This window comes from Lithobates pipiens, unplaced genomic scaffold, assembly GCF_037356315.1.
Source record: "Lithobates pipiens isolate NorthernLeopardFrog02 unplaced genomic scaffold, aLitPip1_a1.2 Scaffold_16, whole genome shotgun sequence".
In the NCBI taxonomy this organism is placed as follows: Eukaryota; Metazoa; Chordata; class Amphibia; order Anura; family Ranidae; genus Lithobates; species Lithobates pipiens.
Window position 1 is genome coordinate 148,849,643 of NW_027507748.1, and position 72,089 is coordinate 148,921,731.

The window sequence follows — 72,089 nt, forward strand, 5'->3', positions numbered from 1 at the left end:
GCAAGCCTGCTGCGCCTGCAAATACACTCGGAACTGCGTAAGATCATTTTATGCACTGTGCATGTGTAAGCGGCATTTGCACCCGTTCAAGTGCTCCGGTTCACTGCACCAGCAAAATCTTAGTAAATGTCAAGCCACGTAGGTTCATTTGCATAAGCTGAATGGACGCACCTCTCAACTTGACTTTTATGGTATGAATATTAAGGGGAACCCCACGCCAAAAAAAAATGGCGTGGGGTCCCCCTCAAAATCCATACCAGACCCTTATCCGAGCACGCAACCTGGGAGGCCGCAGGAAAAGAGGGGGGGACGAGAGGCTCCTGGTGATCCCGCCCCCTCTGATGCATGGAACCGTGCGTCAGAGGGGGCGGGTCACCGGGTGGCCCTGCCCTCCGTTACATAAGACCTGTCAGAAGAAGAGAAGCGTCACACAGTGGGAGCCTCCCATTGCTCGGAGCAGCCTGAAAACGAAGAAGAGACGCCGTGGAGGAAGATGCCGGACAAGAACACCGGAGCAAGAAGAAGCGTAACGGAGGAAGAAGAAGATGGAGGAAGAAGATGAAGAAACCAAAGGATGAAGAAAGGAAGAAGGAAGAAGACCAGAAGAAAGAAGATGAAAGAAGACTTTAATAAAGGACTTGTCAAAGACCGTCTCCTGTAATTTTTAACACTTTTGTCACTTTTTTGTTGAAATGGTAGGGGTACTTTCTTACCCCTTGCCATTTCACACAGGGGGGGGCTGGGATCTGGGGGTCCCCTTGTTAAAGAGGGCTTCCAGATTCCGATAAGCCCCCCGCCCGCAAACCCCCACAACCACCGGCCAGGGTTGTGGGGATGAGGCCCTTGTCCTCATCAACACGGGGACAAGGTGCTTTGGGGGACCCCAAAGCATCCTCCCAATGTTGAGGGCATGTGGCCTGGTACGGTTCAGGAAGGGGGGAGCTCTCTCGCCCCCCCTCTTTTCCTGCGGCCTGACAGGTTGCATGCTCTGATAAGGGTCTAGTATGTTTTTTTAGGGGGACCCCCACGCCATTTTTTTGGGGCGCGGGGTTCCCCTTAAAATCCATGCCAGAAATGAAGGGCCTGGTATGGATTTTGAGGGGCATCCACGCTCCATTTTTTTTGGCGTGGGGTTCTCCTTAATATCCAAGCCAGACCTGAAGGGCCTGGTATGCTTTTGGAGGGGAACCCATGCCAGTTTTTTTACATTAAAGACGCCTGGCCTGGGGGCGGCTTAAAGTCTTGTTGTAAGTCGCCCCAAGTCGCACTGTGATTCACACCACTCAAGTCGTGTCCAAGTTGTCTCCCAAAGTTGCGCTGGAAGTCGTGTTGCCCCTGTGTGAATGGACTGTTAATGATACGGCACTCGCTATTATGAATTGTGCCGGCATATTATGTGTTGCGCTTATGCTTGCACCGGTTCATACACTCACTTGAAAATTTACCTGGTGCACAAATGGAGCAGAGCATTCATATTAGTAAATCAGCCCCACTGTATTGTTCTTTGAATGGTGCCCCTGTCAGGCACATGCAGCTCAGTTTACAATTTCGTAATCTGGAGAGATGAATGAACTCCTGCGCATCTTAGCCTGACCAATCAAAATTGACTGAAGACTGCAACCCAGCTGGTGAAGTTGCTCCTGGATATCGCACCACTGGAGTAGAGGCGAATATATTTCCGCTTTGATGGAAGGCATATTAATGTATGAAATAACACACATTAAGGAAACACTATCACTGTGCTTATTCAGGGTAAAGTGACAGTGTCTGTAAAAAGGCCCCTACCAGTCCACCAATACCTTTACAGCAATTCCCCATTGCTCCTTCTTCCACTGGAGCTGCAACCAAAATACCTGGTGATGCTTATTTTCAGAGCCTAGAGGGAGCAGTGACGTCACCCTCTCTATCATATGACAGTGCTCGTCCTAATGCTTGACCAGTACACCCACCATTGCATGCTAGCCTACATATGCTGGCCACTTTCGCCAATAAGATTAGTGGTAGGAGTGGTAGGGTATCACTGGAGAGGTGAGTATTACGAGTTAATGGGGGCTTTTCACTTAAACTGTCACTTTGCCCTGAATAGGCCATGACAGTATCACTAATATGGAGGGTAACCATCAGCATTCTAAAATGACAGAGAATGCAATAAGAAATGCAAGAGTGAAATCAGGGTGGCTAAAATAGATTATGAGGGATAGATTGCTAAAGGGAGTAAAATGTATTTATTTTTTTGAATAGCTTAAAGGCTAGGTTAGAACATATTGGCCCAATGACAGATGATCAGAGGAAGTTGGTCACAAGTGAAAGAGAGAATGTAACTGTATTAAAAAGATTATTCTCCTCAGTTTATATAAAGAAAAATGAGGGGTATAATAAACAAGACAGTAATGTTAATAACATTTTATTAAATGTACCCTTGTGGATGCCAAAGACCAGTGTTCGAACAAGACTTGAAAAACATAATGTGAATAAATCACCAGGACCAGATGGCTTACACCAAAGTATTCTCAAAGATCTTAGCCAGGATACAATAACCAGACCATTATTCCTAATTTGTTAGGACAGGAATGGTGTTAACAAATTGGTGAAAAACAAATGTGGTACAAATATTCAAAAAAGGGCCAAGTATTTTGCTGATGAAAATAGCAGCATTAATAGTAACCAAACTGGATTTATGAAGGACTGTTCTTGCCAGACCAACCTTTTAACATTCTATGAGGAGATGAGCTGTATTTTGGATAGAGGAAGGCCTATGGATGTAGCATGTCTAGATTTTGCTATTTGTTGCAGAATCCCACAAACACTTAAAGTTAGGTCTTTTGGCATTTATTATAGTTTATTGATAACTGGTTACAGGAGTGCATCCAGAAGTTGGTGATTAATGGCATATGTTCTGAAGGGTCCGGAGTTATGGGCAGTGTAGTGTGCCCTGGGACTCTGTCCTGGGACCAAGTCTGTTTAACTTGTTCAAAAATGATATATAGAGGTTGGAATAAATAGTTCAATCTCAGCATTTGCTGATGATACAAAGCTAAACAGAGCACTAACTTTGCAACAGGATGTACAAACTTTACAACAGGACCTAGTTTAAAAAGAGTGGTGGGCTGCCAAAATGTAGCATTAACATTGAATAAGATAAAATAATGCAATTGGAAGCTAAAATGTGAATGCAAGTAGGGGGAGACCCTCCGGGGGTATTAAGGATGGAAAATGATCTGGGGGTCCTAGTAAATCATAATCGGCAATAGCATGCAATGCCAAGCTGTAGAAAACAAGGCCAGCGGACTAGAAGCATGCGTTAAAAAGAGTATCTACTCAAGAGATAAAACTATAATTGTATCACTTTAGAAAACTCTGGTTCAGCTACATCCTGAGTATGCTGTCTAGGTTTGATCATCAATCTTAGGAAGGTTGTCCTTAAACTGGATAGTCTTTCCAACTATGTAGTTTTTACATGCTGTGTAACAAGTATATAGATTAAAGAAAAGTTTTTACATTATCTGATTTAGGAACCCGCCGCAAGCTCCGTGAGTAGGATTGCAGGTCGCGCAAACTCGATGTCCGTGGGGATACTCGCGATCGTCTCACGGAGAGGAAGAGCGGGAAAATGCTATTGTAAACAAGCATTTCCCCATTCTGCCTAGTGACACTGATCACAGCTCCCTGTAATCGGGAGCAGTGATCAGTGATGAGTCACACGTAGCCCCTCTCCCCCACAGTTAGAATCACTCCCTATGACCCCTACAGGGCCACCTAGTGTTAACCCTTTCAATGCCAGTCACATTTACACAGTAATCAATGCATTTTTAATCGCACTGATTGCTGTACAAATGTGAATGGTCCCAAAAATGTGTCAAAATTGTCCGACGTGTCCGCCATAATTTCGCAGTCTTGATAAAATCTGATCACCGCCATTACTAGTAAAAAAATAATTATTAATAAAAATGCCATAAAACTATCCCCTATTTTGTAGACACTATAAATTTTTGGTGCAAACCAATCAATAAACGTTTATTGCGATTTATTTTTTATTTTATTTTTTTACCAAAAATATGTAGAAGAATACGTATTGTTCTAAACTGAGGAAAAAATGTTTTTTTATATATTTTTGGGGATATTTATTATAGCAAAAAGCAAAAAGTAAAAAATAATGCGTTTTTTTTCAAAATTTATGCTATTTTTTTGTTTATAGCGCAAAAAATAAGAACCGCAGAGGTGATCAAATACCACCAAAAGAAAGTTCTATTTGTGGGAAGAAAAAGACGTCAGTTTTGTTTGGGAGCCTATATATATATATATTTTTTTTTTTATTTGATGGTAATTCAGCAATAACACGCAGTGATCTAAAAAGTTGACCAACATCAGTAAGATACTTTTTAATAAAATAAAGGCATGAGTACATTTAAGTTACATGAACACGATATATTTATTGTGTGATCAAAGAATGAAATTGTTATTATTATATTGTTAACACACATTTTTTTAACATTATTACACAGATGATACAGAAATGCATGCTGCACACCATTGGAGGGTTTTACATCTAGACTTAATTGAGAATAAGAATTAACCCCTTGACTTTTTTTGTTTGAAAGTCTTCTTACAGCCTAGCCAGTATTCAGCAATTGAGCGAGGATAAGGAGGATAGGTGTAGTCCACACGCTTTGTCTGGAGGTTGACACGATAATATTTATCTGTTGATAAAAAAACAAAAATAAGTTACACAAGATGAGACTGCTCTTTGGGAGGTTAATGGACAACATTTTCTAATATGTTCTATTGCTGTTCAAGAATACAACTGCTCATGTAGTTGCTGATAAGTCTGACATATCAATATGATTATCAGTCGATCATTTGTGACTAAACTTTAACTGATTTAGTGGCTTTTTTTGCCAAGTAGATTGACCATAGAGGAGTTTTTGCTTCAAATCAATTGACCAAATATCTATCTGTATGATAAAGACCTAATCATAATAGGGATCAATTAAAAAACCCTTTTTATTAGATCATTTAGTTATATGATCGACAGATCATAATTTCCAGTTGAAGGCAAAGTGCGGAACAAAAAACTGATGAAGACATGTGACGTAATGCATAGGAACAGAAGTGGGTGACATCATTTCTTGTGTTAGCCATATTGGTATTACTGGTAATACTGCTCACTGATTGGTTGTTTTTTTTCTCAAACAGAAAGGTTTTATTGAATATACAAAAAGTAACAGACAGTTCCAGAGCAAATTTGGTACATGTGAATCACAAATCATAGTACATAGAAAAGGAGATTATTCAGGCAAAGCATTTCAGACTCTCGCTCATAATTAGGTACAACAGGTTTTTTTTTGTTTAGTTCAATTAGCCCTACATGGGGTTTTAAAGTAACCAATCATATACCAAGTCTACTGGTGCTATTGCAGGGACATTTAACCATGGTGCCCAGAGTTTCTCATATTTGTGGTCTTGCCCCTATGTTGATAAATAAGCTTTTCTAAGCGAAGAGTGTTCTCCATTTGTGCAATCAATTCCTGAACCGTAGGCGGATCAGTGGATTTCCAGTGCCTTAGGATCAGCATATGAGCCTGAAACAGAGCCTGTCCTATAGCCTGCTTTGGCATATCTTCAATCAGGAGACCATCTAGTATCCCCAACAAACACTGTTTAGGGTCCAAGGGTATCAGGACATGAAAAGCACAATTGAGAGTGTCAATGATTTTCTTCCAATATAAATGTAACTTGGGGCATCGCCATAGAAGATGAATGAGATCCCCATGACCTCTGCAGCATCTAGTTCAGGTGGATTCAGTGCTAACCCCCATGCGGGCCAACCTGACTGGTGTGTAGTGTGCCCTGAGGAGTATGTATAGCTGGGATAACCTCTGTGCCACATTCAGGGAGGACAGGGGTACTGCCTGAAATGCCGTCTCCCACTGCTCCTCCTCGAATGCCCCCACATCCTGTTCCCACTGAGCAGCTGCCTTCAAAGGTGTGTCCCCCAGGAATTAACTTAAAAGCATGGTGTAACAGCACAATATAAACCCCTTGTAGGTATCCACTTCAAACAAGTAATTAGAAATAGGTGTGGGGACTGATTGTTTGTTAGAGGTTACTGGACATCAACACTGCTCACTGATTGGTTTCCTCCCACAATCCAAAGACATGCAGGTAGGTTAATTGGCTTCTGTCTAAAATTGGCCCTAGTATATGAATGGGGACCTTGGATTGTAGGCGCTTTGAGGGTAGGGACTGATGTGAGTGTGCAATGTGCAGGGGTGATTGTAGACACTCACTCAGGTTGAACTGGATGGACTGGTGTCTTTATTCAACCTTACTAACTATGAAACTATGAAACTATGAAACTATGGTTGCTAGAGGCTGCTGGACATCCCTACCACTCACTAATTGGTTGCAAGAAGTTAGTGTACATCATTACTGCTCACTGATTGGTTTCTAGAGGTTACAACACATCATCTCCTCACTGCCTGCACACCGATAACTCCCAGGGATCCTAGAACTCCTGAGATCAGTGGCAGTGCTGGCAGAGGGGAAGATGTGATTAATGGCAATGCTGGGGGGTTGATGGGATCAGTGGCAATGGTGGGGGGAGGGTTTTAGTTAGGAGGCAGTACACTGGCAAATTCTGAATCATGTAGAGCAAATATGGAAATCTTTGGCAAGTATATAGTGGGGGATTCTACACTGACCACCAATGTAATGGGGAATTTACAATGACCATCAACATGAGGGGGGGATTTACACTGACCATCAATATAAGGAGAAATTTGCACTAAGCACCATGTAACAGGGGATTTTACGCCACCCAACAATATCCAGAGGGATTTCTACACTGACACCAATGTAATAGGATCATTTACACCAACCACCAGTGTAAGGGGGAATTTACAATTACCTCCATGTAAGGGGAAATTTACACTGACAACCATTGTCGAGGAGATGTATACTGACCGCCAGTGTAAGGTGATACTTCTACACCGACCACCAAAGTTAAGAGGGATTTACAATGACCACCAATATAAAGGGGAATTTACACTGACCACCAGTGTAAGGGCAGTTCTGCACTTACCACAAATGTAAAGGGAAATGTACACTGATCACCAATGTAATAAAGAATTTACAATGACAACTAATGTAATGAGGGATTTTACACCAACAACCAATACAGGGGAATTTCTACACTGGACACTAGCGTAAGGGGGATTTACACTCACCACCACTGTATTTGGAAATTTGTAAACTGACCCCCAATTTAACCACCTCAATACAGTGCACTTACACCCCCTTCCTGACCAGACCAATTTTCAGCTTTCAGCGCTCTCACAGTTTGAATGACAATTACACAGTTTGAATGACAATTACAGCAACACTGTACCCATATGAAACGTGCGTCCTTTTTTCCACACAAATAGAGCTTTCTTTTAGTGGTATTTAATCACTTGTGAGTTTTTTATTTGTGTGCTATAAATTAAAAAAAACATACATTTTGTGAAAAAAATGCCCTTTTGTTTGTTTCTGTCATAAAATTTTGCTAATTAGCAATTTTTCTTCGTAAATTTTGGCCCAAATTTATACTGCTACATATGGAATGTGACAGGTACTCAAATGAACTGTGAACGGTACACAGGTACTCATATGGATTGTGACAGGTACTCAGATGGACTGGGACAGGTACTCGGGTACTCAGATGGACTGGGACAGGTACTTGGGTACTCTGATGGACTGTGACAGGTACTTGGGTACTCTGATGGACTGTGATAGGTACTCGGGTACTCTGATGGACTGTGACTGGTGCTCGGGTACTCATATGGAGTGTGACAGGTACTCATATGGAGTGTGACAGGTACTTTAATGGACTGTGACAGGTACTCTGATGGACTGTGACAGGTACTTGGGTACTCTGATGGACTGTGACAGGTACTCTGATGGACTGTGACAGATACTCGGGTACTCTGATGGACTGTGACGGGTACTTGAGTACTTAGATGGACTGTGACGGGTACTCGGGTACTCTGATGGACTGTGGTGGGTACTCGGGTACTCTGATGGGCTGTGACAGGTACTCGGGTACTCTGATGGACTGTGATGGGTACACGGGTACTCTGATGGACTGTGATGGGTACTCGGGTACTCTGATGGGCTGTGACGGGTACTCGGGTACTCTGATGGACTGTGACAGGTACTCAGGTACTCTGATGGACTGTGAGTGACAAGTACTATGATGGGTGGAGACAGGTCCTCTTTATTGGGGGGGCAATCAGTGTGTGTTGGTATATACTGTAGGAGGTAACGAGATCTTACCGCAATCTCCTATTCACACATGATCGGTGTGTGAGGAGGAGAACCCGGTAACATCTCGTTACCGTGGTTTGTTTACATTTAGTGATCGGCTGTGAAAGGATCACAGCCGATCACATGGGTAAACAGCCGGCAAATGGCTGTTTACCACCGTCGGTGATGAGCCATGCAAAATCGCTTTCCTGACACCACAGAAATGTGTTGCCCTTTAGCAGATACACAACAATGCCCTCAATTGTTAATGACACCCTCACGCAACTGCTGATATGTGGGTTTCCATATGCACCAATGGTGCTGTGGCACCATGTGATTTTGAAAAATGGTTAACCACTTCATTACCGGGCACTTAAACACCTTCCTGCCCAGACCAATTTTGAGCTTTCAGCGCTGTCGCACTTTGAATGACAATTGCGCGGTCATGCTACACTGTACCCAAATGAAATTTTTATAATTTTTTTTCCCACAAATACAGCTTTCTTTTGGTGGTATTTGATCACCTCTGCGGTTTTTATTTTTTGCTAAACAAATAAAAAAATACCGAAAATTTTGAAAAAAATTTTTTTTTTTTGTTTCAGTTTCAAAACTTTGTAAATAAGTACATTTTCTCCTTCACTGATGGGCACTGATGGGGATACACTGATGGGCAATGATAAGGCGGCATTGGTGGGCACCGATGAGGTGGCACCAATGAAGTGGCACTGATGAGGTGGCATTGATGGACATTGATATGTGGCACTGATAGGCGGCACTGATGGGCACTGATAGGCGGCACTAATGGGTGGCACTGATGGGCGACACAGATGGGCACTGATAGGTGGCACAAATTGGCACTGATAGCTGGCATGGATGGGCATGGATGGGCGGCATGGATGGGCATGGGTAGTCGGCACAGGTGGGCATGGGTAGTCGGCACAGGTGGGCATGGGTAGGTGGCACAGGTGGGCATGGATGGGCACTGATAGGTGGCATGAATGGGCACTGATAGGCAGCACGGATGGGAACTGATAGGCGGCAGTGTATTATAATATACTGTTCTAATGGATGCCAATCAGTGCCAAACAATAATGCATGCCAATCAGTGATGCCCATTGTGGGCACTGATTGGCATCCATTATGGGCACTGATTGGCATCCATTGTGGCACTGACTGGAATCCCTGGTGGTCTAGGGTGGCATACCTTATCCTGGGCATCCCTGGTGGTCTGGTGGAGTCCCTGGTGGTCCAGTGTGGGCATCCTGATAATCGATCAGCACAGGCCCCCCCGTCAGAGGAGCAGCCGATCGGCTCTCCTCTACTCGCGTCTGACAGACGCGAGTGAGGAAAAGCCGATCACTGTCTCTTCCTATTTACACTGTGATCAGCCATGATTGGACACGGCTGATCACGTGGTAAAGAGTCTCCATCAGAAACTCTTTACCGAGATCATAGTTGCATAGTTGACACCCCGCAACAACGATCGCCGCGATGCGCGCCCCCGGGAGCGCGCAGCGGCTCATAATCCTGATCACGTCATACGACGTCTGATCAGGATTATGAAACCACTTTGCCACCGTCAATTTGTAATAGGGCGGCAAGTGGTTAAGGACTTTTTTCCTGATTTCTAGTGCATAGAACAGCTTATTGAAATTAATGGGCTGCCCTAAACACAACCTACATCTTTATCCACCCTGTCAGTACACTTTTGCATCCTAAAACCCTGCTAACCTCTGCACCCCAAACCTCCCCCATCCTTTCCACTTCAACCCCCCCTTTAACTCTACCTGCCTCCTCTGCTCATCTTTGCACCCACCTTCCGAACCTCTACATCCCCTCCTTGCTTATCTATGCACCCCATACTGTAATTCCTTCTTTGCCTATCTCTACACACCCCATCCCTCCAATTTTCTTACCTTTGCAGAACAGGCTGATGGTATGCTTAATGACCACAGTTGCAGGCAGAACTTTCAAGCATGCCCCTTTACCTTCCCAGTGGGCAGTATTCTGCAGTGGTGATGTTAGATCTGACCTGGGGGGGGGGCATGATATACATATGAATGCCGCCTCTATTTACATATCAATGCCGCCAGTCTGCCGCTATTTACTTATTAATGCTGCCCATATTTACATATCAATGCTGCTTATTTACATGTAAACGCAGGGTCTGCAGGTCGTGTCAATAGGGCAGAGCTGGGCAGCATTAGTAGCAGCACTTCACACTGAGATATCGGGAGACAACATGGGACTAAAGCTTTAAGGGACAAGGATATTTGGCAAGTATGAGGCAGCTACTTTGGGCCCCACAACAATGATGGGGCCCAGGGCGCCTGTCCCTTTTGTCCTGCCTTTGTGAGTGGCTTTTTTAAGGTGTCCTTTTTAATAAACTACTGCACTATGGAAGTCCTTGTTTGTTTTTGACCGGATCTACTTAACCCAGGGACAAGCTGAGTGGACAGTATTGGAGTTTGATTGGAAGTGTCATCCGACCCTTGGGGTTCTTTTCTGGATGTGAGCGTGAATTCTGGCTGGTGGAGGATCACAGTCACAGTTTGTTTAAATGAAGTAGGGTGTGTTATGAAGAAGCACCATTTTTCTACTTGAACATAGTATGTTCATTCATGGACATTTATTTATTCCTATTCATGTTTATTAATATTTTGAAGCAGTGTTGTTAATGTTGCTATTGTTGTATACAGATACTTACTGTGTTTCTTTTTCCTTGGTACGGGTATATCACTTATCTTTTCTTTCCTTATTCTTATTTTGCATGATTTTACATTTGTTTTTACGCCTCTTTGTTATGTATTTGATTGTGTTTTGCCTGTTTTTGCATGGAAGATTGATTGTTGGTCAGTTTGTTATTTTATTTAGTCTACACATTTACTTGTGAGGATTGTTATTGGTTTTGTTTATTTCACTTGGAGAGGGGTCACCACCTCTGTAGTGTGTTTATTACCTGCACTATGGCCCACCCCAACACTGGTATTAGCAGTGCAATATATATTACATAGTTAGGTGTACTAACCACATGATGCATGCATGGTATATACCAGCTATTGTTTAAATTGTGTTAAAGTGGGTCTTGCGTAAAAATGCAGTCTGCTTATGTTACACCCATTACTTCTATTTAAAAAAAAGCTCAGTTAAAGCTACAGAAATACACTGTAAAAAACGTAAACATACTTAACCTACACTCCATCTTTTCATGTGCTCCCCTATGCAAGGGCAATGTCTGAATACAGAAAGTCCCAAAAAGCAGCTTACAATAAAAACAAAGGTTTTATTGAAAATCACAACATGTGTAATTTAACACCTTGAAACCTTTTGCACTCAAAAATGCTTAATCAAACCCCACAGCAACACACTCCTTCAGCGTTAGATGTTCATTAGATTTGTGATCCTTAGATTTCCCATGACCTCATGGTGAGGCCCAGTGATGCCCACTAGCAATGGGCTTGGGCATGTTCAGATAAAACCTGCCAGGAAGCCGGCACTGCACACCGCCAATCATAGGCAGTATGTGCAACTGCTGGTCAGGAGATGCCTTATGATGTCTTCCTGCCAGGTTGATCTAAACGCACCCAAGCCCATCATTGATGCCCACAAGAAGCAGCAAGAAGCCATGTGTAAGCTAAATATTTTTTGCATTTTTCTTCTAGATTGTATAGGGGGCATTTTACAAATGGGGTTGGCATTAAAATTAAACCATCCCGCTTAACAGACCTGTAAAACAAAATTCTCTTGGTACAATAATGCAACTTACCATCTTTAAAGAAGAAAACATTCTGAACAGGTTGGCACCTGGGTTGACTTTCAGGAGGAAGCCAGTCAGGATCATCTTCGTAATCATCAAAGCTATATAAGTCATGGAAGTCATAATATGATGGTCTCCTCTTACGGTTCTTCCTGCGCCTGCTCTTTCTACTCTTGCTCCGGCGCAATGCAGGTTGTTTCTGCTGGGGTACATAGATCCTGCTTGGCAGTACAGCATCCACTCCATTAGGCACTCCTCTCCAGTCTCTGGATATAGATTTAGGTTCTGCACTGTTACCTGTGTGAATAATGATTTGTATTTTTATTGGATGTACAAATCAGTCTATTTTTCAGTCTATAAAGCTGTTTAAACACTTCAGCCTCAGAAGGTTTTACCCCCTTAATGACCAGGCCATTTTTTGCAATATGGTAGTGCGTTACTTTAACTGAGAATTACGTGGTTGCGCGACGCTGTACCCAAATAAAATGGATGTACTTGTTTTTCCCACAAATAGAGCTTTATTTTAGTGGTATTTGATCACCTCTGCGGTTTTTATTTTCTGCGCTATAAACAAATAAAGAGCAACAATTTTGAAACACATACAATAAAAAAAAGTAAAAAATCTAATTTCTTCATCAATTTAGGCCAAAATGTATTCTGCTGCATATTTTTGGTAAAAAAAAATCCCAATAAGCGTATACTGATTGGTTTGCGCAAAAGTTATAGCATCTATAAACTATGGGGTAATTTTATGGCATTTTTTTTTTTTTTACTAGTAATGGCAGCAATCAGTGATTTTTAGCAGGGCTGGGACATTGCGGTGGACAAAACGGACACCTAACTGACACTTTTGACACTTGTTTGGGAACCAGTGACATTATTACAGTGATTATTGCTAAAATATACCCTGTTACTGTACTAATGATACTGGCAGGAAAAGGTGTTAACATAAAGGGCGATCAAAGGGTTAAGTGTGTTCCTAGGAGGTGCTTGCTAACTGTGTGGGGGATGGACTGACTGGGGTAACACAGAGATCTGTGTTCCTGCTAAGCAGGTACAGAAGATCCCTGTGCTCTCCCCTGTATGAACGGTGATCTGCCTTGTTTAAATACTGGATGCCCCCAGTATCTATTGCATTAAATGCAATTAACCTCACTCAGGTTGAACTGGGTAGACTGGTGTCTTTATTCAACCTAACTAACTATGAAACTATGAAATGATGTACAGGTACGTGATTTCACACAATAGAGCCACCCTGCCGCAGTATATATGCTGTAGGTGATTAAAGCCCAACTGTAGTCAAAAGGTTTTTTTAAATCTCTTTTTGGATAAAGCAGGAAGAGTTTTAGAGCACTAAGCCCCCTTATCAGGCACTCCTGTTTGCTTCATAAAGGAGCTTAGCACTCCAAAACATTGCTTATGGCCAGCACACACTACAGTTTTTTTTCTTGTGCAACCCCACGGGTTACACGAAAAAAACCTGACAGCTGTCATACTAACTAAGCAAAATTAGTCCAGCGATCTCCCCCCTCTGAGCTGCTGTGTTCTGACAGGGGGACTCCCCCCCACCAGAGCCCTCTGATCAGTGCTCTCTGCCATTGGTTGAGAGTGCTGATCGGGAGTCTATTGAACAACCCGAAATGCACACGGGCAGAATGTCGGACGGTATTTTTTGTACTGGCAAATGTCTCCCGACATTCTGCCTGTGTGTGTACGGGGCTTCACAATACACAATAAATGGCTTTGCCTTGAGCTTCTGATGTGCTGGTGAGATTCTATGTTCTAGATTCCTATTAATCTGGCTATAGATGATGCAATTTCCAGTGGCTGCAGAAAAAAAAAAAATGCTTGATTCACCCATCAGCAGAAGTCAGTGTTGATGGGGGAATCCTCCCACAGAGCTATTGTGATTATTATTATTAATATTATTTAAGGTACTTATATAGGGCCATCAATTTACACAGCACTTTACATATACAGGTACATTGTACAATCACATCAGTCCCTACCCTCAAGAAGCTTACTATATAAGGTCCCTAACTCACATTCATATACTAGGGCCAATTTAGACAGAGGCCAATTAACCTACAAGCATGTCTTTGGAGTGATTAGTACTAACTACTACTAGTACTACTACTACTACTACTACTACTACTACTACTACTACTACTACTACTAGCAACAATCAAATGTAAAATCTGACAGGCTGCTTGTACCCAAGATGACCGATCATTAAGCCTGTCCAACATGGTTTAAATCTCGGTACCTGCTGGCAGCACTATTCAATGCAGTACAGACTGATAACCTCTCTCAGTTTTCAGGCGTTTTAGCGCTAAAAATAGCGCCTAAAAAGCGTCTGAAAACAGCCTCCTATTCATTTGAATGTGTGCTTTCACACTGGGGCTGTGCGCTTGCGGGGCAGTAGAAAAAGTCCTGCAAGCAGCATCTTGGGGGTGTGTTTGGAGCTCTGTAAAAAGCGCTCCAAAAACACCCCTGCCTATTAAAATGAATGGGTGGCGCTTACAAAGCGCCTTAAAAGCGTTTCAAAAGCACTGCAAAGCAGGTGTTTTAGCAGCCCTTCAGTGTGAAAGGGGTCTTAACATTTGTACTTTTTTGTTTGATTGGGAAGAGAAGTGAATGGAATACACGACGAATGGCTGAAATGTGTAAACAGAAGTGAAATTAATGACCATAATCTCATAAGATTGGGGGCTCAAATACCCCTCAATGAAAAGTAACATACAAATTTAAAAAAGAAGAATTAAAAAATAAAATTAACATTAATTAAAGACTAATGCCGTGTACACATGACCAGATTTCCGGCAGACTAGGTCCGGCCGAGTGCTAGAGGAAAGCAGGCTCATTGCAACTGATGTTATAAAAATGTCCCACGATAACACTGGCAATTTAGCCAGCACCTGGCTATATCTCTCTGACCTGGCCAGTCAGGTGCTTACATAACACTTTATTGACCTGGCCATGTGTATTGGAATTACCGGTAGCTTCCACTGAGTTGCAATGAGGAGCAGAAAACATCTCCACTCCTCGCCGCAGCTTAATAAACTGATGCACATTGGACATAAGCCCTGATAGTCCCCATCGCAGCTTTTCTCAGTTCAAAAAACATCTACTGCCGCGTACACACTACTGGACTTTCCGGCAGAAAAGGTTCGACAGTCTTCCCGATGGACTTTTGACAGAGTTACAATGGACTTCCGAACGAACGGACTTGCCCACACACGAATGAACTAAAGTTTGTTCAAAAGTCCGTTCGTTTTGGACGTGATGACATACGACGGGACTAGAAAAGGAAGTTCAATATCCAGTAGCCAATAGCTGCCATTGAGTCGTATTTGATCCGTTGGACCAGCATACAGATGAATGAATGGTTTTCCCAATAGGAATTGAGTTCGTCGAACAGATTTGAAATATGTTCTATTTCTAGGTCCGCCTGAATTTTTTAAAGAAAAACGATCGGACTATACCACACATAATCGGACTATCGGACCTATTCTGCTGGAAAGTCCGGTTGTGTGTACGCGGCATTACTGTCACTTTTCTCGGACAGTCTGGTCTGTTAAAGGAAGTTGAAAAATAACAAACTTACTGGCCAGATCAATAGATGGAAAAAAATAAGGACACAAATGTAATCACATTTAAAGATTGGTAAGCAGCAATATAATAAATTTTTGTCTTTGGGTTTAATACCGCATTATCTTTGCAAGGACGCATTCCTTTCAGTCTTTTTAAATAGCAATAGAGTTGCTGCAGGAATTCTGCTACTTTGTATGTAAAAAAAAAAAACATTGCAATGTTCATACAGATTTTGGAGAACAGATCTACCTGTGAACAATTGCCCAAACAGTAGGCTGAATATATCTTCCCAGCTGTCATCTTGCATTGCTGCATATCTTGTAAATAGTTCTGATGGGGATGAGCCAAGACACTCCTCTCTGGTGGGTTGCTGAGTGAATTCATACTGCCAGTATTGTCTACCTGTAAAGATGGTGGAAAGAAGAGCAAGTTTCACAAATATCTATAACCAAAAAACATTTTAAAGGTGAAGTGTTATCTACTTCCCTGGTATGGTATGGTCAGAAAAACTACTATGAAGTTGAATCTTACAAATTAGATTAGGTTCAGGATTTAGGACTCTCAGGCTATGGAGGATAGCATTTAGAAGTCCCCTGGCTGAATCTATTATGTGTATACCTTTACAGTGCTGAGAGTTGTACATTAAGATTTGTAGTCTGGAAGATAGGTGTGTCTGCTATTTAAGACTAATTTTAGTACCACAACTGCTCTCTGTAAAGTTTCCAAGAAAAAGTCCAACTAAGAGCATCACATTCCCTTCTTTATTAATACGCCCCATTATAATTTATTTTTTATATAGTATGGGGGTTATTTACGAAAGGCAAATCCACTTTGCACTGCAAGTGCACTTGAAAGTGCAGTCACTCTAAATCTGAGGGGTAGATCTGAAATGAGTGGAAGCTCTGCTGATTTTATCATCCAATCATGTGCAAGCTAAAATGCTGTTTTTTATTTTTCTTGCATGTCCTCCTCGGATCTACAGCGACTGTACTTCCAAGTGCCCTTGCAGTGCAAAGTGGATTTTTCTTTAGTAAATAACCCCCTATATATGCAAAATAGTAAATGTGCAATCTCAAGAAAAATGCAGTATGGTATTTAGCCACTAGATGGTAGTATTCTACTTTGTAATGCAGTAACATAGTTGTATAAACATTATAAGGTATATCATCAATAAATACAAACCATAGGTATGCTATGCTTTTCATCAGAATGCATAATTGACTTTGACTTATTAAAACTAGTAATTAGCATACAGGTATACAATTCACAATCATGCTATATCTTTAGGTTTCATCATTTTCAACAAAATCCTATATCTTTCAGTGTATGTGACTAATGGGAAGCATAAATACTATATTCAATAAAAAGGTTTTGTTTTCTATAAGTTATTCAGTAGGTGCATATATAATATTATTGTGTTAACTTTTTGCTTGAATTTTGTAGCAAAACATCCTTTTACAAGTTAAAAAAATCAAATGTACCTTTAAAGAAATATGCTTTCTCCTTGCCTTGGTAGTTATTGGCAGGCAAGGCAAAAGCGGCATCTATATCATTTGGTATGTTCTTAAATCCAACACCAATGTCCCGAGGATAGTCCGAGTCCACAACGCCATCTGAAAATCGCCAGTACTGAGTACCCTACAGCACCAAGAGAAAGGTATGAGGATGTGATTCAGGAATGTAACATAAGACCCAACAAAATGACATTGTCTACAGAGTATGGTCTGTCAGGTACCTGCAGATTATTACTGTGTGTAAAAAAAAAATAAAAAAATTAAAAAAAATTAAAAAAAGGAGGACAGAACGATGTCATTGAATTAATATACGGAAGTTTAGACTTCATATTTCACTGGCTGCATGCTTGTTCCATGTCAGTGGCTCACTAGGCAATGATCCAGGATCAAGATGGTACATCCAAAAACAAGTCAGATAGACAGCTTTCAAATCTCTACCACTACAGGGACCCATTCAATGGGCCTAGTATTGGAAATATATGGCCTGGCATGATAATTTTTCTATTTATTGGCAAAGATTAGCATGAATTAGAGTAAGAGGTGCATTTCTAGCTCTTATTTTGATATAAGAGGAAATGCTGAGAGGCTGCTAGATCCCCTTTCAGTGAGGCAGGGATGGTGCTTGGCTGTTATAATTGGGTAGGGCTTAATTGGTACTGTTGCCAGAGCTTAAAGTAGAACTAAAGGCAAACTTTTTTTTTTTTTTTGGATAGAGTAGAGTAGAGCACTATTACCCCTGTCAGTTTTTTGTCATCTATGTCTCATTGGGGAGACATATATATATATATATATACATATATATATATATATATATACATACATATATATATATATATATATATATATATATATATATATATATATATATATATATATTGTATGTACATGTAGGTAGTCATAGCTAATTATTACTTGCTCTGCTCCCTACCTTGAGTTGCGATACAATAGTTGCTCTTACTTGTGCTCTTTCTTAGGCTGGCTCTACATTATACAACTTTCTTGTACAATTTCCTTATTTTCCTAGATTTACCAAAACCATATAATATGAGCTTAAACCAAAACACTGTCAATTTGTAGCAAACAGACAGGCCCTTGTAATACATAGTTGAAGCTAAATCAAAAGGAAATTGAATAAAAAAGATCCGAACCCAACACATCATATTCTTAATATTAGCCTGTTGTAACATGTACTTGTGTTAAAAGTATCATGTTCTCATTGTATTGCTTCCTTTGTGTGAAATACCTGTTGATCCTGCTAGTCCCCCTGCTCTCTTATTTCAAACTGACCATGCTAGGCATGAGAGCACACCCATCTCAGAGTGATCAGTTTTTTAATAGATTTTTTTATTGAATTCCAATGATCGCAACATCATGTTGACTTTTGTCTGTGACTGCGAAAAGATTTCCTTTTTGGACCTCTCAATTGGTATTAGAAATCTGACCCCTCGTTACCCACACCTATTGAAAAGAGACTTCGGCCAACACTCTATTACGAGCGGACAGTCATCACCCACAATGGTTGAAGGACAGTTTCCCAGTGGGCCAATTTCTCCGCATTAGGCGGAATTGCTCTAATGCGGAGGACTATAGGCGGGAAACTGATGAGTTATTCAGATGCTTTCTGAAATGTGGTTGTTCCCATAAACAAATTAGCGAAGCGAAAGGCAGCAGGTCGGGATCGCTCTGCCCTTCTAGACAAAACAAGGAAAATTCCCATTACTCCCCCTCCAACTTCCGATCCTGGCCCAGTGAGAATTATCACACAATTCGGTACCCATTGGGATATGGTTAGATCTATACTACAGAAACACTGGGGGATCCTCACCAATACTCCCAGCATAGCACACATAGTGGGACCTTCCCCCAAGATGGTGGCTAGGAGAGCTTGAAACCTAGGTGATAGCCTTATCCAGTCTGAACACATTAAAAGTATGGACACTTCTTGGCTGTCCCAATTTCTGAGAAGTAAGGGGATGTTCCCCTATGGGTATTGCCAGGTGTGCCCATATGTACATAGGACAGCTACCTTCAGTGACTCCCAAAACAAAACCAGCTTTCAGATAAAAAAATCTTGTCAATTGTGCCACAACAAGAGTCATTTATATGATTACTTGTTCATGCAATAAAATGTTTATTGGCAAGACAAAACGTCAGTTTAGAATTCGTCTGGGAGAACACATGAGAGAGATAGCTGAAAAAAACCTGGTTAAACCAGTGGCCAGAAATTTTGCCCAGTTCCATCAGGGCAAACTGTCTGGCATGCAAGTTAAAAGGTATTTATGTCCTCAGCCTCTCCCCTAGGAGAGGTGACATTGACCAGGTTTTACAGCAGAGGGAAAACTGGTGGATCTTCCAGTTGGGCTCTCTTATACCGACAGGCCTCAACACTGAACTAAACCTACAACCCTTCCTGGCAACCTAAGTCACTGTCCCCTAGGGATCATTCCAGATGGTAAGGTGACTTTGATCGCCATGCCAAAAGATGGCGAGAGGTGTGCATTATTTGTATTACCTGTATGTTTATGGGTACAATGTATTGGCACACATACATGCGTACCAATCTGTGGCCTGTTTTGTGTGTCTTTGTCTCTTTTTTCCATCCCCCTTGACCACATTCCTTTCCCTCTTTTTTCCAGGTCTGCCTTTTTATAGGGGAGACTATCCTCATTGCTACTGTTTTCTTTGTTCCAATGTGGAATAGCACTAGATATTTCATCCATTACTATGATTATATAGACAGTAACGACAGCCAGGATCTATGGTAATAGTGGATAATTCCAGGTCCTGATACCTTAAAATTTTGGTATCCTATTCTCACTTGATACCATGCTTGGCCTTTTAATTATCTTATCCTTATCTATCTAAGTTATCTTTAGAAGGGATGAACACTTTGGAATGAAATAAATCTATAGCTGTATGGGTAAGCAACGACCGACAAACCTCAGTAATTTGGTCACCACACAGATCTGGGGTTGCTCCTTTAAGAAATCCAATTATCCGATGAGTGGACACTCTTAAGAAGGAGCCCTCATACGCCACCAATATGTCCAGATGAAGCTACACACCCCCTTATGTGAAACGTGTTGATGTCACTTCCGCCCGCATGCCACGATATGGCGGTATCCCCCATAGGTGCTTGAGAGCCCGCAAACTGACGGGAGGATTATGATCACACGATCGCGGTGAACAGAAAGGAAGAAATCGGACGTGCATGTCCACGGACTCTGCTTGTTATATAGGTGATCAGCCTCTACACACAGCGCTCCCACAAGAGATACCTTTCGGATGATTTGAGGACCTTGCGGAAGCAGAGCATATACAAAGGAACGTACCACTTCCAGAACATAAGACGCATGTATCCGCAATGGGGACTGGTAAAGTATTTTGGTTGTTTCTATAATTGAATAAACCTTGATTATTAGCTGTTTATGCTCACTGTTGAATGACAAGAAATTGTTTATTGGGAACAGATCTACATCAGGATGTTCCGGACTTTTGGCAGCCTACAGCAACACTGATTCACAGTGACATATATATGTACTATTGAACTTTGCTGCCATTGCCTATATTCTCTTAGCTGTCCGGTTCAAGCGGCTAAAGGTGTTAGATATACATTATATGAGATCTTCCCTATATTGAGCCTTTAGGATACACCATAAATGTATTATCATCCATATCCCTTCCCTGCCCTTCTTCTCCTTTCCTAGGCTCAAGCCCCCCGGGGGATTGGTGTTAGCCTATCTGCCACACTTAGGCATTTGCTGGACACTCCACAGTGGTGGATGGCAAGGCTGACACCAATTTCCTTTGCGTCCGGAGGCTATTGTTGTTATTTGTTATATGTTGTTTTGTCCCCCCATTTTTGTGGTTGTTATTGTCGAACCCACCCGGGCTAGTCAGCAATTTGTACCAGGAGTAGTCCAAGGTTGGGTTTTCATCCTTTTATCTATATGTTTTGTATATACCAATAAAATCAACATTTTTATAAGAGATTCACTACGTGTATTGCCCTTCAGTAAGCCCCACCTTTCTCTGTCCCCCTCTGTTTGAGATACTTTTTATAATTGTTCTTTTGGGGGTTGAGGTGCAATCACAGTCTTTTAGGTATATACAATCCCTATTGTAGTGAAGCCTCTTTTCTTTATATTTATTAAATCTTTCATCCAGTGCTGCACTGTTTCTGGATTCTGAGTCATGGAGAAAGCAAAAGAATTGTCAAAGGATCCATGGAAAAAGGTAGTTGAACTGTATAAAACAGGAATTGGATATAAAAAGGTATCCAAGGAATTGAGAATGCCAATCAGCAGTGTTCAAACTCCAATCAAGGAGTGGAAGATGAGGGGTTCTATTAAAACCAAACCACGGTCAGGTAGACCAACTACAATTTCAGCCGCAGCTGCCAGAGAAAATAGTTTGAGATGCAAAGAAAAACACACAAATAAATTCAGGTGAAGTACAGTACATGTGGTGTGGCTGTTTCAAGATGCACAATAAGGAGACACTTGAAGAAAGATGGGCTGCATGGTTGAGTTGCCAGAAGAAAGCCATTACTACGCAAATGCCACAAAATATCCCGCTTACAATACACCAAACAGCACAGAGACAAGCCTCAAACCTTCTGGCACAAAGTCATTTGGAGTGATGAGACCAAAATTCAGCTTTTTGGCCACAACCATAAACACTATATTTGGAGAGGAGTCAACATGGCCTATGAAGAAATTCCTACTGTGAAACACGGATGTGGATTGCTGATATTTTGGGGATCTGGGAGCTACAAATGCACAGGAAATTTGGTCAAAATTGATGGCACGATGAATGCAGTATGTTATCAAAAAATACTGGAGAAGCATTTGCATTCATCAGCCAGGAAGCTGCGCATGGGACGTACTTGGACATTCCAACATGACAATAAACCAAAACACAAGACAGCAGAAAAAAAGTGAAGGTTCTGAAGTGGTCATCTCAGTCTCCTGACCTTAATATCATTGAGCCCCTCTGGGGAGATCTCAAACGTTTAGTTCATGCAAGACAGCCCAAGAATTTATAGGAACGGAAGGCTTTGTGCCAAAAGGAATGGGCAGCTTTACCATTTAAGAAGTTAAAGAGCCTCATCCTTTTACTTTTATTTTAAACTGAATGGGTTGTTTTACAAGGCAAGGGTACACAAATCCTTTATTAGAGCAGTTGCAGCTATTATAGCATCCTGATATAATGGTGCCACCTGCTGCTGATATTAGAAAGCAGAGATCATATACAGTATAATTTAAAAGAAGAAATAAGCACGTTTGTTTCCTGTTAACTACATTGGAGGAATATTTTTGGCTGGGCTTTACACACTTGTTATGCTTGCATGCTCCATCTGTCTCTCTACTGACCATCTTAGTGTTCCACTTTCCCTTCCTGTTCTCCTTTTTGGATCACCTCCTATTTACTGTCAGCATAATTGGAAGACTCCAATCGTGGTATGAGCTTTGCACCCTCAGGACTCCAACTCCCACTCTGTTCTCCTCTTCGCTGTTACGTTCACCACATTTCAGTGTTCATTTTCTTCCTCTATGGTCACTTCTATGAAGCTTTATTGTCATCTTGTACCCAACTGGAGTCTATAGACTCCAGAGTGATTGCATGCTCAGAATATAAAGGTAATGGGCCATCAACATTTAAAGCAAGCACAAAGCACACATCAACAGAGTACACACAGTTTGAAAATGCACAGATAAAACACAAAGAGTAAGAGCATGCACAAAAAGACCACACATAGGGTGTTATTTACTAAAGGAAAATCCACATTGCACTGCAAGTGCACTTGAAAGTAAAGTCGCTGTAGATCCGAAGGGGACATGCAAGGAAAATAAAAAACAGCATTTTAGCTTGCACGTGATTAGATGATAAAATCAGCAGAGCTTCCACTCATTTCAGACCTACCCCTTAGATTTAGAGCGACTGCACTTCCAAGTGCACTTGCAGTGAAAAGTGGAGTTACCTTTTGTAAATAACCCCCATAGTCTGAGAAAATGCATACAAAGAATGCACACTATCTCACAAAAGTGAGTACACCCCTGACATTTTTGTAAATATTTTATTATCTATTTTCATGTGATAACACAGAAGAAATGACACTTTGCTACAATGTAAAGTAGTGAGTGTACAGCTTGTATAACAGTGTAAATTTGCTGTCCCCTCAAAATAACTCAACACACAGCTATTAATGTCTAAACCACTGGCAAAAAAAGTGAGCATTACTTTACCTAATTGTTTGGGCCCAAAGTGTCAATATTTTGTGTGGCCACAATTATTTTCAGCACTGCCTTAACCCTCTTGGGCATGGAGTTCATCCGAGTTTTCACAGGTTGCCACTGGATTCCTCTTCCACTCTTCCTTCATGACATCACGGAACTGGTGGATGTTACAGACCTTGCGCTGCTCCACCTTCCATTTGAGGATGCCCCACAGATGCTCAATAGCGTTTAGTTCTGGAGACATGCTTGGCCAGTCCATCACCTTTACCCCCAGCTTTTTTAGCAAGGCAGTGGTGGTCTTGGAGGTGTGTTTGGGGTCATTATCATGTTAGAATACTGCCCTGTGGCCCAGTCTCCGATGGGAGGGGATCATGCTTTGCTTCCGTATGTCACAGTACATGTTGGTATTCATGGTTCCCCCAATGAACTGTAGCTCCCCAGTGCAGCCCCAGACCATGACACTCCCACCACCATGCTTGACTGTAGGCAAGACGCACTTGTCTTTGTACTCCTTACCTGGTTGCCGCTACAAACGCTTGATACCATCTGAACCAAATAAGTTCATCTTGGTCTCATTAGACCACAGGACATCCTTCCAGTAGTCCATGTCTTCAGCAAACTGTTTGCGAGATTTCTTGTGCATCATCTTTAGAAGAGGCTATTGCAGACCAATTTGATGCAGTGTGTGGCATATGGTCTGAGCACTGACAGGCTGACCTCCCCACCCCTTCAACTTCTGCAGCAATTCTGGCAATACTCATACATCTATTTCCCAAAGACAACCTCTGGATATGAAGCTGAGCACATGCACGCAACTTCTTTGGGTGAACATGACGAGGCCTGTTCTGATTGGAACTTGTCCTGCTAAACCACTGTATGGTCTTGGCCACCGTGCTGCAGCTCAGTTTCTCAGGGTCTTGGCAATCTTCTTATAGCCTAGTCCATCTTTATTTAGAGAAATAATTATTTTTTTCAGATCCCCAGAGAGTTCTTTGCCATGAGGTGCCATGTTGAACTTCCAGTGACCAGTATGAGAGTGAGAGCGATAACACCAAATTTAACACACCTGCTTCCCATTCACACCTTAGGCCTTGTAACACTAACGAGTCACATGACACCGGGGAGGGAAAATGGCTAATTGGGCACAATTTGGACATTTTCATTTAGGGGTGTACTCATTTTTGTGGCCAGTGGTTTAGACATTAATGGCTGTGTGTTGAGTTATTTTGAGTGGACAGCAAATTTACACTGTTATATAAGCTGTACAATCATTACTTTACATTGTGGCAAAGTGTAATTTCTTCAGTGTTGTTACATGAAAAGATATAATAAAATATTTACAAAAATGTGAGGGGTGTACTCACTTTTGTGAGATACAGTATAAAGAAATTGAACACACAGATAATGCAAACGGAGAATCACTTTTGATGAGATGTGTGCTAAAGTGCCATATTACTTAAGCTTATGCTGTGTTATTATTATTATTATTCTTTAGGTATATGCATACATCCTCCATCTTTGTGAAATTAATTTGGCATCATTGCGCACAGAATGGCAATCAAGTTATACTGTAAATTTGCATGTCTGTAAACCCTTACAAAACATTGTTTACAATAGAGTATTCTAAAGCATTAGATAAGCAACATAACTAATGACATGTACATGTAATAAAAACTCACTATTTTGAAATGACTGTACAAGGAATGGGCACACTTTAATAATACAATTAAAAGTTAGCATTTATGACCTTTACATCCTGCTATATTCTTACAGAGATTTGTCAAACTATAATATAACGAAACTATCTAAACAATGGTTATTATTACATTCACTGTGCCCTTTCTTGAAAATAGGCTGGCTTTGTGTGTTTGCAGTTTGCTATCACCAATTTGTTTTTATTGGGGATTTTTCGGGTATATTCGAAAGTTGGCATCTGCATCAACTGGCAAGCAACAGTATTCAAATGTAGCTTTTAGCACAGCTATTTTATGTTTATGATTGATTCATTATTTCACATCTCACTGCGAATGCAAACCTCTGGAGTCACATCATGCCAGCTTCATGCATTAGTGAAAATGCTACTGACAACCTCTAGGGGGCCTTTTATACATTATCTATCCTCTCAATGCCTGGCAGTTACATGAAGTTCTTATCAACATATAGTAGCTTTTTTCCTTTTGTTAGCAAATCTGAATCTGAACAGAAGAGTTTGCAGTGTTACTAATTAATGTAAAACACAGGTATGAAATAAGCAATAGACGGTTTGCTCTTCCTGTAGGTGTTGGTGTGATTTTCAGACTTTTCACTGGTCATGTTGTTGGTTAGATACAACTGTATAGGTGCAGAAATTGCTACGGCTGGTTACAGTTTTAACACATAAAACAGAAACCTGTTACATTATGCCCATGAAAACCAAAATTTTTTGCTAAACACTTAATATGGTGAATTGGAAAATAGAAAATTAGAGAGCAAGGAATGTTAGACTAAAGGTGTAGATCTGTGGTCTTCAACCTGGGGTGTGTGTTCCCCTGAGCTACCTTGACACATATCAGGGAGGACCTTAGGGGCTGCTTGGTGAACAGTAGTTTCATAATAGCTATGGCCACATTATATTGTGAATGCAAAACTCCTTCCAACCATGAAGTGGTTAAAGCTCAAATCTTGGCTCTGGGTTAAACCCTGGTGGCCTCTCAGCAGTACTTTTGTTTTTCTTGTATACTTACCTTTTCAGACTTCTTCAGGTCAGTTACATGGTAGGCAGGGGTCTCTAACCTTTTGCCTCTTTTGGTGGTGGCGGGTAGTCATCAATGAAGCAGAGACATTATGTTGTCAGTAGCACTTTCTGCAAAGCTGCAATGCTAGTTTAGGATGTCATGGTGACACCTCAGGGGGCCATGACTTCCTGCAATAACAGTATGTCCTCAGTGTTCCAGTTTGAATGGTGCTGGACAATACAAATAAATTGCTGCAGGGGCAACACTGGGGAAGAAGGGGGTATTACATACAGAGCTGCTTTTTTATTTTATTTATTGATGTGGAACCTTTAAAAAAAGAAAAAATAGATTTTTGGTTGTTCCCAGAACAAAAGAAGTGGTGGCATCCCCCTCCAGTGATAACCAAGAATTTTTACAATGGGAGACAGATGGCAAAAATAAACTTTACAAGGGATTTAACCTTCTCTTACTCCTTCCAAAATAAACACAAAGTCTTGCCTTTAGTTCTACTTTAACTGTCCTAGGTTTGATAAGAAAAATCAACCAAAAATTATGTTGTTTTTTTTAAAGCTAAAGTGCATTGTAGCACGATAGAGAACATAGGAAACAAGAAAAATTGCTTATCTGTTATCTGTTCAAATTCTGGCAAAAAATATTTTGGCAAATTTATTGTCAATTAAATATTTATAATAAAAAGAAAGAGGAAGGGTAACTCTTCTAATGCTTGGTTCACACTTACAGGTGCGATGGAACATTTCCGTACGCTCCTGCATGCTGCACGTAGGGGAGCTCATTGATTTCAAAGGGCTGCTGTACACATGAGAAATGTAGAAAGTTCCTGACCCTTTTCCAAAAACAATTAATGGCACCACTACCGCGCATCTGGGGCAGCAGGTTTCTCCGCATGTCAGGGAAGCTTGTGATTTTGCGTACATTCCCAACATGCATAGATGTGAACCTAACCTGAAACAAGGTAAGAACTTGGACGGAAGTCACAATTAGCTCAAAATAAATGGCCTGGTGATAACTGAGACAATGACCAGTCAACAGAGTCTTTTAATGTCTTCCACAAGAGGCTATTAAAAAAAATATATATATATTGTATATATTATTAAAAAGAAATGTTTGAAATATGATTTCTACTTTTGTGGTGGGGAAGCAAATGGATTTTCAGTCTGTCTAATATGTGTCCAGAAAGCAATAACTCACTGGAACTTTGTTTCACAAAAGTACATTGAGATAAACAGCTCTCTAAACACAATCTTCAATCTGTTTTGGACCCCTCCAAACCTGAGACCTTCTGTATATAGGACCCCACCACACAACAATTGCTGAAACAATGGGATTTATTCAGATACTCAAGCAATTTAGTTAGGCCACAGATTATGCAATTTTCTTTCTTGCAACCACGGGTTGCAGGAAAGAAAATAGCTTGATTCACCCATCAACACATTTGGGGGAGTACACTTTGTTTCCTGATAGCAGCTATAGCCTCTGGCACTAATCGCATGCCAAAAATCTAATTTGCTTGTTGTACCCAAGTCAATTGATGGATCGACTTGGGTGCAATCAGCCAGCCTATAGATTTGATCCATCTATGGCCAGTTTATAATCCATCATTCCGCCCAGTGTACAAGAACCCCCCAGCATTCAGCTGGTGCTCTGTGAAGGGCATCAAATGGGTCTATTATTTTTTCTTGCTGGATGATAACAAGTAATTTTCATACCTTCAGAAACACTGCAAGATTCCCCATATAGAGCTTTTCCATTATCACTAAATTAATTCTTACTTTACAGCCAGGTTAGGCTCCATGCACACTGGATTAAAAATCGCTGCTTGTACAAGAGTTTTGTGTTATGTAGAAGCAGCTCAATGTTATTCTATGTGTCCATGAACATTAGGATGATTAGAGGCATGTTTTGAGCTCAGCATTAAGAGGCAGGGGAAAAAAACTTCTGGTTTGCGTTTCTAAATGGAGCTTTCTTGCAGAAAAAATGCTAAACTCTCCTATGCTCGTCTAAACTTTCTACAAAAACACTCTATACGAGCGTTTTCTTTTGCCAATGCAACTGGCATTTCTTTTTTTTTAAGCCCAGTGTGCATGGAGCTTTAGGGAGAGTCATCGTCTCTATTTGTCCTGTTTATTGTTATCGTATAAAGTTAAAGTAAAAGAAAATCCCAAATTTTGTTCCAGAAAAGTCAAGGAAAAGATGCAAATGTAATAAGGCCTTGTGCTGTTGATCAATGTGAAACCAGTTAAAATAAGCAGCAAAAATGCATACCTCCCAACTTTTGAACTTCAGAATAAGGGACACTGTAAGAAGGAAATGACCTGCGGCGCTGCAGAAAAATGTGGGCATGGCCAAACTCTTAACAGTGGGAGGGGCTTAAGGGATGTGGTTAAGCAAAACAGAACAAATCCTCCCATGCAAATCCCCCCTCCCATCACAAATCTTTTTCCCTCACCCTTAGCATATGTCCTCCTCCACCCTCCCCAAATCCCCAGTCCCCGCACAAAACCCCCTTCTTCCCTATCCCAGCCCTTATCCCCATGCCCCTCAGTTCCCCCTCAGCACAAATCCCCCTCAGTACCCCTCTCAGAATAAATCCTCTTCTACCCCCCAATCCTCCATCCCAGTACAAAAAAGATATTTCGCCTTTTACATCAGGTCAGGTTAATGCAATCCAGCACAGAATTCCCCCTTACATCAGAGTCTGCAGGGGACCTCTGTGGACCCTGATGTAAAGGGGACCTCTGTGGACCCTGATGTAAAGGGGAATCTCTGCGGACCCTGATGTAAAGGGGAAGCTCTTTTGATCTTGATGTAAAGGGGAACCTCTGTGGATCCAGATGTAAAGGAGAACCTCTGCAGATCCTGATGTAAAGGGGACCTCTGCGGACCCTGATGTAAAGGGGAACCTCTGTGGAACCAGATGTAAAGGAGAACCTCTGCGGATCCTGATGTAAAGGGAACCTCTGCAGACCCTGATGTAAAGAGGAACCTCTGTGGACCCTGATGTAAAGAAGAACCTCTGCAGACCCTGATGTAAAGGGGAACCTCTGCTGACCCTGATGTAAAGGGGACTTCTGCTGACCCTGAGCCCCCCTTACATGGGAGTCTGCAGAATTTCCCCTATATAATGGTCCACAGCATACTCCCTTACATCAGAGTTGCCCTTTAGATCAGGATCTGGCAGTACAGTCAGTGTCAGTAGTGTCTAGTCTATGTAGTAAACAGTACATGTGTTCCTATATCCCAGCCCTCCTCCCGGTGTATACAGCTCCCCCTTACCTGTCAAGCCCCTTCATCCCTTTGGTGTCACAGTCTGGTCCATTTAATCCATTATATCCTCAGGTTCTACAGGCAGCCGTCTATCCAGCTGAGCGGCACCGAAGCTGTCATGTTCCTGGGCCCCAGGCTCAGCTCTTTCTCATCCCTGGGCAGTGGGGGACAGGGTGGCAGCGGATAGTGTGCAGCTTGTCTCTCAGAGCCAGCACCGGGCTGTGCTCATGAGAGAAAGAAGAGGGAGCCGAGCGGACGCACATCTCTAAACTTTTGTCGCTCCTGTTTAACTCACTTAGACGCACTTATAAACCCAAATGTTCTACCTTTTAACTTTGCAGCGTGATGAGAGCACTGATGTCAGTTGTCTAGCTGTGCTGTTTAGTTTGTGTGTTACCTGTAACATGGAGAAATGTCTAAAGACAATCTATCCAAGCAAGAGCCGAGAGCCCGTGGAGAGAAAGACAGCGCATCCCCACTGACTGAATGAAGGGGTTCAGGTAAGCAAAACAGGGGGGCCAGGGGGCTGGTGACTGCCAGGTGTTTTTCACCTTAATGCATAGGATGCATTAAGGTGAAAAAACATGTAGCACTGACTCCCGAAGGAGCGGCTGAATTTATTGGGCTTACCATTACCTTCTTCACCTCATATGCATCTAGGGGTTTCCTGAGGTAGTTGGCACAAAAACTGCAGAGACTGACAACTGACCACTTAAAGGTATTTTTATTTGCAAAAAGTAGTTAACAACACAGTCTCTCAACATAGAATCAGAGGGTTTAGGGGAAAAGTCCAGGTACTCTTAATGTTAAATTCAGTATGAAACAGTCTCTCACTTTGAATAAATCCAATAGCCATTCACAACTGGATCCTCACCCTAATTGGATAGTCCTTCTCTCACAAGGCCTAGCAGCCAACAGGGTGCTTGAGTCAGGAATAAGTCTCTGCCACAGACTTTGCTATAGAACACGTGAGGGAAACTTGAAAGCTTGTAGAACACTCGTGTGGTACCAGTATCTTGCATCCAGTCCGGCGATACCGCACGAGATTGGATTCACTTAGGTCCTTAAACTTGTCCAGGCTCTTGTTGAGAAGCCAACCCTTGCGTGGCATTCTCCTGAAGAGTCCTCCCCTGGATAACTTCACAGTTGCTGGGCCTCTCCTCTAACCGAGACGGCACCGGACCACCTCCGTATCCTCCTTTCAGTTTGCTTGCCTTGGGCTAGCCAGCCCCGAGATGTAAAGTTGGGTGGATCCGCACCCCAGGCCATGGATGTACTGGGGGCTGGTCAGGAGGACCAGGACCATGCAGTCAGAACATACTTCTGGACCGGAACCCCGAAACACGTGACATCCGCACCTTAAGTACCCCCTCCCAGAAAGCACAGCAAGAGCAACACTCCCACTGGGCTGGTTCCGAAAGAGATTAACCTTAATGCACCCAGCTAGACTGTGTTTCATGCCTGCCAAAAGTGACAGCAGAACACCCTGCAGTCCAGTCAGACTGATGCTGAGGTCAAACATTTAGAACAATTAGACCCAATTAGACCCAAACCAAACTGCGGTTTTAAGAGTAACATTAAATTGCAAAACATATAGCGCATGCTCTTCAGAAGCTGGCGCTACAAACACAAACCTTTACAACCCCTTTAACCACCTCAATACCAGGCACTCAAACTCCTTTCTGCCCAGACCAATTTTGAGCTTTCAGTGCTGTCGCATTTTGAATGACAATTGCGCGGTCATGCTACACTGTACACAAATTACATTTTTATAATTTTTTCCCCACAAATAGAGCTTTCTTTTGGTGGTATTTGATCACCTCTACGGTTTTTATTTTTTGCTATTTTGAAAAAAAATGTTTTTTTTTGTTTCAGTTTCAAAACTTTGTAAATAAGTACGTTTTCTCCTTCACTGATTGGCACTGATGGGGATGCACTGATGGACACTGATAAGGCGGCACTGATGGGCACTGATGAGGTGGCACCAATGAAGTGGCACTGATGAGGTGGCACAGATTGGCATGGATAGGTGGCATGAATGGGCATGGATAGGCAGCACAGATGAGCATGGATGGGCACTGATAGGTGGCACGGGTGTGCACTGATAGGCGGCATGGATGGGCACTGATAGGTGGCACGGATGGGCACTGATAGGCGGCATTGTATTGTATTGTATTGTTTTGTACTGATGGATGCCAATCAGTGCCAAACAATAATGCATGCCAATCAGTGATGGCCATTGTGGGCACTCATTGGCATCCATTATGAGCACTGATTGGCATCCATTGTGGGCACTGACTGGCCTCCCTGGTGGTCTAGGCTGGCATCCCTGGTGGTCTGGTGGCATCCCTGGTGGTCCAGAGTGGGCATCCTCAGGGGGGCTGCGCTGATAATCGATCAGCACAGACCCCCCCTGTCAGAGGAGCAGCCGATCGGCTCTCCTCTACTCTCGTCTGACAGACACGAGTGAGGAAAAGCCGATTACCGGCTCTTTCTATTTACACTGTGATCAGCCGTGATTGGACACGGCTGATCACGTGGTAAAGAGTCTCCGTCGGAGACTCTTTACCGAGATTGTAGTTGCAGGGTTTCAAACTGACACACCACAACAATGATCGCCACGATGCACGCCCCTGGGGGGACACAGCAGCTCAAAATCCTGAGGACGTCATATGACACCCAGTCAGGATTTTGAAACCACTTTGCAGCTGTCATTTGCCTATAGGGCAGGTGGCAGGTGGTTAAGTACATCTAAAATGCATTCACACCTGCGGATGCACCATGCCGGCAGTTACACCCATTAGAGGTTCCCACTATTAGCTATGAGTAGGCAGCCCTATAGAAATCAATGAGAGGCTGCTGGCTCATGTACCTAATCCTTCCCATTTGCATATAATCGCTGTTGTCATACGGTTTAGGAGATATTTACCCGAAGACAGCCACCGCTGTCTACGGCGCATGCGCCGTAGACAACGGCGTGCTGGCGCACTGGGCAGGCCGCAGATAGCGGCGATATGCCACGAGTGTCGGCTCCCATGCGCATGCGCGGGAGTGACGTCATCGCTGCTCCGGCGAATCACAGCGCCGGAGCAGCGAGACCCAGAAGTCACTGCAGAAACCATGGCAGCGGCGGACATGATGACGGAGGACCGATTCGGGGGCTTCGTTCTCAGGTAAGTTATTTATAATGAGCTAGTATGCTATGCCATGTAAATTAAACAGAATGTGTTTATCATCACTTTAAATTATGCAGTATCTTTGTTTCTTATAGTTGAGACATCAGCCCATAGGGATTACCTTGGCGAAAAAAGGTTGAGAACCTCTGGCTTGGATAATAAAATAACTGTTCTTACCTTAAAAATGTAGGTCTTTCCTTGGCAGTTCATGCGAGTGATGGCAGCATCTATTGGGCCTTCTATGCCCCACACATCCTTGATGAGCTTTGGGTAGCCATCAAGTGCTTTCTTATCATCAAGTTCATAAAAGTATTCACCTGAAGAAGATAATGAAGAATTGAAGCTGTATTTCCGCACACACTCATCTACAGTATTTGTTTTAATGGGGTTGATTTACTAAAACTGGAGAGGGCAAAGTCTGGTGCAGCTGTACATAATAACCAATCAGATTCCAGGTTTTAGTCCTCGTTCAAACTGAAGGTGGGTTTGAAATCGTGCGAGTTCAGCTGAACTTTCACAATTTCAAACCTGCATTTCAGTCCGACTTCAGGGGCGATTTGAAAGACATTTGTGCCAGTTCATGCACAGATGTCTATTGAAATCACTGCCAAAGTCGCCAAAAGTAGTGCAGGAACTACTTTTGGAAATCGGTGCGGCGCTCCAAAGGTGGCGTCGCACCGATTGGGACACTGCCGTTGCCGGCAATAGACTGCAATTTGGCATGCGCCTTTTCAAAATGCTCTGATCTGAACAGGGCCTAATTTCTAAGCTTTATTGAACCAGGCGAATTTAGAAGCTGATTTACTATTTACTGTGGCCTTCCTGCTTTATGTTTTATTCTGCATCTCCTCTGGAGAAATATGCAATTCAATTATCAGTAATCTTTTCTTATGTCAAGATAAGTGCAGTACTTCTCCACCCTTATGATCTTGTACAGAGGTCTGTGAGGCACCCATAAACTCCAACCATCTTGTGTGAAGCTTCAAGAAATGGAGAAACAAATAGGTAGCAGACATAGATGCGTTCTACAAGATGCTCTCCAAGTAAAGATGATTATATCCTACTTCTCTCCCTTATTTCCCTCCACAGGCACAACATTATTTTGTGTCTTCATACCTCGGAAAGCATAAATAGAGCCATTTTTTAAGTTTGTAAAGGCATCAAATGGTTTGCCACTGCACAGCTCCTCAGAGATGTCATCAGTTACAGGATCCACCAACGTTGTCCCTGTTGTTGGCCTCTCAGTCACTTTTTCAGATACCCCAGAGTTATCTACGGGCGTTGTTACTTGGGTCAGGAGATCTGGGTCTGTGGTGTCATTAAAATTGTCATATTCATCTTCAGGGAAGGTAAACACATCTCCTCTGGTCTCTGTTGTAAAAAAGTAATAAAAATATTGTGAGATTAAAGCTGAATACACACTATACAATTTTCTTTTGATTTTTGTTCCTTTAGATTTACCAAAACCATATAATATGAGGTCAAACCTAAAAAATTGTATGAAATCAGGCAGGCCCTTGCACTACGTAGTTGAAGGTAACTCTAAAGGAAATCGAACAAAAGTTATATACTGTAGTGTATATCCAGCTTAAGGATCAGCATAAAACTGTTATTCACATACATCCAACGCAATATTTATCACAAATACGGCCATGCAAGAAAAGGAATTCAGGCTGCCAAATATAATGTGATTACTTTTCTGTTTTATATTTTTTATTACATCCTATGAAATATATGATAATAAAGTGGAACTTCACTCTCCCAATCAACATTGATTCTTTTTAATCCCCAATCTGCTAAAATTTTCCACATTTTGTCATGTTACAACCAAAAACTTAAATGTATTTTATTGGGATTTTACGTGATAGACCAACACAAAATGGAATATAATTGTGAAGTAGAAGGAAAATGATAAATGGTTTTCAATTTTTTTTACAAATAAATATGTGAAAAGTGTGGTGTGCATTTGTATTCAGCCCCCCTGAGTCAGTACTTTGTAGAACCACCATTCCCTGCAATTACAGCTGCAAGTCTTTTTTGGGGATGTCTCTACCAGCTTTGCACATCTAGAGAGTGACATTTATGCCAACTCTTCTTTTCAAAATAGCTTAAGCTCTGTCAGATTGGATGGAGAGCGTCTGTGAACAGCGAGTCTTGCCACAGATTTTCAATTGAATTTAGGTCTGGACTTTGACTGGACCATTCTAAGACATGAATATGCTTTGATTCAAATCATTCCATTGTAGCTCTGGCTGTATGTTTAGGGTCGTTTGTCCTGCTGGAAGGTAAACCAGCTTCCTAGTCCCTGCTGAAGAAACGCATCCCCACAACATGATGCTGCCTACACCATGTTTCACGGAGGGGATGGTGTGTTCAGGGTGATGTGCATTGTAATGCTGCGTACACACGACGGGACTTTCCGGGCAGAAAAGGTCCGAAAGTGTTCCCGACGGACTTTCAACGGAGTTGCGATGGACTTCCGAATGAACGCTCTTGCCCACACACGAATGGACTAAAGTCCGTTCGAAAGTCAGTTTGTTTTGAATGTGATGACATACAACAGTACTAGAAAAGGAAGTTCAATAGCCAGTAGCCAATAGCTGCCCTTGCGTCGTATTTGGTCCGTCGGATCAGCATACAGATGAACGGTTTTCCCGATAGGTATTGAGTCCGTCGGACAGATTTGAAACATATTCTATTTCTAGGTCCATCTGAATTTTTTAAAGAAAAACGATCAGACTATCCCACACATGATCGGACTATACGAAGGAATGATTCCGTTGGACCTATTCTGCCGGAAAGTCCGGTCGTGTGCATGCGGCATACCGTTTTGTTTTTAGGCTAAAAAATTACATTTTGGTCTCATCTTATCAGAGCACCTTCTTCTACATGTTTGCTGTGTCCCCACATGGCTTCTCGCAAACTGCTAACAGGACTTTTTATGACTTTCTTTCAACAATGACTTTCTTCTTGCCACTCTTCCATAAAGGTCAGATTTGTGAAGTGCACGACTAATAGTTGTCCTGTGGACAGATTCTCCCACCTGAGCTGTGGATCTCTGCAGCTCCTACAGAGTTACCATAGGCTTCTTGGCTGCTTCTCTGATTAATGCTCTCCTTGCCCGACCTGTCAGTTTGGGTGGACGGCCATGTCTTGGTAGGTTTTCAGTTGTGCCATACTCTTTCCATTTTTGGATGATGGATTGAACAGTGCTCTGTGAGATATTCAAAGCTTGGGATATTTTTTTTATAACCTAACCCTGCTTTAAACTTCTCCACAACTTTATCCCTGACCTGTCTGGTGTGTTCCTTGGCCTTCATGATGCTGTTTGTTCACTAACAAACCTCTGGGGGCTTTACAGAACAGCTGTATTTATATTGAGATTAAATTACACACAGAAGGATTTTATTTACTAATCAAGTGACTTCTGTAGGCAATTGGTTCCACTAGATTTTAGTTATGGGTATCAGAGTATAGGGGGCTGAAAACAAATGCACGCCGCACTTTTCACATATTTATTTGTAAAAAATGTGGAAAACCATTTATCATTTTATTTCCACTTCACAATTATGTGCCACTTTGTGTTAGTCTATCACATAAAATACATTTATGTTTCCTGTCGCATCATGGCAGCATACACTCTGGGTTGTGACTCCACCCCCACAACCTGATAGGACCACATAGCTATAAGATGAAGATACGCCCCCGCCCCGGTATTCTCTTATTTTTCCTCACCTGTTGGGACCGCACGGATCATCACCCTCTTACCGCTTCGCCCCAGCCAGGTTCTAGCCTCTCCTGGGTGGAAGTCCTTACCGGTACAGCCTCTAAAGGAAGCTAAATGGAAGGAACCCCACTCTGGTGATCTCAGGGGTATGAATACTTTTTCTCTGCAAACAGAGCATTGCCTCTATAGCCGTTGAAAGTAAGCCTTAAACAGGCTGAAGGCATATAATAAAAAGATTGGTCTTTAAGCCTTAAACAGGCTTAGTACCTGCGGTGGTCTCCTGTTTCCTCTTCCTCCCTGGTGTCACTCTGTCTGCAACCTGACAGCATACTCTCTGCCTTCAGTATCTCTTGTCACCTTAGGTTGTCTGGTGCCTTTACCCCAGTGTTGCCTTTCTGCCATATTTTACTTCCTTTTCCTTAGCTCTCTAGTCCCACAGCAACATCACCACTCTTCCTGGTCACTCTGCCGCTTTGCACATGCTCACTGTGCACTTTGGGCAGCCTGTGTATGTCTATCTATGTCTTTTCCCTTTTCCAAGATGGCGCCGGCGGCCGCATGGCACTACTGAGCATGTGCGGGCGGGACATGACCCCAGCTCCAATTTTAAAAGGGGAAGATGCCTTTTTTAACGCAGATGTCTTTTTTTGCCTGTTTTTTGTGCTCAGCTGAATTTCATGACTGCTGCATTTCTGTTTTTTTCTACCCCAGTGTTGCCTCTCTGTTTGGTAAGTATCTCCCCTGTATTTTTCTTCTCTCTATTCCCCTCTTGTTTCTGTTATGGCTTTATCTTCCTTACCCTTTTTGCGTTACCTGTGTCTTCAGGCTTCCTCTGTTTCCCTATCCATGGAGACCACTGCTCCAGCAGATCACCACCAGCATAATAGGTAAGAGGGGAGGAGTTTGGTAAGTAGAGAAGATCGAAAAAGAGAGCAGGACGCACTAGCGCTACCTAAATGGTTAGCCCCATCAGGTCCACAAGATCATCTCGCAGAGATTCCTCGCATAGAAGAAGCCGCTCTGGCCATAGGCGGAGCCATTCGGGTGGAGGAAGTCGCTCAGGGAAAGGGAGTCGCAGAAGGAGTCGCTCCAGGTCTTGTTCAAGGCGCAGCCATTCCCGCCGAAGAAGATCCCCTGACCGGAGGCGCCATTCACCAGCACGTCACTCCCATCCTTATGAAAATACCTGCTGGGTATGCGAGGCCATAGCCCTTCCAGATATTTTGGCATGCCGCCGGTGCTTTGAAGAAGCCACCAGAGAGAAAGGGCAAGAACACAGAGAGCTCACAGAGTCTTCTGCCCCACGTGTCGCTCCTGACACGGAGTTATCTCCACGGGGTGCTTCGCTGGCTCCCCCAAGTACTTCCAGAGAGCATGATTCTCCTTCAGATGAGGAAGAACTAGAGGCTTCACCAGGCTTTGACTTCTCCCTAATAGAGCCTTTTGTGAGGTCAGTGAAGGGGGCCATTAGCTGGGAGGAACCACAGGAGGCCCAACCCAAAAGGAGAAAATATTTCCCGAACCTGATGAGAGAACCCGAAGCCTTCCCCTTCATTGATGAGTTGGAGGAACTTATCAGAGACGAGTGGCAGAGACCCAAGAAGAAAGCAAGTCTTAACAATCGGCTTGCCAAACTATATCCTCTAAAGGAGGCTAAAATTAAATCTCTCGTGTCCCCGCCAGTGGTGGATGCATCCCTCATGCGTGTGGCCAGACACGTTACGCTCCCTATCGAGGACGCTGTGTCATTCAAGGATGTCCTGGATAGGAAGATCGATACTGATCTCAAAAGAGCTTACTTAGCAGCAGGAGGCGTATGCAGGCCAGCAGTGGTTCTTGCAGCTGTGGGTAAGGCTATTGCCAGTTGGTCAGCAAGCACAGAAAAGCTTGTATCCAAGGCGCTGATCAGGACCAGATAGTAAGGGCCCTGCAAGAACTAAGCCTTGCAGGGGATTTTGTGGCAGAGGCATCTGTGGATGCTATTAAGTCCGCATCCAGGGCTATATTGTCCTTGGTAATGGCCAGACGGGCTCTCTGGCTCAAACCCTGGGCGGCAGATCCTGCTTCCAAGTCCAATTGGTGCTGCATCCCGTATGATGGTGAGAACCTTTTTGGCGCAAAATTGGACTCTGCTATTTCTAAGGTCACTGCCGGAAAATCAGGGCTTATCCCCTCGGATAGAAAGCCAAAGCTTCAGAGGCCTCCTCCCTTTAAGCGTAACCTCCCGGACAGGTACAGGGATGCCAAGTCCTACAGGCCTGGTAGGGAGTACAGAAGGAACTGGAAGGCCCCTCAAACGTCCTTCCTGACGTCCCAGAAGCCCAGGACCCCAGCATCTACTGACCAGAAGTCCTGTTGAAGGTGCGTCCGCCCAGCCAGCAGTGGTGGGGGCCAGACTCTCAAAGTTCACGCTGGTCTGGGGGGAAACAATAAGCGTTTAACCACCGTTCGCGTCGGGCACAGATGGTCATTCAGGTGACTTCCCCCGGGGGACCATTTTTGCCCAACAAACCTCCCGTCATCCCGGCAAAAGAGGTTAGCCTTGACCCGATACGTTCAGGATCTGCTCCAAAAGGAAGCAATTACCGAGGTGCCCCTATCCCAAAGAGGTCGGGGGTTCTATTCCCCTCTATTTCTAGTAAAAAATAAATCAGGGGACCTACGTCCGGTCCTGGATCTAAACGTAAACCGCTCTATCCAGGTAGAAGCATTCAAAATGGAGAGTCTACAGTCTATCCTCCAGGCCATAAATCTGGGGGACTGGATGCTCTCCATAGATCTACAGGGCGCCTACCTCCATATCCCTATCCATTCAGAACTCCAAAAGTTCCTCAGTTTTTCACTAAACCACAGACACTTTCAGTTCTGAAGTATTCTGTTTGGAATTTCTGCGGCTCCCAGGACCTTTACAAAGGTCCTTCTTCCCGTTATCGCGCATCTGAGGGAGAGGGGGCTGCGAGTCCACCATTATCTGGACGATATTCTCCTCCTCTCAGACAGCCGGGAGTCGCTGTTACAGCATCGAAAGATCCTCGTCTCCACTCTGCAGAATCTGGGATGGCTCATAAACTGGGGGAAGAGCCAGACTCGGCCCACCCAGAGAATGATCTTCTTAGGAGCCCAGTTGAATACAGTGCAGCTGCCTCTGGAGAAGTCTTCCCTGTTGGTCCGGAAGGTGAAGAAGGCCATTCTAGCAAGATCCCTGTCGGCCAGAGTATGCCTCAGCCTTCTAGGCTCCCTATCAGCGACAATTCCTATGGTCCGTTGGGCTCAGTGGCACACCAGACCTCTGCAGAACTCCTTCCTACATCAGTGGGATGGTTCATCCATGACCCAGACGATCCGGATCTCGGAGACAGTCAGGCGCTCATTGCGTTGTGGTCCCCACAACTTAAACAATTGCAAACACATAGTCATCCCTCCTCAGGATGCCAGTCTAGAAGGTTTGGGAGCCCACTACCAGTCCCATGCAGCACAGGGCCGTTGGCCTTTCGAAAGTACGGGACTCGGTATCGAACGTGCTGGAGATGAGGGCGGCCCTCCAGGCTTTCCTGGCCTTCAGCTCCCCTTTAAGGGGGAAGCAGGTCCTCTTAAGGATGGACAACAAGGTTGCTGTTGCCTACATAAACAGACAGGGGGGGACCAGGAGTCCCTCCATGATGCGGGAAGTTCTCCCTGTGATTGAATGGGCACAGTTGAACCTGTCAGACCTGAGGGCGACTTACATCCAGGGGTTCGAGAACATCTTAGCCGACACGCTCAGCAGGGAGTTCGCCTTCAACAAAGAGTGGTCCCTGAGCCCTCAGGCCTTCTCCCTCATCTGCCAGACCTGGGGTCAACCAGACATAGACCTTGCTGCGACTCCGGCAAACTCCAAATGCCGAAGGTTCCTGTCGAGGTTTCCCTTTCACTTAGCGGAGGGGACAGATTGCCTCCAGCATCCCTGGAACTTCCATCTCGGGTATATCTGCCCTCTGACTCCCCTGATGTGAGATTTCTCTTAAGGCTCAAGAGATCAACGGCATTGGTGATAGCGGTGATTCCTTTTTTTGGCCCAGGAGGCCATGGTTCACCACCCTCCTACAACTGAGCACGGCAGACCCTCTTGCTCTTCCCTGTCAGCCGACTTGCTCTCCCAGGGCCAGCTACTACATCCAGATTCGGGGAAGCTGTACTTGATGGCTTGGGGGCTGAGAGGGCTAGGTATCTATGTCAGGGCTGCTCCCAGAAGGTAGCTGATACCCTGCTCCAGGCCAGAAAACCTACCACCAACTGCACCTACCGCAGGGTCTGGGAGAAGTTTGTTGCCTTCTCTCAGGACCTTGGCCGGGATCTGTCCTCCCTTTCGGCTCCTCTGATCCTAGAGTTCCTGCAATCAGGCTTAGACAAAGGTCTTAGCTCTGGTACTCTGAAAGTTCAGGTGTCAGCTCTATCCGCCCTGACAGGGGTTAAATGGGCTCACGATCCCCTTGTTATGCAATTTCAGAAGGCCTGTCTTAAACTAAGACCACCTAGGAAGCCTTCCTTTCCAACATGGGACCCATCAGTCATCTTAGAGGTACTATCCAAAGAACCCTGTTTTCCGCTGGAAAACATCTCCCTCTGGCACCTGACACTAAAAGTCACCTTTCCTGGTCGCAACCACATCAGCGAAGAGAGTTTCAGAGATGCAAGCATTACTGATTAAGGAGCCGTATCTGATCATTCATCCGGACAGGGTAGTTCTAAGACCCTTGGATCACTTTATCCCAAAGGTGGCATCCTCTTTTCACTTCAACCAGGAAATCAACTTGCCAGCTCTTAACACAGACCAGGGTGACCCTCATCCTCTGGATGTAAGGGGCAAAATCATAAAATATCTTTCCCTGTCCAAATCCTTTAAAAGATCGGAGAACCTCTTCATCATTCCCCATGACTTTAGGAGAGGTCAAGCAGCTTCGGCCCGAACCATTGCCTCCTGGTTGGTGAAGGCCTACTTGCTGAGTGAGTCGCAAATTCCTGAAGACCTTAGGGCTCATTCCACCAGAGCAGTGGCCACCTCCTGGGCACCGTATTGTAGGGTCTCAGTGGAAACCATCTGCAGAGCGGCCACTTGGTCCTCCAGGAACACCTTTATCTCTCACTACAAGGTGGACTCAGCTCAGCTATCAACAGTAGAATTGGGAAAGTCCATTATTCAAGCCAACTCTTCTATTCCTTGCTAATAAACGTTTACCTTTGCATCTCCCACCCAGTCTGCGAGTTAATCCCCAGAGTGTATGCTGCCATGATGCGACAGGAAAATGGAAAATTGTATACTTACCTTTCCGTAATTTTCCTTTCCTGTCGCATCTTCATGGCAGCATACAATATCCCACCCACAAAGGTGATTCATATATACAGAGAATACCGGGGCGGGGGGCGTATCTTCATCTTATAGCTATGTGGTCCTATCAGGTTGTGGGGGTGGAGTCACAACCCAGAGTGTATGCTGCCATGAAGATGCGACAGGAAAGGAAAATTACGGAAAGGTAAGTATACAATTTTCCATTTTTTGGTTGTAACATGACAAAATGTGGAAAATTTCAAGGGGTGTGAATACTTTTTCAAGGCACTGTAATAGAGCTGCACGACGAATCTTTAAAGAATTGAGATTGCGATTTAACCCCCCTCGCAATCTTAAAACAGCATTTCTTTGATTCAGTGCAGAGCGTTCTCTCAGCCGACAGCTGTCCAAAAAAAAAAAAAAAAAAAAAGAAGGCAAAAAACAGGCAGCCAAGTTTATCACAACATCCCAGGCGAGATGAAGAGAAACATTGTAACATTTAGTACTTTTAGATCAAAGGAATGATCTTCAGTCTGTAAATTAGGTCATATGTTTTTTTAGCAGAGACCCTAGAGAATAAAATGGCGTTTTTTGTAATATTTTATGTCACGCGGTATTCGCGCAGTGGTCTTTCAAACACAATATTTCTGGAAAAAATATACTTTAATAAATTAAAAAAAATACCTAAACAGTAAAGTTAGCCCAAATTTTTTTGTATAATGTGAAAGATTATATTATGCCGCAAGAATTATAATCTTTATTCTAAGAAAAAAAATTGTGATTCTGATTTTAGCCAGAATCATGCAGCTCTAGTAAATAGATAGGAAAGTATATAATTTTACTTGTTTTCAACTTTTTTTTTTTTTTTTACATTTCTTCATTTACTTCCTGGTTTCTTGCCTAGGCAAATTATGTCATACATTCCAGGAGTCTTCAGGAGAGGAGGCGAGGAGGATGGGCTTTCTCAGCTAAACACACCCTCCTACCTGCATGCCTGAGCTAAGGACAGATGCATTCCAGAAAGTAAATGCTACATTAGGCTCGGTTTCCACTAGTGTGACTTGTCATGCAACTTGGGACTGCAAAGTCACACAACAAGTCATACCTCATGATTTTCAATGGGTATCTTTCATATCTGTGCGACTTCAAGTCGCAGCGACTTCAAAGTAGTCCCTGCACTGCTTTGGTCCCACTTTGATGGAACTTGAGGTTCATAGACCTCAAGAATACACAGGCATTGTTTCAAGTCGCAAAAAATCACAGCAAAATTGTGAAACTTTCCCACCATGGTCAGCTCTCTGGCTATGCTGGGAACCAGCCTTCTCTCCTTTAATGATCAGATTGTGTTTGCTTATTTACTGTACATAGGTATTTTATCTTTATTCTGAACACCTTTCTAACAGTATACTAAAAGAAAACAGCAATGCATCCAAACGTATTCACTTACCTTTTTTCATGCAAACCTCCTTGAAATCGCTGCAGCAACTTCCGTAGTAAATACACAAGTCATCACATTGGCATTTACTTTTGGCACTGAAACCCTCCAAACATCGTCCCACACAGGACTCTGTAAAAGTAATGCACATAAATGGAGAAAAACAGCAAAAAAAACAAAAACAAATAAACAGCAAATACAGCAGGATGGAGAAGAGGTAGCTATGAAATCTCTTTCAAATACAGGCGTCTTTTTTCTTTTTTTGTTAATTCTTTATTTATGTTCAGCGAATTCAGCCCTGCAACACATAACAGGAAGAAAAAAACTGATACAACAGCATCATGGGATAATGGTCAACTAGGCCTCTAGCTCTAATCAGGCGCTTCAAAAAAACATCCTCGTTGCTGTAAATCATGCACCCAGCGTCCAGAAAGGGGCCGGGCGCATGAATGGGCGGGGGCGGCCGTGGATAGAGGGGGCGGCGATCAGACGCCCCTAAGGGGACGGGTCGCCACTGCTATGGGCTGTCAGCAGTAATGTCTCTAGGTTTTGTGTTGCCCTAGGCCTGACTAAACTCGTGTACCCCCTAATTTAAATATGACCCACCGCTTCCTGTCAAGGCCACACCCCTTGCTGTTTAAGACCTGCCCTGAAATTTTCTAGTGGGGACACTAGTTCTGAGGGGCTGGGGGGGCAATTGATTCCCTTCATTTGCATAGATTTGCTCTCACTTCCTGTTTGGCTATGGGGCAGGAAGTGAAGGGAAATCTCTGCAATGGGACAGGGATGGTAAAAAATAAACTGACAGGGGCTATAAGCCTCCCTTACTCTATCCAAAATGGAAAAAAAAAGTATTGCCTATAGTTCTACTTTAGGCTGGGTTCACACTGCTGCGGGGGGAGATCCGGATGTGATTCGCACCGCAAATCACATCCGATCTCCGTAGCGATGCGAGTACAGCCATACAGATAGTATGGCTGAATTCGCAGCGCTCCCGCAGCAAACTCGCACGGGACCCTTTTTTTGGTCCGCAACAGAATCGGATCGCATGGGGGTTCACACCATGCGATCCGATTCCTTTGCGAGTCGGCAGATCGCACTGCGATATGCGGACGGATCTGGGGGTGTCATTAACATAACATTGACACTCCCAGCCGTCCGCATAGGGCAGTGTGAACTGCCGGCAGGAGGTGTGCGATGCGGGAAAACGCAGCGGATTCGCGGTGGTGAGAACCCGGCCTTAAGTACAAATTTCTTATAATTTTATAGAGAGGACTAAGAAGATATAACCATGCCAATGGCGCAGCAGAAGACATAGCACAGTCAGGAAGGTTTTTGGTCCAGAATGATAGGACAGTCAAAATCAGAATCGCCCCCCCCCCCCACCCACAGTTGCGGAAAGCCGGCTTCCCTCATACCGGAAGCAGTGCAACCGCTTTAGGGGTGCGCTAGACTAATTTGCCTCTCAGCCCAGTCCGTCCCATAAGACTGGCGCTACCCTAACAGTGTAGCGCAAGCCACATGCTGCCCTCCTGCAAAGTGCTGCCATAGGCCTGGGCCTTGTTGGCCTAGGCCAGCATACAGCGTTGGCTGTCGGTAGATTCACCCCCTCTGTTTGTCCTGTTTACCATTATGATTGAAAGTGAAAGTAAAAGAAAGTATCCAATATTGGGTTGTCCCCAGAAAAGTAGTATGGAACAAGAGCCACATACGCCGATGCCTCCTCTAGTGCTGGCTCCTGTCGCATGCGGAGTGGCCTCATTTACTTGAATGGGTCACAATTGGCAGGTGGTAGCATGCACCAAAAGCAATAGGGGGCTTAATTCTTGCTGCAGCAGGTGTACACGTCTGGCTGCTGCCTCAGCAGCTAAAGGGGGAAGGAATGGGGAGCGGTAAAACCGCAACTCAACCACTGGGTTTTACATGTAAACGAGACCTAAGAGGGCAGCTTCCGAATGCGACTAAGGGCTCACTCACAAGTGCAACAGGCACTGCTGTGTCTCTAAAAAGTGATGTGAGTGTCTTTGACAGGTGGTGAGGAGGTGATGTGTTGCCCATGACTGCCGTGCAATGTACACGATTGCGACATGGTATTAAGCAAATAAGGTTTATAATTGGTGTGAGGAGACAACACTGTGCCTGCTGATCTTTGACTTCTCCTTTATTATTCAGGTAGATCTCCGCCTCTTTAAGTTTGCCTGCCCCTGCCTTAAAGTGTTACTGAACCCAGGATCCTGCATGCACTATATCTGGTCTCCCACTGTACACATAACATGAAAATGCAACATGTTTAGTAAATAAAAACTGCTAATATATATATATTCTTTAGAAGTTTTGTGACTTCTATTAGTGTCTGGTTAAAGCTTGTAGGGGAAGTTTTCATTCTCCCATGACTGTCCTATGAGGATACAGGACCCCTGACCCTCTGTCACTCTCCCAAGAAAATAAAAACTCTCTAGCAATACACACCAAACTGAGTATGTACAGCTTGTCCCTTAGCCTCTGTTCTACCAGGAGATGGTTTGGGGACTGTGGAAGAAGGAGAGGATCAGAGAAGACAGGATCAAACTGCTTTTTACGCACTGCAGGAATTTTTGTTCACTTCCTCTTTTTGGCTTTCGGACAGAAAATTAAGGGAAATTCCCCCCCCCCCCCTCCACAGTTGGCAAAAAAATAAACTGACAGGTGTTATGACACCCTTTTTTTCTCCTTTTTCTCCAAAGCGGAAAAAATATTTTTGCCTATATTTCTACTTTAAGGAAGTAACTGCGTGCAGATCTACACAAAGTAAAGACCCTTCCAATTGATAGGAGTAGGCTAGATATGACTGAAATACAATGTGAAGATTAATATATGATTTTACATTTTGACTATAGATACACTTAATGGGGCAATGCCAGGCAACATAGACAACCAATCCGTGATCTGCAAATGCTATTTAATAAATATTGAGATTGTGATATGTTACATTGGCACCATGTTTCCCATCCCTTTTCTCTACAGATTGAGTTTGCACTTTCAGCACAGCTTCTGATTGGCTGAGCCAAGTTTGCATTGGGAGCTGGACCATGTTTGTGCTACTACACCCACTGTATGTGATGTGTGAGCTGCCGTGTGATGCTCTGCTGACTAGTACACACACTTTTGCTCTGTTCTAATACAAGGTGGAGTAAATATGCTGTTGAGCTTAAAGGGAAAGTGCTTCCTGTATTGATGCCACTTCTTTTTTTTTTAAATATATTTTCACTTCTCATTTAAAACATTTTAAAGAAAACAAAATGAATATTCACTCCTTGTTCCTTATATTTATCACCTCGACAAAAATAAACATATTTTGGTAATAGTCACACATATCAAATACAATATATATGTTCTTATTTACCTAGTAAAGGAATCAAGCATTAAAAGAAGCCCAGTGCCTAAAGTACCCACATAATCTGCCATATGTTAGTGTGCCCCTGCAGCTACTTCTACAATGTATAACATGCTCAGTTCTCCCCACATGCATCAGTACCGCCAGCGGGTGACGTCACAGGACCATCTCCAGGATCGGGGGACCAGTCCAGTGCAGGAGCACAATGGTTGGCAGCTTCACCCCCATAATGATGAGTTGTTTGGTTGGGCAGTGTCCAGTGAGTGGATGATCAGGTGTCAGGGGACATCTAGGCAAGAGGTGAATATACAGTATCTCAAAAAAGTGAGTACACCCCTCACATTTTTGTAAATATTTTATTATATTTTTTCATGTGACAACACTGAATAAATGACACTTTTCCACAATGTAAAGTAGTGAGTGTACAGCTTGTATAACAGTGTAAATGTGCTGCCCCCTCAAAATAAATGACATAGCCATTAACGTCTAAACCACTGGCAACAAAAGTGAGTACACCCCCAAGTAAAAAAATTACAAATTGGGCCCAAAATGCCAATATTTTGTGTGGCCACCATTATTTTCCAGCACTGTCTTAACCCTCTTGGCCATGGAGTTTACCAGAGCTTCACAGGTTGTCACTGGAGTCCTCTTCCACTCCTCCATGACGACATCACAGAGCTGGTGGATGTTAAAGACCTTGCGCTCCTCCACCTTGGTTTTGAGGATACCACACAGATGCTCAATGGGGTTTAGGTCTGGAGACATGCTTGGCCAGTCCATCACCTTTACCCTCAGCTTCTTTAGCAAGGCAGTGGTCGTCTTGGAGGTGTGTTTGGGGTCGTTATGTTGGAATACTGCCCTGCGGCCCAGTCTCCAAAGCGCGGGGATCATGCTCTACTTCAGTATGTCACAGTACATGTTGGCATTCATGTTTCCCTCAATGAACTGTAGCTCCCCAGTGTCGGCAGCACTCATGCAGCCCAAGACCATTATACTCCTACCACCATGCTTGACTGTAGGCAAGACACACTTGTCTTTGTACTCCTCACCTGGTTGCTGCCACACACGCTTAACACCCTCTGAAACAAATAAGGTTATTTTGGTCTCATCAGACCACAGGACATCCATGTCCTTAGTCTGCTTGTCTTCAGCAAACTGTTTTTGGGCTTTATTGTGCATCATCTTTAGAAGAGGCTTCTTTCTGGGATGAAAAGCATGCAGACCAATTTGATGCAGTGATGCTGAGCACTGACAGACTGACCCCCCACCCCTTCAACCTCTGTAGCAATGCTGGCAGCCCTCATACTTTCATTTCCCAAAGACAACCTCTGGATATGACTCGAGCACATGCACTCAACTTCTTTGGTCGACCATGGTGAGGCCTGTTCTGAGTGGAACCTGTCTTGTTAAACCGCTGTATGGTCTTGGCCACCATACTGCAGCTCCGTTTTGGGGTCTTGGCAATCTTCTTATAGCCTAGGCCATCTTTATGTAGGGCAACAATTCTTTTTTTTCAGATCCTACATAGTTACATAGTGGGTGATGTTGAAAAAAGACACCACAAGTCCATCAAGTCCAACCTATGTGTGTGATTATATGTCAGTATTACATTGTATATCCCTGTATTTTGCGGTTGTTCAGGTGCTTATCTAATCGTTTTTTGAAACTATCAATGCCCCTCGCTGAGACCACCGTCTGTGGAAGGGAATTCCACATCTTTGCTGCTCTTACAGTAAAGAATTCTCTACGTAGTTTAAGGTTAAATCTCTTTTCTTCTAATTTTAATGAGTGGACACGTGTCTTGTTAAACTCCCTTCTGCGAAAAAGTTTTATTTCTAGTGTGGGGTCACCAGTACGGTATTTATACATTGAAATCATATCCCCTCTTAAGTGTCTGTTCTCCAGAAAGAATAAGTTCAGGGCTCACAACATTTCCTCATAACTAATATCCTCCAGACCCTTTATTAGCTAAGTTGCCCTTATTTGTGCTTGCTCCATTTCCAGTACATCCTTTTTAATGCATGCCAATATTCATCCCCCTTTTAATGCCTGCCAATATTCTGTTTGTTTCTTTGCATTCTTTGTTAGCAGCAGCTTGGCATTGTATGCCATTGCTGAGCCTATCATCTACTAGGACACCCAGTTCCTTTTCCATCCTAGATTCCCATCCAAATGCATTATTTAAAATTTTTCTATATTAAAACCCTCTTTGCCATGAGGTGCCATGTTGAACTTCCAGTGACCAGTATGAGAGAGTGAGAGAGATAACACCAAATTTAACACACCTGCTCCCCATTCAAACCTGAGACCTTGTAACACTAATGAATCACGTGACACCGGGGAAGGAGATCGGTTAATTGGGCCCAATTTAGACATTTTCACTTAGGGGTGTACTAATTTTTGCCGCCAGCGGTTTAGACATTAATGGCTGTGTGTTGAGTTATTTTGAGGGGACAGCAAATTTACACTATTATACAAGCTGTATACTCACTACTTTATATTGTAGCAAAGTGTAAATTCTTCAGTGTTGTCACATGAAAAGATATAATAAAACATTTACAAAAATGTGAGGGGTGTACTCACTTTTGTGAGATACTGTATATCCTGTACACATACCTATTAGAAGTTATTTTAGAAGCATAGTAGAGGTAAAGGACTGCTTTAAATTGCTTTTTTTTTTCTCAGAAAATAGGTGCAGGTACTCCTGTGCCCTGGGTCAACCATTGTCCATGCCCCCAATCCACCTATGAAATGTTCTTTGTCCCTGTCCCCTTCCCACCAATTGACCCCCCCCCCCCCCCCCCAGCAATAATGAAAGGAAAATCCGGATGGCTGCACACCAAACTGAGATCCAAATGCCCTTATTCACATAAAATCGTGAAGAACATGAAGAGCACTACATGTACAAGCAAGAAAAGGAACTGCTCTCTGTACATGTAGTGCTCTTCATGTTCCTTATGGTTTTATGTAAATAAAGGCATTTGGATCTCAGTTTGGTATGCAGCCATCCAAAATTTTCCTTTAATTATTGCCTTAGCTGCGACTGGGCGGGCACCCTGCAGCGAGGAGACCATGCTGTTGGAGCCAGCTCACCTGTGAGCAGCTTGGATCTTTTGCAACCCCCCCGCAACAATAGATCTTCTCCATCAACAATAGACTCCCCCGCAGCAGCTATAGATTCCCCAAGCAGACATTATCAATGGACTTTCCCACAGCCAGCAGCAAAAGATATCCCCCAAAACAGTAGATCCTTTCCAGTAACAATAGATTCCCCACCCTCAACAACAGATTCCTTAGCAGCCAGCAACAATGGGCCCCCACAACAGTAGATGCCCCCAGCAACATAAGACCCCACTCAGCAACAACAGACCTCTCCCCAAGAAACATTGCACCTCCCCCATCACCAGTGACAATAGCTCCTCCAGCAGCCAGAATCAATAGACCCTAAAGCATGCTGAGACAGCCCTTGCTAGTATATAATTCAGTGCTAACGTTGCTGGAACTGTTCCCACTGAAAAAAGCCCTGGCTTTAAGGATTAGCAAAGGTTTATTTGCTCTCTTGCGCCATTTCTGTTTGCCGCAGAGGGGTAAACATAACACAGGGTCCATTGAACCCCACAGAGAGAACAAGCTACAGTCCATGGGTGTCTGAACTCAGATCAGGAAACAACAGAAACCCTACATAGCTGTATAGATTGTAGTGAGGATGATGGGAGTTATACAGATGAATAGATTTCAGTATGTAGTGTGAGAATTGTATAGATGCATATTTTTCAGTAAGGAGAATTGTATGTGCACTCTTATGCCCCATACACACGATTGGCAAGTCCGACAACAAAGTTTTGTTAGCGGAAAATTTGAGAACCTGCTAGCCAACATTTGGCGGAAAGGCTGACAACAAATGTTCGATGGAGCTTACTCATGGTTGGACTTTCAGCCAACAAGCTCACATCCAACAATTCCGGTCAGAAAATACAATTGTGTGTGTACGCGACATTAGTTTATCAAGCCTTTGAACAACAGCTACACCCCCTGAAATCCATACAGTCCTCTTACTGATATGTGTTCTTTCATATGTTCCTATTATAAAGGTGTATGTGTTTTGCCTGTGTTCTGAACTCTAGCCTAATTTGGTTTACTGCATTTGCTCATCTTCTATTTAGAATAATCAGAGGAACCACCCACTCACATATTACTGTGATCTTCAATATATGAATCATTTATTGTAGGTATTTACCTTAGCGTTGTTAATTTATGCAGCACTTCACAAATATATTGTACATTCACATCAGTCCCTATCCTATTACAATCTAAGGTCCCCCAACTCACATTCATACATACACATACCAATTTAGACAGGAGTCAATTAACTTACCAGCATGTCTTTGTAGTGTGGGAGGAAACCAGTGTACCCAGAGGAAACTCGCGCAGTCACAGGGAGAACATGAAAACACCAGGCAAGTAGTGCCATGATTGGGGTTCGAACTGACAACCCTATTGCTGCTAGATGGCGGTGCTAACCTCTTTATGCCATTATGTTAAAGAATTATTACCTTATACTTACACTACATCTGTGTTAATACTAATTACTTAATTCTGTCTACCTCTCTTTACAAATATATATATATATATATATATATATATATATATATATTATACTAACCCACAAAGATGCTGCTGTCTATGTCCCTTCTGTAAACCCAATAAGTCTATAAATCCCAATGGGTACCTACCTTCAGCAGGTAGGGCTGAATCAATTGCCCCCAGCAGCAGGATTGCTGGGAGCAGCAGTGCTCTCATGTCAGCTGTCTAGTTCGCAGGTTTCAGTCTACTGTGTGGCTTGCTGGTCTCTGACCCCTTGGTTTAGTGGCCCCTTGTTTGCTTGAAGTTACAACACTGTTGTTTGCAAAGACTGAAAAGATAACAAGATCTTCCTCCAATTCCACAGGCAGGGGTTTACTGGAATCCTGGCAACACTGTCAACGAATCTTCTGTAACAAATTGGATTTTTGTTGGCACTTGATACATTGCAGTTTACGCTTTGGCATTTGGTGCCAGGATAATTAGGCCAACACAGTTTCCAAAGCTGGTCAGACTCTGGGCATGTATTAACCATTCAAAATACCTTTCATTAAAATTCAGATGCATTGCATATTTTTTATTTATTTTTTGAAAACAAAGGTTTATTGAGTTTTATTCAAAGAGTTTATACAGGACAACTGTACAATGCAATGTATAGTATAATAAAAAATACAACCCAATAAACAAACACAAGGGGGAAAAAAAAGCACTGGTGTCAGTTATTTCCATATTCAGTGATAACCGTACATTGCATATAAAGACATATAAAGAATGGGGAGGAGATTAGACAATGCCGATAGATACTATACAAACTAAGAGATACAGGTCAAAGAGGATTGTAACCATCTATCCAAAATGTTGTTATACTTGCCCAGGCATCCTCTATTAATGTAAATAATCTTTTTGTAAGGTAAGGTGTTATTCATTTCTGTGAGTCAGGCAGGCAGCGTGGGGGTAAGGGCCTGAAATCAATTTCGGGCTATGATCTTTCCAGCTGCAAATAGTGTTTCATGGAGAAATTTGAGCATATATTCATCTATATCAGTATCAGGAAATAAGCCCAGGAGACATTGCCTGGTATCCAGTTACACCGGTGAGCCCATCTGATGGAGGAACTGGACGACCTGCGACCAGTATCCTCGAATCCAAGGACATTGCTAGAAAAAGTGGTCAAAGGTGCCAGCAGAGATTAAACACCTGGGGCACATGGAACTGCTAGAAGGACAGAATTTGGCAATTCATTGCGGGGGTCAAGTATGCCCTTTGTGTAATATACACTTGTGTAATGCTGCGTACACACGGTCGGATTTTCTGATGGGTAATGTTCGATGTGAGCTTGTTGTCGAAGTCCGACCGTGTGTATGCCCCATTGAACATTTTCTGTTGGAATTTCCACCAACAAATGTTTGATGGCAGGTTCTCAAATTTTCCGGCAACAAAACTTGTTGTTGCAAAGTCCGATCATGTGTACACAAGTCCGTCACATAAAAGTTCACCCATGCTTTGAATCAAGCAGAAGGAGCCGCACTGGCTATTGAACTTCCTTTTTCTCGGCTCGTCGTACGTGTTGTATGTCACCACGTTCTCACGTTTCTGAATTTTTGCCCAACATTTGTGTGACCGTGTGCATGCAAGACAAGTTTGAGCTAACATCCTTCAAACAAAAATCCACGGTTTTGTTGTCGGAAACTCCGATCGTGTGTACGTGGCATAAGCCTATCAGACATTTTGGGAGACACCAGCGCACAGGTCTCCAGCTCCACCCCCCAATCATCATCCAACTCTCCAATCCCCATCTACCCATTTATGTTGAACAGAATATGCTAGTTTAGTCACAGCTGGAGTGATGAGTATGTTATAGAACACAGAGATGAGCTGGCGTAGTTCATCACAATATAGTACCTCTAGAGCATCTAAGGATGTTAAGGTAGGATAGGTACCTGTAAACTGAGCTTGGAGTGCGTGGCGCACCTGAATGAAACTAAATAGCATTTAGTTCAGAAGATTAACCTCTGCCTTCAATCTATCAAATGTCTTGATATCTCCCTTGTGAATAACATGGGATAACAAGTATACTCCTTTAGATATCCAAATTGTGGGGTCAGGTACTTGGAGAAGTTCTGGAAGATTATTGTACTATAAAGGGGTATTACTATGGAACACTGACCAATCTATCTTGGACATTGCCAGGACCCAAATCCGCTTGTGATGAAATGAAAGGCCAGATCGATTTGGAAACACCAGAGAGCCTTTCAAGCCAGATATCTGTGTTTGTCAGATTTATCTATGTGATATAGATGGGAGAGTTGTGCTGCTAGGTAGTCCCCACGTCTGGGACCGTGAGACCCCTGGTGTGGTCGGAATCTGAAGAACATTCCAGGAAAGTTTGTGCCTACTGGGCCCCCAAATAAAGGATTGTAGCAGGGTGTCCATGATTTTAAAGTATCTAAGTGGAATATATACTGGTGAATGCCAAAGCACATATAAGATTTTGGGTAACAGTATCATCTTGATAAGGCCCAGTCGGCCCATCACACCCACTGGCAATCTTGCCCAGGTCTGAGTCTTAGATTTGATAAGCGAGAGTAATGGCTCTGCATTCAGCAAGACATAATCGGCTATGAATCAGGAGACCTGAATTCCTAAGTGTTTGTGTGAAGAGGGGAACACATCTATGGGGAGAATCTGGGACTTGTCCCAATTCATCTTAAGTCCTGAAAATATACTGAAATTGTCAATGATCTGTAGGGCCGTCAGGAGGGAAAGGCCAGAGTCTGTTAGATGCAGTATCATATCATCAGCATAGAGTCCCAACCTCTCCTCTACCAAACTAGCTGCCAGCCCACGAATATATGGATGTGCCCCGAAGGGCCACCGCCAGAGTGTATAGAAACTGCGAAATCTGGCATCCCTGCCACGTTCCCCTTGAAAGGGGAAAGACATCAGAGGTCCAACCATTGGCCACCACCCTGGCCTGCGGAGAGGTGTAGAGGATAGTGAGCCATTTAATAGAGTTGGGGCCAAACCCAAATCAGCGAAGACACTGCCATAGGTACTGCCACTCAACAGAATCAAAGGCCCTGGGCACATTGAGAGATACAATTACACTAGATCCAATTTGGTGATGGGAGGCCTGAATGTTCATAAATAGACGACTGGTATTAAATGCCATATTTATTGCTGTCATGAACCCTGTTTGATCAAGATGAACTAGGGAGAGAATAACTGTATTTAGGTGTAGGGCTAAAATTTTGGCTAATATTTTGATATCAGTTTGCAGTAGTTAGATGGGCCTATATGATTTGGGTAGGTGGAGGTCTTTACCAGGTTTTGGAATGAGCACTATAATAGCTTCATGCATGGATTTTGGAAGGGCAGTAGCCTCAAATATCGCTTGGTAAAGGGCAAGGAGTCTGGGGACTAGTACTTCGGAAAAATGAACATAGAATTAGATGGGTAGGCCATCAGAACCTGGGGCTCTAGCTTACGCAAAATGCGAAAGAGCAAGGTAAATGTAGTCTGCCGAGAGCGGAGGCTCCAGCATATCTACCTGTTCAATAGTCAATTTGGGAATCTCCAGATCCTGTGGGAGATAACTGACTTTAGATGCGTACACTTCTTTGAGGTGGTTAGCAAACTCCCTAACGATCACTGCATGGTCCATGAGGACACCCGCCGTATCAGAGTGTAGGATAATAACTGCTGGAGGTCTGGAATCCAAATTTAACAGATAGGCCAGCAGCTTACCCGGGAGTTCACCCTGCTCAAAGATCTTTTGTTTGATAAAGAATAACTCATGCCTGGCCCGCTCCTGGCACATCTGGTCAACCATCCTGGTTTGAAGTTTCAGCTGTGCAAATGTAGCGGGTGATGGCTCAACCACAGTACTTTCTTCTAATTCAGTCAACTGAGCCATAGCCTGGACTTAGCCAGCCTTAGAGTCCCTTCTAAACCTGGAAATATATTTGGTAAGTAGCATTCTGGCATGTATTTTAAACGCTTCCCATACTATAAGTAGGGAGGACCCATCAACATTATTATCAAAAAAGAATCCCCACTTCATGTTCAATCTATCAGTATCAGTCTCAGGGGTAATTTTTACGGTGTCAGCTCAACCCAATAGGGGGAATGATTCGACACTAGTCGGGGCCCAAATCCAGAATTTTGCAGCCTAGGGATTAGTGTACAAGAAAGCCAAATAGAATCTATCCAGAACATGGTAGCCATCGTCTCCATGGTGCTGGAGAGTAAGCCTGTCATTTAGGATATATGTGTCGCTAAGTATTAACCAGATTAAAGATCATCATTAGGCGTGCAAATCTGGTGTCTCGGTCTAGCCTAGGCGTCTGCGATCCCAGGCCCATTTGGTCCAGATAGGGGTTGGCCACCATGTTGAAGTTCCCCAACCAGATAGCCGGTATGGAAGAGTATCCCGTGAACACGTCCGTCTAGTGACGAAATGCGTAGGGAGTTACGGCGTGCTGACGTCACCGCGTTCTATGCCAGACCCGGAAGTGCGGGCGGTAGCCGAGAGCCGGCCGGCTCTTTTTTTGAAAAACGCTCAGAATTTCTCCGTATATGTGAGTGTACTGCTTTTACTTTACAATATAATAAATAAGATTTTTTTACACTATGCGAATGTCTTTTTGTTTTTCTATATGAATTGTGGCACTATTATTTCACTGATTGGGATTAACATTGAGGAGAGTCCGGTGTGGTTCCTGTGACGGTTCATCCAGATCATCTATTTATATGCCTTTTTGATCTCACTTAACACTGAGATCTCAAGCTCTGGTAAGCGGCCCCATTTTTCATTGGTGGAGGTGCTTCTATTGGATCTCTGTTTGCACGAAGTGACGTGGGTGTCAGTCTTCCATTCTCACTCTGGACGAATCATCACTATTGCGGTTTGTCATCATTTTTTGGTACTTTAGTGGACTAATTCCCTCTTTCTCTTTTGTTTGTTTATATATTTAATGAAATTCAATTTCATTCTTATTATGGCTTTACATGTCTGAATTTATAGGGGATATATATATTCCGTCGTATTTCTTTGAAATTTTTCTTTATTTGAGGATTCTTGATCCTATTTGGTGGCGTTTTTTCACGTGATTTGACACCAGTGTTTAATATTTGGGTTTCTTTCACATATTTATTAGTGATGTAAATGATGATTTATTTATATCATTTATGTATTTAATGATATATTACTTAATGTTCACACTTTATTTAATATAATTCTTTGTCATTGATCACTTATGTTTTTAACCGCATGAATTGATTTAGATGGGGCTATAATTTATTTTCCATTTAGCTAGGCTATTTGGTTTTCTATTTTTCAAGCTTTACACATATAGGTATTATTTTGAACACTTTTTTGTCTTTTAGCGCAGCTCACCATTACACATTATTATTATTATTATTATTCAGGATTTATATAGTGCCAACAGTTTGCGCAGCGCTTTACAATATGAGGGCAGACAGTACACTTACAATACAAATCAATACAGGAGGGATCAGAGGGCCCTGCTCGTTAGAGCTTACAATCTAGAAGGGAGGGTCAAGTTGAAACAAAAGGTAATAACTGTGGAGGATGAGCTGATGGAGAAAATGAAAATACAGTTAGGTGTGGGTGGGGTAGGCTTCTCTGAAGAGAAGTGTTTTCAGGGATCGTCTAAAAGCTAATAAAGTAGGAGATAAGCGGATAGATTGGGGTAGGGCATTCCATAGGATTGGGGAGGCTTTGGAAAAGTCCTGGAGGCGAGTATGGGAGGAGGTGATGAGGGAGCTAGAGAGCAGGAGGTCTTGAGAGGAACGAAGAGGACGAGTAGGTTGGTATTTAGAGACTAAGCTAGTGATGTAGCTGGGGGCAGAGTTGTGGATGGCTTTGTATGTAATTGTTAGTATTTTGAATTTAATTCTTTGGCTGAGCGGAAGCCAGTGGAGGGATTGACAGAGAGGAGTAGCAGACACCGAGCGATTGGTAAGGTGGATGAGTCTGGCAGCGGCATTCATAATGGATTGAAGAGGTGATAGACTATGTAGAGGTAAGCCAATGAGAAGGGAGTTGCAGTAGTCAAGGCGGGAGATGACCAGCGAGTGAATTAAGAGCTTTGTTGTCTCATTGGTTAGAAAGGGGCGTATTTTGGAGATGTTGCGGAGGTTGAGGCGGCAGGATTTGGACAGCGATTGGATGTGTTGCTTGAAGGAGAGTTCAGAGTCCAGGACTACACCTAGAACCTTGGCATGTGGGGATGGGCTTATGGTTGTGCCATCAATTTTGACAGTGAGATCAGGGGAAGGGGCATATGGGGGAGGAAAAATTATAAGTTCGGTTTTGGATAGATTGATTTTGAGGAAGTGGTGTGACATCCAGACTGATATATCTGATAGTAAATTAGTGATACGTGAGGAGACAGAGGGAGTGAGCTGAGGGGTAGAGAAATAGATCTGGGTGTCGTCAGCATAGAGGTGGTATTGGAAGCCGTGGGAGGCTATCAGTTGACCCAGGGAGGAGGTATAGATTGAAAATAGGAGTGGTCCAAGAACAGAACCTTGGGGGACCCCAACAGAGAAAGGAAGAGGAGAGGAGGAAGTAGAGTTTTAAGAAACGCTAAAGGTGCGGTTGGATAAGTAGGAAGAGAACCATCGTAGAGTACGGTCATGGAGACCAAAGGTGTGGAGTTTTTTGAGAAGGAGGGGGTGGTCAACCGTATCAAAGGCAGCAGAGAGGTCCAGGAGGAGGAGTACAGAATAATGTTGTTTGGTTTTGGCCGTTAGTAGATCGTTTGTTAGTTTTAGGAGAGCAGTTTCTGTGGAGTGTTGAGGACGAAATCCAGACTGAAGGGGATCAAGAAGGCTATTATCAGCGAGGTGGTCACTCAGTCGGTTGTAGACCAGACGTTCGAGTAGTTTGGATAAAAAGGGGAGCAAGGAGATGGGGCGTAGGTTGTTAGGATTGGATGGGTCCAGTGAGGGTTTTTTAAGTATGGGTTTGACAAGTGCATGTTTTAGAGAGTTGGGGAAGATGCCAGAAGAGAGGGAGAGATTGAAGATGTGAGTTAGAGAGTGTAGCATAGAGTCAGAGGGTGAACGCAGCTTTAGTGAGGGAACAGGATCTAGAGGGCAGGTGGTAAGGTGGACATTACCAAGTAGTTTAGCAACTTCGTCTATAGTGGTGGGGTTGAAGGAGGGAAGTAATGATTGTGCCTGTGGGCATGATGTGTAAAGCGTGGAGGGTATCAGAACAGTAGAAATCTCCACGCGAATTGTATCAATCTTCTGTTTGAAGTGATTAGCAATCTCCTGGGCGGTGAGTGAGTTGGCGGGTGGAGGTGGTGGAGGACGAAGTAGAGAGTTGAAAGTAGAGAAGAGTTGACGGGGACGGGATGATAGGTTGCTGATGAGAGTGATAAAATAGTTCTGCTTGGCAGAGAGGAGGCTAGAATTGTAATTTTGGAGGGCAGATTTATATTGGTTGAAATCTCTCTGAGACTTGGTCTTGCGCCACAGGCGCTCATGAGCACGACTACGTTTTTTCAGACTTCTAGTGGCATCTGTTTGCCAAGGTTGAAGGGGTCGGGGCTTAATTCTGTGTGTAGTGAGGGGGGCCAGTGAGTCCAGAGAGGCCAGAAGTGAAGTGTTGTAGACAGAAGTGGCTAGGTTGGTGCAGGATAGGGGTGAGATTTTGTCATAGAGGTTGTCAATAGCAGAGTAGAGAAGAGAAGGCTTGAGATGACGTAGGTTTCTGCGGGTAACTTTAATGCGGTTGGCGGGAGAGGAGGTGAAGGAGAGGGAGAGAGTGAAACTAATAAGGTGGTGATCAGAGAGAGGGAATGGATAGTTAGAGAGGTTGCATGGAGTGCAAAGGTGAGAGAAAACGAGGTCAAGGATATTGCCTTCGGAGTGAGTAGGATCGTGTATCCACTGTTTCAGGTCAAAGGAGGAGGTTAGGCTGAGAAGTTTGGAAGGAGCAGAGGTGTTAGAATTAATAGGGATGTTGAAGTCCCCGAGAATGATTGTGGGGATTTCAGAAGAAAGAAAGTAGGGTAGCCAGGCAGAGAAGTCATCAAGAAATGTTGATACTGGTCCAGGGGGCCTGTAGATCACGGCTATTCTTAAAGAAATTGGAGTGAAGAGACGAATGCAGTGTGCTTCGAAAGAGGAGAGTGACAGAGAGGGAGGTGGCTGAAGTACATGGAAGGTGCTATGTGGGGCTAGAAGGATTCCAACACCTCCTCCCTTATGTCCATTGGATCTGGGGGAGTGAGTCCAGAGAAGACCACCATGGGATAGGGCCGCAGGAGACGCAGTGTCGGATTCGTGGAGCCAGGTTTCGGTGATGGCGAGTAGGTTAAATGAGTTGGCGATAAAGATGTCATGTAGAGAGGTGAGTTTGTTGCAGACAGAGCGGGAGTTCCAAAGAGCACAAGAGAAAGGGAGTCTGGTCTTGGGAAGAATAGAAATGGGAACTAAATTGTGTTGATTGCGGCTGCTGCCAGAGGGTGCAGGGTGATGGGTACAGTTTAATGATGGAGGTCCGGGGTTTGGGGATATATCTCCAGAGGTTAGGAGAAGCAGGAGGGTGAGGGAGGCAATATGGGAGTGAGATTTATATGAAGGGACATGCCCCAGGGTCTTGGAGATTTTTAGTGAGTGTGGATTTAGAATTAGCAGGAGTTGGTGGGTGCAGTAATAAGGAGAGGACAGAAGTGAGGGTGATATATATATGCTGTGGGGGGGAGAAGTGGGGTGGAGTTGAGATAATTTTAGTATAGAGGACAGAGCTGTCAGAAGGAGTAGTAGAGAATGCATGTTATAAGGAGAAAGGGCCTAAAGGGTTAAACGAGTTCACCTGCTATCTTTGCGGTGTTTTTCAAAGTATTTTCTTGTGCACCTTCTCTTTGTGCATTCGCTGAAGTGCAGAGTCAGAAGTGCTTCCACTTATTGAAATCCCCCCCACTTGGCGAAAGACCCCCAGTTGCAAGTGTGCCCCCAGCAATAGCTTCCCCCAAAGTGAAGCTTAGCTTTATACTGATAGGGGTGGGGTGTGGGTGGATTTCAATTATCAATCAGGAGGTAATAAAGCTTGGATGGTTAACAGGGCTAAATTCTAACTTCAGAAACAGGCTAGCAAGAGGGCACTAAAGTTAGAGGGGCCATAATTTTGGGTAAGACAAGGCAGATAATAAAACATTGTAATGTGGACAGGGCTACAGACTGTTGAGCAAAGACAACATACCAGCATTTTTAAAGACAAACATGAAAGCAGATAGCAGTGTTTCAGTTTTTGGGTGGAGATGGTTCAGTTAGCACATACCAGCATTTTTAAAGACAAACATGAAAGCAGATAGCAGTGTTTCAGTTTTTGGGTGGAGATGGCCTATAGCACATATAGGCACATAGCCTATATTATCGGAGTATTACGATTAGAGTTGCTGCTTATAGGGAGGGCTTTTGAATAGCGCAGTTTACTCTCTTTACCAGGTATGGAAGAGTGTTTGGCCATGAATGAGAATCTCTCACTAAGAATAGTGTAGTTATATGGGGGAGGAACATACCACGCCAGGATTAACAACGCATTACCTGCTATCTTAGCATGCAAAAAAAAAAGCTATCTACCCTGGGGGTCCAACACCACTGACTGAAGCTCAAAGGACACTGACTTGGCCACAAGCACTGAGACACCCCTGGAACCAATCCAGGGGTGCCGCAGCGTAAATATCCCTGTACGTGAGTCTCAACTAAGACTATCACATCTGCCCATTGGTCCTTAAGAAAGGACAGGGCTGCGGTGCGTTTCAGTTTGTCTTGTGGGTCACTGATATTCCATGTTAGAAATTTCAACCTAGCCATAGGGAGACCACAGAACAATGAAGAGGCCTAGAGATACTGGAAGCCCCTATATAAAACAGTTGTGATGCAGTGCATATAGAAGTTTAGCATATAGAAGTTTAGCATACAATCATCATGTAAATGTATAGCAAATAGGGATGGATGGGAACTTCCGTACACTTCAAAGGTTCGGGCCCAAATAATGAAACCTCATTATAGTCAATGGCACCCGAAAGTCCAAAAATCAAAAGTGCCCATTTTGAAGGCTTATATGCAAGTAATTGGACATACAATAGCTATTGGGGTCCTGCCCTGGGGGACATCTATTAATAACAAAAAAGTTTCTGAATAACGTAATTTTTAAATGAGCAGTGATTTTCTTTATTTTTAAATGAAGCCTAAAAATGATAAATTCCCTCCATTATAGTGCCTGAGGGGTCCCTTTAGTCTACCTGTAAAGTGGCAGATCTGTACCATGTCTAGAATCTGTTGCAGCAATAATTGTATTTATAAAGCCAAAAGAAAATGTAATTTTCCCTACAAGCTGCCTTTATTTTGCTCAGCAACAGCTGGGGAGCCTGTGTGTATGATGAGGCCACAATGTAGTGCACTGGGAAAAAGATTCTAGATTTTTTTGGATACATTCTGGTGTCAAGCAATGGGTGCTTAAAAATTTTCGGGACACTATAGGGGGTTATACCTTTTTTAATATTGGCAATATGCTCTCCCACTCTAATCTGCAAGGTTCTTGATGTGAGGCCAATGTACTGCAACCTACATCCACATTGCAGCATATAAATGACACCTGTGGATGCACAGGTTACGAAATCTTGAATTTCATACCTTTTGCCTGTACTGGTAGAACCACGAAATATATAGAGCAAGAGAGAGTGCACGCCTACCCTAGTGTATTATTGTTTATTAAAAAATTCAATGTGTAACATAAGAAGGTTGCACTCACTGACCTCCAATATTTAACAGCATGTACAGCTCCACAACAGCCTCCTCTCCTGCTCCATACTGAATGGTTGGCTCACTGGGACTTGCAGCATAAGATGGCATTCAGCATGCATAAGCCTCCTATTCGCTCACACCACTCTCCGTTCTACACACTCGCACTGACCTGCCGGTGCTTGCGTGACGTCACTCGGGGTTAAGGAAGGGAGAGAGCCGGGATGTGGCTAATACCTCTCACATGTTTCATTCACAATGCCATAGACAACATGTTTCGGAGGCGTGGCCTCCTTCTTCAGGTAACGCCTAGTAGAACCAAGCCCCCAATACAGTCGCTTCTTCTCACGGCCAATCTGGTCTCAGGACCCGCTTCCTGGAAGAGAAGCAGGAAGACAATAGCTATTGTCACACAACTGGGTGGGCTCAGGGCGCACTGCTCTGCGCCCCATGCCCACCCTTTTTTAAGCCAATTAGAGCCTCAGGCTCTAATCATGTGCTTCAAAATGAAATAAGAAAAACATTAAAATCAATGCGTCCGGTGCCCTGCATGTAGATTAGGGGCCGGGGGCATGGCTTAGGGGGGCAGCACTCCTGCGCCCCTAATAGATCATCCGCCTCTGCAGATGACACAGGATCACTCTTACATCGGGCTGTTCACACATGGTTTGATTACCCGCCCTCTATCTCCTCCAAGGGCTGCTCATCTTCCAGCAGAGGGAAATGTGGATGGGGGTGAGTAATCAAACTATGTCAGTCCAATCTAGCAATTCTGTGTCGGTTACTGCATGGAAGAGAGGGAGAGCACAGCTCAACCCGCACCTCCTCCTGGCTCTCTCCTCTCTGCCACTGTCACTTCTCAGCTGACTTTTTCACTTTAGTTCCCTGATGAAGGCAACCCTCTCCTCCCCAGAATGTCCATGAGGTGACCAGCTGGGGGGACACAATTGATCTGACCCTATATCTGGCCATGGCACTTGTGTGGGCTTGCCCCCTAGCCACCACGTCTTCTTCTATTGACACAGACCAGGTGGGCCAGCCTGGTCCCCACTTTCTCAACACAGCATTTGATTAACAGCCGCAAGAGCCAATGGCTCCTGCTGCTACTAATCTGCCTAGTAAGGAGGGAGATAGCGGAAAGAGCTGCTGCTCTCATGTACATAGCTGGATCAAGATTGGGCTCAGGTAAGTATAAGAGGGGCTGGGGGGATCCTGCAGCACATAAAGTTTTTCACCTTAATGCATAGAATGCATTAAGGTAAAAAAATCTTAAAGTGTTTGTTACCTCAGTATTTCATATTCCTAATATATCCCTGCTGTACTTATATGAAAAAGTATCCCGTTTTCTTAGTATTGCTTCCTTTGTGCGAAATCCCTGGTGACCCTGCCAGCCCCTCTGCTTTCCTATTAAAAATGTCCACACTAAGCAGGAGAATACATTTGGTCAGTTCTCTAGCTCTGTTGGGAACTCAGTATGCTCTCCTCAAATGATCAGACTTGTCCTGACACCCCCCCCCCCCTCTCAGCTTATCACTGTTGCTTTTCCTCCCCCCAGCTCTAATGCAGCTAAGAACAGAGGGAATGTGATCACTTATAACAGAGGAAAAAAAGGTATATATAATATATAATATAATAATGTATATATATGTATATATATATATCTATATCTATCTATCTATCTATCTATCTATCTATCTATCTATCTATCTATCTATCTATCTATCTATCTATCTATCTATCTATTAATATACAAAAATATTTTTGTCTTTCATTTCAGTGTTAAACTAAATGGGTTGTCTTACAAAATGATTGTTTACAGTCACTTTAGTACCCTTATAAAGATAAGAAAGCCAGAGCGATTTTACAGCACTGCTACATAGGTTAAAATTACTGTATAGATTCCCCTATGGACATAATTACGTAAAAACTATATATAGAAACAATCTTTAAAAATCATAACACCAAGAAGATTTTTTACTATAAAACTGCTAAAATTATTTTAGAATATTATAAAAGAGACTATAAATGCATTCAATTAAAATAAGAAGCCGTGTTCTAACATGTTATATTTGTTCCTATCCTCAAACATAGAAATGATACAATGAAATAAATAGATCTCCTCCTTTCCCCTTCTCTCTCTCTTTCTTTCTATGCCATTAAGCCAAGTATTTGACACCCAAGAATAGCCAAGTGTCTTCTGTGCCTTTTTTAAATCTGTTTAATAATTGATGCTGTAATTGCTATTGCTATAACATGCCAGAACTCTGTTAAAAGGAGCACTGATCATAGTATTCAGCTGCCTGGAATATGGTTACTCAGAGAACATTGATTTATGGGCAGGGTACTTTGGTAGGACAACAAATGTAATCAATATCTTGCTAACCCATTATTCAAATAATATAACGCTAAATCCTAGGAAGACAGCTAAATGCACTATATGTTTTTACCTGCCAAGACAGCAGAACCAGGTTGGTGACCTGACATTCCCCAACTGGGGATAAAAGATATCTAAACTCAGGAACAAAATGATCTTCCTTATGTAAGCCCCACATAAAAGAGATAAAGTGACAATCATGGCCCCTTCCAAGCCTACAGTGGAGGAATGAGTGTAGCCAACCTAGGACAGGAAGTGAGTTTAGAATTACCAGGAAGAACAGGTGCTTTGCTACCGTATTTTACCTCCCAATACACCAGAATAAAAACAACTGAAGAGGAAACATGCTTTATAAATTGGTTGTTTTCTTTTCCTACCCTTTGTACTTCATCATTATGTCACCACTGCTACATAGTGTCCATGCTTCAGACATGCATACTATCACCAACTGGACAATGCTTTATTTTGTTAAGAAATCACTTTGAAAAACAACCCCCCCGGCATTCCTGGCCATGGCCGTCTTGAGTAAGGGCACATAATTAATATAGAATTTACTTCCTAGAATCCATCTGCCCTTAGCTCAAGCATTCATGCAGGAGAGAATGCTTGGCTGAGAAAACCCTTCTTACTCCCCTCCCCTCCTGAAGACTCCTGAGATATGTGACACCATTTGCCAAGGCCTGGAAACCAGGAGGTAACTGAAGAAATGTAAATAAAAAGTTTAAAACAAGTGAATATGATATACTTTCCTATCTATTTATTAATGCTAGTGTAGCACCCTGATGTTTAGGCAGGGCTGCTAGTAAATTTAGTTGACAGGCGATAGTTGCCTTGGCCAATTGTAAGGAGATCAATTGATTTCCCCCTAATTCTGGAATTGCTGCACTTATCTCTTCTTCTTTTATTTGTAATTTCTTTATTTTCCGAGAGCTGCAATTCACAGTTAAACAGAAACATGAAAGGACGAAGCATGGTCAACATTTAGCATAGACATTGAAAATATGTTATGGAAATACGTAGGTCAGTATGCCTATAAAAACCCAATCTGAATAATCAAATAAACAGATTAACCAGACCATTTTGCAGCTAAAGGACCAGGCCCCTTTTTGCGATTCGGCACTGCATCGCTTTAACTGACAATTGTGTAGTCGTGTAACATGGCTCCGAAACAAAATTTGCATAATTTTTTTCCCACAAATAGAGCTTTCTTTTGGTGGTATTTGATCACCTGTGTGGTTTTTATTTTTTGCGCTATAAAGAAAAATAGAGCGACAAGTTTTAAAAAAAATGCAATATTTTTAACTTTTTGCTATAATAAATATCCCCAAAGAACATATAAAAAAATTTTTTTCCTCAGTTTTGGCCAATATGTATTTTTCTACATATTTTTGGTAAAAAAAATAGCAATAAACGTTTATTGATTGGTTTGCGCAAAAGTTATAGAGTCTACAAAATAGAGGATAGTTTTATGGCATTTTTATTGATAATTTATTTTTACTAGTAATGGCGGCGATCAACGATTTTTATTGTGACTGTGACATTACGGCGGACACATCGGACAATTTTGACACATTTTTGGGACCACTGGCATTAATACAGCGATCAGTGTGATTAAAAATGCATTGATTATTTTAAAAATGTCACTGGCAGTGAAGGGGTTAACACTAGGGGGCAGTGAAGGGGTTAAGTGTGACCTAATGTGTGTTTCTTACTGTAGGGGGCGTGGCTTGGCTTGTGACATCACTGATTGTCGTTCCCTATGACAGGAAACAGACGATCAGTGACAGGCAACTAGGAAGCACGGGGAGAGCCTGCGGTGCGCGTGCGATCTACCTGCATGCGCTTGTGCCCAGCCGTGCCATTCTGCCGATGTATATAGGTGTGAGGCGATCCTTAAGTGGTTAAGTATGAGAATGTACTACTAGTAACCAAGTAAATGCAACAAACAGAGTAACATTGTGAAAGACCACACACACCAGTTCGTAGATTTAAAACCGTGCAATTATATTTTTAACAAGATTATGTATTGTACCCGGAAGCAGACCTCCCGGTGGCCAGCTGGGCCCACAGTGGGAATAGGGTAACCAATTCAATGTATAACAGGATACTGAAATATCTGAAAGAGGACTACACCCAGAACTAAGCCCAGTAAACAGGAAGGGTGGGGCTCAAGGAGGGAGAAGGAAAGAGAAGGTTTGTAAGAGACAGTTGTAGAAAAGGAAAAAGAGAATTGAGCAACTCAGATGCAGGAAAAAGGCAACTCAAGTGAAAAAAGAGGAGCAAGGCCCCTCACCCAGGGAACCCGGCAATCTCTGGGACTCAGTCCGAATGCGAGATCCCTTGAAGATAGGCATCACTAAAGACAAAATGTTGCCATTGTCTCCAGGAGGCGCGTAAGGTCTTCTCTTGGTTATGCAAAGTAGCAGTGAGATCCTCCATGTTCCTGAGTTCATTAACTTTGGAAAACCACAAGTATTTTGACGGTGGGTTCTCGGATCTCTAAAATAAGGGGATGGATGCTTTAGCTGCATTCAGTAACTAAATTGTGAGAGAAGCCTTATACTTCTTGATTGAATGGTTTGGAAGATGCAGCAGATAAGCCGCAGGGTTCCCCTCCAGGTCGACACTAGTCAGATGCTTGATAGTCCCGATCACCTCTTGCCAAATGGGTTTGGGACAGTCCCAGAAGATGTGGAGCATTGTTCCCTGCAAGTTACCACATAGCCAGCACGTACTGGGGACCTGGGGTTAAAAGCGGTGTTAAGCAACAGGGACTCTGTACCAGCAGGTCAAAATTTTGTAGCCAGTCTCTTGGGTTTTAGTTCTTCCATGCAACGCAACCTTTCCCTTTTGATGCGCGCACCTATTTGGATCAATGTACCCCGTATAACCGGCTTATGGGCCTCCCAAACTACCAAAGGGTTGTCTGTTGAGGCTCCATTGAGAGCAAAGTATTACCGCAGGCTAGCCAGCAGCTCAGCGTGTATCTCCTCTGATTGAAGTAGGGCTTCATTTAGCTTCCAGGATGGGGGGATCCGAGTCTCTAGCTGGAGAGTTAGATGAACTGGCACATCATCCGAAAAAGAAATGACATCAATGCTGGCTGATACAACCCTCGGTAGATCCTTATGCGCAATCAGGAGATAGTCAAGGCAGGAGTAGGTATGGTGAACCTGTGAAAAAAAGGAGTATTCACGTGGGACATCAGATGGGATGAGCTGCGCGATACATCCAGTAGAGGATCCATGACAAAGTTAAGGCCCCCCCAAAAAACCAAGAGTCCCTCCGCGAACTCCATAAGCACTTGAAGGAGCGCTTTAAGAAACTGTGGGTGGTCTGCATTCAGAAAGTAAACATTGGCAAAGGTGATCTGCGTGTCACCCACCTTTCCCTTCAGGAGAATAAGACAGCCCTTAATATCTGTCTGTATCGCCCCAGAGGTCCAGGGGACCATTCTGGCAATCAGAATGCTAGCCCCTTAGACTTGGAGATCAGTGAGGGACAGTGATACACCGTCGGAAAGGCCTTGTTAGTCAATTTAGGTACCCTGTCACCCCTAAAGTTTGTTTCCTGCAGGATGGTAACCTGAGTTTTACTTTTCCTCAATTTAGCCAGAAGCTATGAACGCTTCTCAGGAGCACTGAGACCTCTCACATTAAGGGAGGTAACCTTAAGGAGACCCATGACTGCCTCTGGGCCCGTATTCCGTCACATGGGGCTCTGAGATAGATTCACTAGTAGTATTCCCTGGGTGAGGGGGAGAAAGGAGGGGAAGGGGGTGAGGGAGGAGCAGTGGGGAGATAAGAGAGAGGAGAGAAGAAAGAGAAGGGTGGTCGAATTACAATATAGGTAAGAACCTGGGCGAGGAACAGAAAGGGCAGACTCTTGCGTGTGCTCTATCTGGAGGGTGGATAAAGTGCTATGTGCAACCTGAAACAGGTGGCAAGGTTTGAGAACTTAACACACTTGGAGATACATGGACACGTAGCAACGAAAAGCATGTAATAATCGATACCACAATCACCAGGATCAAAAGGATCAGAATAAAAGAAGGCATGGCACAAACAGAGCTGCGATGGTGCATGAGGTGACCGGGGGCTGTGCCACCTGGGCAGCTGTCTGGGTGGACCTGTTTTATGTTGCCCCGGGCTGCTAGGCCATAAACCTTAGGCATATCCCAGGGACATCTGGCTTCTAGCCTGTCTGAGGGCCTATCCAAAAGCAGGAGAGCAGGGTAAGGGTTGGGACTATGGGCTTGTAGTCCAACCAGAAGTAACGGTTCCGCCGGCCAGGGAACCTGTTGCGGTCGGAGGTAGAGGGGAAGCTGTTGCCAATAAGGGACCATCCACCTTGCTACCAGAGACCGCAGTGAGTGAGCTGAGGCCAGTATCAGAGCAGACTTCTTGCCAGGCGGGGACAGTGAAGAAGTGGGAAAACTTCAACAAGTGCCAAGTCAGGGACCTAGCAGGACAGCAAAGGTGATGCTTGTGGAGCATCTGTGAATGCCAAGCCAGGGACCTAATGTGTCAGCAGAGGTGAAGTTTGGGGAGTATCTGTGAGTGCCAAGCCAGGGACCCAGCAAGGAAAGTCTTGATGCTTGAGGAAGATACCAGGTGCTAAAGTGAAAGAGCTCAGGGGATCCAGTGACTAGTGGATCTGTAGTCTAGTGAGAGAGAGACTGGGAGCTCTTTGACCGAAGACCCACAGTGAGTGAGTGTGGGGTAAGGAGAATTGTTCATGTTGCAAATAGTTGAATACCATTACCGTTAGTAACAGCTACAAGATTGTTCCCATAGGAGACAGCGGTCCTATCTATACAGAAGTGTAGTCCAGCTGGAAGCCTTCACCTGTATAGCTGTCCACCTATAGAAGTCTCAGAGTCTGCTAATTATCGTTGTATCTACCTAAGGGTGTCCTGGCCCTAACCCTCTCTCTCACAGTTCTGTTCAAGAGACAATAAATCTCTTTTGCATTCAAAAAGTGTCTAGCACCCACCTGTTTATTTTGCTTTACACCCACCATGCCTTGTAACCCACTCTACACTTTAGGATGTCAGCTCTCCCAAACTCTGAAAGTAGCCGTTAGGCCTAAAGAGGCTTGGGACTTTGCTACACTAGCAACATAAGGATTATACATAGTCAATGTTGATTGAGAGAGGTAAGTTCCACTTTAAGAACAAAAATATAATTAATTGCAGCTTATGGTAGAACAGTTTTCTTTTATTTTCACCTAGTGCTTTTGCAAGTATTACACATCCTGGCCTATGGTGGCAAACAACACTCATACATTATACTATATCCATAGTGTAGCAGCAATGTCATTGTAGAATAGGAAGTGTGTTAGGACTACAGAACTTCACCATCTGTCCATAACCCTATAACACATGGGAGAGTTTTTCTGTAGTTCACAAAGGAGATAACATCATCAAGTAGGCTATACAAAGGTAAACGCTAGATTTCTGGAATGATCAAAAGGTATCTTTTTGCACTTGTACATTTACCAGACCAATGTGGGCCAAATAAAAGAAGTTCATTGTTAGGATTTAAACAAGAACACTTGCCCTATTTTTCTAATTTGCTACAATTTAAATGTGCATGCTGCTTATCTGAAGCACTCTAGAAATGATTCTGTGTGAATGAGGTCATATTATTGTACTGTTAAACATTTTAGAGCTGAAAAGCAAATGACCGCACCATACCACATGCTGAGAATACACCAGGATGTAGCCACAAGTTAATCAATCTTTTCTCTTGATTTAAAAAAAATGCACACTACAAATGAAACCAACTTTTCTGAAAATATTCTGGTTTTGAGTAAAACTGTTCATTAAAGAATGAAATTAAGCTGTCTCAGCTGGGACCAGATGAAGTCCGATTTCCATTGGAACTGCACCCTCAAATGCTTTGTAGAATCGAAATGTAAGGCCGCGTACACACGGGCGGACTGTCTGCCCAACTTAGTCCGCCGAAACACATTTCAGCGGACAGTCCGCTCGTGTGTGTGCCAGTCTGCCCTACTTTTGAAATGAGCGGACTTTTCCCGCCCGGAGAAAAGTCCGCTCATTTCTAGCGGGTATCCAGGTAGGCGGGGCCCGCGACGGAGACGTCACTGGCCCCGCCGCCTGGTATGGACTTAAAGGGGAACCCCAACGCCGAAAAAAATCGGCGTGGGGGTCCCCCCCAAGTCCACAACAGACCCTTGTCCGAGCACGCTACCCGGCCGGCCAGGAAAGGGGGGCGAGCGAGCGCCCCCCCCCTCCTGAGCCGTACCAGGCCGCGTGCCCTCAACATGGGGGGTGCCTTGGGGAAGGGGGGGCCGCGCGCCCCCCCACCCCAAAGCACCTTGTCCCCATGTTGATGAGGGCAAGGGCCTCTTCCCGACAACCCTGGCCGTTGGTTGTCGGGGTCTGCGGGCGGGGGGCTTATCGGAATCCGGGAGCCCCCTTTAATAAGGGGGCCCCCGGATACTGGCCCCCCCACCCTATGTGAATGAGTATGGGGTACAATGTACCCCTACCCATTCACCTGTGAAAAAAAGTACAAAAAAAACACAACACAGGGTTAAAATATTTTATTGCACAGCTCCGGGGGTCTTCCGTCTTCGGGGGTCTTCTCGCTGGACTCCTCCGCTATCTTCTTGTAGCTCTTTTGCTAGTGGAGGAGTCCGGCTTTCTTCCTCCCCGCCGGCCTCTTCTCCCGACTTCGGGGGTCTTGTCCCCCTCTTCGGTTCTTCTGCCGGGCCACCGCGCCTTCTTATAGCTCTTTTACAGGCGGTGGCCCGGTCTTCTGTCGCCGACGTCGCCTTCCGTTCTTCTTCTTCTTCTTCTTCTTCTCCAGGAGATGTTGCCTCGACGATCTCTCCGGCCGGAATGCCAGAGCCGCGCTGCGCGGCCACTTATATAGTGACAATGGGGCGGTGTCACATGGTATATGTCACATGGGCTGGTCACATGGGTTGATGTCACATGGAGACTATGACATCGTAAGGGGCGGGGTCACCATGTGACTCCAACCCATGTGACATATACCATGTGACACCGCCCCATTGTCACTATATAAGTGGCCGCACAGCGTGGCTCTGGCATTCTGGCCGGAGAGATCGTCGAGGCAACATCTCCTGGAGAAGAAGAAGAAGAACGGAAGGCGACGGCGGCGACAGAAGACCGGGCCACCGCCTGTAGAAGAGCTATAAGAAGGCGCGGTGGCCCGGCAGAAGAACCGAAGAGGGGGACAAGACCCCCGAAGTCGGGAGAAGAGGCCGGCGGGGAGGAAGAAAGCCGGACTCCTCCGCTAGCAAAAGAGCTACAAGAAGATAGCGGAGGAGTCCGGCGAGAAGACCCCCGAAGACTGAAGACCCCCGGAGCTGTGCAATAAAATATTTTAACCCTGTGTTGTGTTTTTTTTTTTACTTTTTTTCACAGGTGAATGGGTAGGGGTACATTGTACCCCATACTCATTCACATAGGGTGGGGGGGCCGGTATCCGGGGGCCCCCTTATTAAAGGGGGCTCCCGGATTCCGATAAGCCCCCCGCCCGCAGACCCCGACAACCAACGGCCAGGGTTGTCGGGAAGAGGCCCTTGTCCTCATCAACATGGGGACAAGGTGCTTTGGGGTGGGGGGGCCGCGCGGCCCCCCCTTCCCCAAGGCACCCCCCATGTTGAGGGCACGCGGCCTGGTACGGCTCAGGAGGGGGGCGCTCGCTCGCCCCCCTTTCCTGGCCAGCCGGGTAGCGTGCTCGGACAAGGGTCTGTTGTGGACTTGGGGGGGACCCCCACGCCGATTTTTTTCGGCGTTGGGGTTCCCCTTTAAGTCCATACCAGGCGCGGGGTCAGCGACGTCTCATTCGCGGGCCCCGCCTACCTGGAGACGCGCTCGAAATGAGCGGACTTTCCTCCGCGTGTGTGGGCGAGTCCGTTCATTTCAAAAGTAGGGCGGATTGTATGGCA

General features: G+C 43.8%; 1 protein-coding gene across 1 annotated transcript; it reads right to left on the bottom strand.

Annotated features, from left to right (window-relative positions):
• Positions 1 to 4,410: 4,410 nt before the first annotated feature.
• Positions 4,411 to 51,301, bottom strand: VTN (vitronectin). Its single transcript, XM_077480596.1, has 8 exons — positions 51,136 to 51,301; positions 43,042 to 43,161; positions 33,679 to 33,933; positions 32,740 to 32,879; positions 17,116 to 17,272; positions 15,884 to 16,036; positions 12,050 to 12,337; positions 4,411 to 4,697 (listed from the first exon to the last, which is right to left on the bottom strand). Exons 1-8 carry the CDS (start codon positions 51,200 to 51,202, stop codon positions 4,570 to 4,572), a joined length of 1,308 nt encoding a protein of 435 aa, XP_077336722.1. The 5' UTR covers positions 51,203 to 51,301; the 3' UTR covers positions 4,411 to 4,569.
• Positions 51,302 to 72,089: the final 20,788 nt, after the last annotated feature.

What these genes read in the sequence shown, in the direction of transcription:
- VTN (XM_077480596.1), bottom strand. Translation starts at nt 51,202, where the DNA reads ATGAGAGCACTGCTGCTCCCAGCAATCCTGCTGCTGGGGGCAATTGAT. An exon ending in GAAAGACCTACATTTTTAAG is followed by an intron (nt 17,273 to 32,739) that starts GTAAGAACAGTT and finishes TTGGTGCTGTAG; the next exon opens with GGTACTCAGTACTGGCGATT. An exon ending in TGTTTTCTTCTTTAAAGATG is followed by an intron (nt 4,698 to 12,049) that starts GTAAGTTGCATT and finishes TTTTATCAACAG; the next exon opens with ATAAATATTATCGTGTCAAC.